The sequence below is a fragment of the Callorhinchus milii genome, unplaced genomic scaffold (genome assembly GCF_018977255.1).
Source record: "Callorhinchus milii isolate IMCB2004 unplaced genomic scaffold, IMCB_Cmil_1.0 Scaffold4, whole genome shotgun sequence".
In the NCBI taxonomy this organism is placed as follows: domain Eukaryota; kingdom Metazoa; phylum Chordata; class Chondrichthyes; order Chimaeriformes; family Callorhinchidae; genus Callorhinchus; species Callorhinchus milii.
In genome coordinates, this window is record NW_024704745.1 from 1,050,617 (window position 1) to 1,108,181 (window position 57,565).

Consider the following 57,565-nt stretch of genomic DNA (forward strand, 5'->3'; position numbering starts at 1 on the left):
CACCCAGCAAGATCACCCCCCCCCCCACCCCAACACCCAGCAAGATCACCCCCCCACCCCAACACCCAGCAAGACCCACCCCCACCCCCAACACCCAGCAAGATCACCCCCCCCCACCCCAACACCCAGCAAGATCACCCCCCCCCCACCCCCACACCCAGCAAGATCACCCCCCCCCCACCCACCCCCAACACCCAGCAAGATCACCCCCCCCCCACCCAACACCCAGCAAGATCACCCCCCCCCACCACCCCAACACCCAGCAAGATCACCCCCCCACCCCAACACCCAGCAAGATCACCCCCCCCACCCACCCCAACACCCAGCAAGATCACCCCCCCCCCCCAACACCCAGCAAGATCACCCCCACCCACCCCAACACCCAGCAAGATCACCCCCCCCCACCCACCCCAACACCCAGCAAGATCACCCCCCCCACCCCAACACCCAGCAAGTTCACCCCCCCCCACCCACCCCAACACCCAGCAAGATCACCCCCCCCCCCCCAACACCCAGCAAGATCACCCCCCCCCCCCCCCAACACCCAGCAAGATCACCCCCCCCATCCCAACACCCAGCAAGATCACCCCCCCACCCCCAACACCCAGCAAGATCACCCCCCCCACCCCAACACCCAGCAAGATCACCCCCCCACCCCCCCAACACCCAGCAAGATCACCCCCCCCACCCCCAACACCCAGCAAGATCACCCCCCCCACCCACACCCAACACACAGCAAGATCACCCCCCCCCCACACCCAACACACAGCAAGATCACCCACCCCCAACACCCAACACACAGCAAGATCACCCACCCCCAACACCCAACACACAGCAAGATCACCCCCCCCCCCACACCCAACACACCGCAAGATCACCCCCCCCACCCCCAACACACCCAACACACAGCAAGATCACCCCCACCCCCTACCCCCCACACCCAACACACAGCAAGATCACCCCCCACCACGCACCCCTACCCCGCACCCCCACACACAGCAAGATCACCCCCCACAAACCAACACACACACACAGCAAGATCAACCCCCCACACCCAACACACAGCAAGATCACCGCCCCACACCCAACACACACAGCAAGATCACCCCCTACCCCACAGGGGTCTGTACCAACACACACACATACACCCCACCCTACCCAACACACACACACACCACCCTACCCAACACACACACACACACCACCCTACACAACACACACACACACCACCCTACACAACACACACACACCACCCTGCACAACACACACACACCCCTACATGTGTGTGTGTGTATGTGTGTGTGTATATAAGTGTGTGTGTATATATATGTATGTGTGTGTATGTATGTGTGTATGTGTCTGTATATGTGTGTATATGTGTGTCTGTGTGTGTGTGTGTATATATAAGTGTGTGTGTATATAAGTGTGTGTATATATGTGTGTGTGTGTATATATAAGTGTGTGTGTGTATATAAGTGTGTGTATTTGTGTGTATATATGGGTGTGTGTATGTGTGTGTATGTGCGTGTGCATGTGTGTGTATATAAGTGTTTGTGTGTGTATATAAGTGTGTGTGTGTATATAAGTGTGTGTGTGTATGTGTGTGTGCGTGTGTGTGTGTGTATGTGTATATAAGTGTGTGTGTGTATATAAATGTATGTATGTATGTGTGTATATAAGTGTGTGTGTGTGTATATAAGTGTCAGTCTGTGTATGTGTGTGTGTATGTGTGTGTATATAAGTGTGTATGTGTGTGTATGTGTGTATATAAGTGTGTGTGTATATAAGTGTATGTGTGCGTGTATGTGTGTGTGTGTATATATAAGTGTGTGTGTGTATAAGTGTGTGTGTGTATATAAGTGTGTGTGTGTGTGTGTGTTTGGGGCAGACTTGGTGCCCACACTGTAGACACACGAGTTGTTATAAGGAAGAGAAAGGGTAATCTCCATCTGGTCCTGAGGGATGTCAGTCACTGCCCCCCCCCCCCCCCCACCCCACCACCCCCCCCACCCCCCCAACCCCCCCACCCCCACCCCCACCCCCATCGGTCAAGTCTGGGCTCCAGAAGTTCTATTTCCAACTTCAATCCATCAAAATATAATTAATATATAATTAACGCATAAATACAAATACGCTGCAACTTTCAGCAAAAGTTCCCCCCCCCCACCCCCACCATTTGACAGGAGCATCATCAACAACGGCGGCCGTCTGAACTGCCCTCTCTCTCTCTCTCTCTCTCTCTTCCTTTCTCTCTTTCTTTCTCTCTCTTCCTCGATTTGCGCGTGTTTTTTCGGTTAAGAGAGAGAGAGAGGTGTGTGCGTGTGTGTGTAGTGCATGTGTGTGTGTGTGTGTGTGTAGTGCATGTGTGTGTGTAGTGCATGTGTGTGTGTGTAGTGCATGTGTGTGTGTAGTGCATGTGTGTGTGTAGTACATGTTGTGTGTGTATAGTGCATGTGAGTGTGTGTGTAGTACATGTGAGTGTGTGTGTAGTACATGTGTGTGTGTGTAGTGCATGTGTGTGTGTGTATAGTGTGTGTGTAGGGGGTGGGGGGTGGTGGGGGGGTGTTTGTTTGTGCATTTTCAAAACCACAGCAAAGCCACAAGTCTAAACCGAATTGCAACTCTCAAACACACGACAACAAACCACGTTTTGCCCCAAAAATAACATCTCGAAAGCGAAAGCTCCGCATAGAACTGCCGCATCGCCACTGCGATCTGAGCCTTCAGACACACAGAGAGAAACCCGTCGGATATTGTGCTTTATTGTAGACCGATTCGTGTGTGTGTGTCTGTGTGTAATATATATATATAGATATGTAGATATATATATATATTACACACATGTCGGTACACTGGGTGCCTGTGTGTGGCTGTTTGACTGAGACAGAAACCCCCAAAAAACTATTGCGCAAAAAACAAGTAGATTTCTCCAAAACTTGAGTCGTGTGTCGATTTCAACAGATCGTACCTTTACGCTTTACTTACTTACTTAGTCACTTACTCTCTCTCTCTCTCTCTCACCCACTCACTCTCTCTCACACACTCACTCGCTCACTCACTCTTTCCCTCTCTCTCACACTCACTCACTCTCACACACTCACTCACTCAGTAGCTCTCTCTCACAAACGCACACTCTCTCTCTCACTCCCTCTCTAACACTCTCTCACTCACTCTCTCTAACACACTCTCTCTCTCTCTCTCTCTCAGTCTCTCTAACACACACTCTCTCTCTTACACACACTTACTCACTCACTCTCTCGGTAGCTCTCTCTCTCTCTCACACACACACTTACTCACTCACTCTCTCGGTAGCTCTCTCTCTCTCACACACACACTTACTCACTCTCTCGGTAGCTCTCTCTCAGCCTCTCACACACGCTCCCTCTCTCTGTGTGTCTCCCTCCCTCTCTCTGTGTCTCCCCCCCCTCCCTCCCTTCCCCCCTCCCCCTCCCCCCCTCTCTCTCTCTCTCTTTGGCTGTGTTCACTGTTGTCTCCAACACGGAAAACACTTTCAGACCCAATCTTGGGTTCCCCAAAACAACGCAGAAGAAACATGTCAAATAGCCCCGGACCCTCCCCACCAGACAGCCCGCGGCCGGACAAGTGACAGAGAGGGATACCCCCCCCCACACCCCCCACTCCTCCCCTCCCTCAACCCCCCCCCCCCCCCCCCCCACCAATGTGTTGGGTTGTGTTTTGTGGGGGCATTTTTTTGTGGGGGTTTACAGGGTTGTCGTGGGGTTGTTTTTTTTTTGATGGGGGGCAACAGAGAGAGGGAAGGATCCGCAGGTGGAAGCATCGCCCGTTAACCCGTACCTGACCGAGAGTGGACGTTGGAACGAATCGATCGATTAGGATCGGAATTGATCGATCGGCGGATCGAACCGACCGATCGGATTGGTATCGAGTTTCTCCGAACGCCCCCAAAAAAAAGGCTTTGCTGCGGGACTGTGAATCCCCACAAACTGATGCTTTAAGACGAGGTGGAGGTGGAGGTGGTGGTGGTGGTGGTGTGGGCGCACTCACACTCACACTCACACACACACACAGGGAGAGAGGGAGAAGGAAAGAAAGAAGGAAAGAAAGAAGAAAAAAGAAAACAAAAGTGCAGTCGACTTGTGCCGAGGAGTCACCTGTGTGTGAAGTGTGTGTTTCGGGGACGACGACATCGCAGGTGGATTGAGGGAGGAAACACAGAAGGAAATAAAGAAGAAGAAGAAGAAGAAAAGGAAGACCGCCAGACAGACACTGAGAGAGAGAGACAGACAGACAGACACTGAGAGAGAGAGACAGACAGACAGACACTGAGAGAGAGAGAGACACAGACACTGAGAGACAGACACAGACACAGAGAGAGAGAGACAGTCGGACTCCGGCGGAGCTCCTGTGTTGTTGATTTCTCTCTCTCTCTTATTTTTGGTCCTTCCCTTTCCTCAAACCCTCAAGAGTTCTTTCCTCTCTCTCCCCCCCCCCCCCCCCCCCCCCCCCCCCCCGTGTGAGTGTGTGTGAGAGTGTGAGAGTGTGAGTGTGTGAGTGTGTGTGTGAGTGAGTGAGTGAGTGTGTGAGTGTGAGAGTGAGAGTGAGTGTGTGTGTGTGTGTGAGAGTGTGAGTGAGTGAGTGAGAGTGAGTGTGAGTGAGTGAGTGAGTGAGTGAGAGGGAGAGGGAATCTTCCTGTGAGCCCTGTGTTGTGATGCGTGTTCCTGTAGATCCGAGCACCAGCCGCCGGTTCCCGCCGCCCTGCACGTCGCTGGGTTCGGGGAAGATGACGGACTCCCTCCCGCTGCCCCCCCCCCGCCCGCCCCGGCGGCCCCGCACCCCCCCCACCCGGACAGCGCCCTGACCAAGCTCCGGCCGGCGGACCGCACGATGGTGGACGTCTTGGCCGACCATCCCGGGGAGCTGGTCCGCACCGACAGCCCCAACTTCCTCTGCTCCGTCCTCCCCACTCACTGGAGGTGCAACAAAACCCTCCCCATCGCCTACAAGGTAATCACTCGCTGCTCTGGGGGGGGTGTGTGTGTATGGTATATATGTGTGTGTGGTATATATATGTGTGTATGATGTGTGTATGGTATGTGGGTATACATATATATGTGTATGTGTGTATATATGTGCGTGTGTGTATAATGTGTATGTGTGTGTGTATGGTATATGTGTATGTGGGTATACATATATATATGTGTGTGTGTGTGTATGTGTGTATATAATGTATATGTGTGTATATATGTGTGTGTATGTGTGTGTGTATAATGTGTATGTGTGTATGTGTGTGTGTAATGTTTATGTGTGTATATGTGTGTGTGTATGTGTGCGTATATATATATGTGTGTGTATATGTATATATGTGTGCGTGTGTGTGAGTGGAAGATAGTATTATTATACATGTTCGTGTCTTTTACCTACATATGTATAGATATATAGATATATAGTTTGCACACACACAGAGCGATGCACAGAATGACCCCAAAGTCTTATTTTTCAGCTGCCTTATTATCTGAAAAAAATCCTAATTTCTTTAAGATTTATTAGACACTGTTAAGACATCATGACTTTTTGGTCATCCTGTATATATATCTGGTACATCTAGATATATATTACTGTATGTATGTATATATATATATATGTGTGTGTGTGTGCATTGTGCAGACATGACATTTAAATCAAATGAAATATACATTTCCACTTCATTTTAAATGAGAGTAGCAATAATCATATTTGTATTATTACTATTACAAATCAAAGTGTTAAAGTTTCGCTATCTTTTTCTGACAGGGTGGGTGGGGGGGGGGGCTGATAATGAGTGACTTTTTTTCAAAAACACATTGTAAATGTATAGCCAGAAGAAGAAGAAAATAACGCGGTTACTTTATACCTTTCCTCAGTGTATTTCTTTAACCACCATTCTGTGTCGAGCCGATCACTGAACACACGCACATATACATATATATATATATATACACTCCATATATTAAAATAATAAGTTTAAGGCGAGTTATGTAATTTGGGGCAGGTCTTTTGACGTTTATCTTTAACATACACACACACACATATCATATATACATATATTATACACATATTATATATGCATATATAATATATATAAGATATATATTTAAGACCATTAACAGTGTTTGGCTTGGGATTCGAACAGCCCCAGTTTCCCTGTTCAGACAGGGAATACACGTTGTTTTTGAATTCAAAGTGAAACTTAACTCTTCATTTCCTTTCTGCTTTTTTAAAAAAAAGACAAGACCGAGAGAGAGAGAGAGAGAGAGAAAGAGAGAGAGAGAGAGAGAGAGAGAGAAAAGCGACTCGCTGTCTGTCTGTCATTAGAATAGGCAAATTCACTGACTTTTTTAACACTTGAATTTTTAATCCTCCCTCTCCACCCCCCCCAAAAAAAAAAAATAATGTGACAGAATTGGGGGCAAAAACGAGTGACCAGAGGGGGGGTTTAGTCAGTGGTGAGTTACATTGCACCTCGGAAATAAGTGTATTTGTTGCAAGAGAAAACGCGGGTGGGTTTTGTGCACTATTTCAAAAAAAATGCAGTAGTTAGAAAAATATATATGTATGTTTAAAATAAATACAGGAGTAAGGATAAGCGTTGCCCCCCCCCCACCCCCACATCCCACTCTCTGTCTCTCTGTCTCTCTCTTCCATGTCCCATCCTATCCCACTTGTAAGTTTGTTGTACTATTTTATATATATGTCGGTAGTTTAGCAAAAGAGAGACAGTACTGACTATAGTTTAACAAAAAAAAACACAAGAAATCTGGGACAATATTCCCCCCCTCCAAAACACACACACACTCCACCAACACACACACACACACTCCACCAACACACACACACTCCACCAACACACACATTTCCCCTCTCCCTTCCATCACCCTATTCAGTAAGTCTTATCTGTTGGCTGTTTGCTGTGTATGTCGACTTACCCCCCAGACTCCACCAACACCCACCCACACACACACACACCCACACACATACACACCCTCTCCCTTCAGTGCCCACTACCCTATCCCACTTGTAAGTGACTTGTTTGTTGGCTGTCTGTGTAGAGTTTCCATCACACCTCCAATTCCCAACCCCCTACTTCTCCTCTCCCTCTCCACTGTCCTACGCCTTATCGCTGTGGCTCTGACCTGTGGCTCCTCGTGTCGGGCTTGGTGCCCATGTAGGTGGTGTCGCTGGGAGATGTACCTGATGGGACCCTGGTCACCGTCCTGGCCGGTAACGACGAGAACTACTCGGCTGAGCTCCGCAATGCTACAGCCGTCATGAAGAACCAAGTGGCTCGATTCAACGATCTCCGATTTGTGGGACGCAGCGGACGAGGTAGAGTACCTTAAACTCTTTCTCGCTCTCACTCACTCACTCTCTCGCTCCCTCAATCACTCACTCACTCTCTCTTACTCTCTCATTCACTCACTCACTCATTCACTCACTCACTCACTCACTCACTCACTCTCTCATTCCCTCTCTCACTCTCTCATTCACTCACTCTCACTCACTCACTCACTCTCTCATTCACTCACTCTCACTCACTTTCACTCACACTCTCTCTCACTCACACTCACTAACACCACTGATGTACTCGCTAATCTGTTTATTCCCCCCCTCCCTCTTTTAACTTAAAACCAAACTTTGGGAGAGTTAGAGAGAGGCTTGTCTCGTCTTGTGTGTATGTCTGTTTAAAGTGTGTGTGTTTAATGTCAGTGTGTGTGTGTGTGTGTTTAACGTGTGTGTGTTTAAGGTTCAGTCTGTGTGTTTAATGTGTGTGTGGGTCAGTTAACACATGTGTGTGTGTGTGTGGTGGTCTGTTTAATGTGGGTGTGAGGGTGGGAGGTAATGCGTAAGTAATGTGTTTTACATGTGTGTGGGTCTGTTTAACGTGTGTGTGTTTGTGTGGGAGAGAGCGGAAAGAGAAGAGGGGCAATATATATATATATATACACACCGAATATATGGTTTAAAATTAGCGCTGTTTCAGTTTGATTTGCAGTTCGAAAGATGCTGGTAATAGATTTTAAGGCATGATCATTCTGCTATGATTCATAATTAGCAGAAGTCTGACACTTCATTAAAGAGATAGAGAGAGACTCGTAGAACAACACTCAATTGTTTCTCAATCTCTGACAGTGCACCTTTCTCTCTCTCTCCCTCTCTTTCGATCCTTTCCTCTTCAAAGTAAAGTTTCACCCAAGACTTTCGTCCACAAAAGATACAGTCAATTTACTTTACCGTATATTCTGTGAAGAGCTTTGAGACGTTCGAAAACATGATAAGACGCTATATAAAATGCAAGGATTATTATTATTGAACACCCGCACCAACAAAGTAGCCACAGCAAAAAAAGGCAATGCAACCTCGTAAACACAATCAAATCTGTTCTTCGCAATATAGTACATCTTGTGTCCCTTCTTCCTGCTGTTTGTGTGTTAAATCCGAGTTGACAGATAGACGGACTTACAGACCATTTTATTTGGGGGAGAGGGAGAGTGTTCGTTGAATTTCCGCTGTTTAAATGATGATGATAATAATACCAATAATAATCCTTGCATTTGATACAGCGCCTTATCACATCATTGAGACATCTTAAAGTGCTTCGCAGAATATACTGTAAAGTGAATTGACTGTATATTTTGTGGACGAAACTCGATGACTGTTTTAAATAGTACTCATATATATATATATATAGATGTAGATATATTTGGGGCGCTCATGTATGCAGAGAGAGAGAGAGAGAGAGAGAGAGTGCGTGAGTGGGGAGTTAAATGTATGACAGAGTCGTTTTCAGAAAGATCATGGGGCTTTTTTTTCCTCTCTCTTTCTTTCTCTTTCTCCCCCCCTCTCTCTCTCTCTCCTCTCTCTCTCTCTCTCTCACCATCTCCCCCTCTCCACCCCTCCTTCCCCCCGTTGGAGCTTTTTTCTTTCCCTACGAAAAATACCCCCACTTTCCCCTCTTCCAAAAAAGAAAGGGCAACGCAAAACCCATTTGTCAGAATGAATCCATCATGAGCAGAACTTCGATGCTTTTAGGTTCTCAGACGAGACAATCTACGGAATTGTAAATCAAATCGAAACAGCGCAAATTTAAACGATATGTAATCGATATATATTCGGGAGATACGCTCCACTCTCTCTCCCTCTCTCCCTCTCTATCCCTCTCTCCCTCCCCACACCCACACCCACACACACATTCATTTCTATTTCTATTTCTATTTCTATATGCATCGGGTTGTAGCGGCCAAAGTTAGTGTTTAAAACAAATGCAAACATATCTGTGCTTTCGTTGAGAGGCTGAGCTGTAGTGACTGTTAATCTTTCGCACTAGATTGGCCCTGCATTAATATTAATAGTGGAAAATAGTTTAAAAAAAAAGACTTAAGGAGCTAATTGCTCTTTCTAGATTCTGATTTGAAAGTGTAATCTCACCCAACGCAGAAATAAATGCGTCAACAAAACTATATTTCTTTATATAATTTGGGTGGTGGGGGGTCTCTCATATAAACAGAGTGTGTGTGTGGGGGGGTTTGTGGAGGGAGTAGAAATATGTATATTTATTATATCAAATAGATTTAAATGTATATATGGTATCAAATATATTTCAATACATGTGTGTGTATGTGTACTTAAAGACATAATATATTTCTAACCCAGTGCATCAACGCAACCAGGTTTAAAGAAAAAAATGTATGAAAATATATATGGAGTTACATTTTTGTGCCCTTTAAACGTTAAATCATCTGCCACGGACTTGGGAAAAAAAGCCCTTTAATTAAGGCAAAATATATGTGTGTGTATATATATATATATATTATTATTGTGGGTCAATTTGCGACTGGGAAAAGGGTGAAGAGAGAGAGAGAGAGAACAGGAGAAAGGGAAAGGGTGTGGTGGGACGGCGTTGGGGTGTTTTATTGACTGTATAAGAACCTTTCTCCACTCTTTCTTTTCTCACTGTGCAAATCGAAATGAAACAAAAACTCCGCTGATTTTCCGCTGTTTTTCCCCTCTCTCTCTCTCTCTCTCCCCCACTTTGCGGGGGGTGTGTGTGTGTGTGTGTGTGTGTATTATATGTGTGTGTGTGTGTGTAAAAAAAAACCCACAGGGAAAAGTTTCACGCTGACCATCACCGTGTTTACAAACCCTCCACAAGTGGCCACTTACCACAGAGCCATCAAAATCACAGTGGATGGACCGAGAGAGCCGAGAAGTGAGTAGCAAAAGACTTGAACTGACCTCAAAACGTGGCCCCCAATGTCTCTGTTTTTTTTTCTGAATGGAGTCGGAAAAATAACTCTCCTGAGTTATGAATGGAGTTGTGTGTGTTTTCCCCCCCCCCCCCCCACCCCACTATTTTTTTGTTGATCCCAATACGTGTGTGTGCGATGGGGCGCTCCTCCCCCCAACTCTCCCCCCACCCCACGTTTCTGTGATTTGCAGAAATTAAATGAGATATAAAACATCAGTCACTATTAAAAAAAAAACACCCACCGGTCAGTGAGTGTGCAATCACCCGCACTGTGTGTGTGCGGTTTTGGTGCAGCAAAGGGAGAAGGGGATAAGGGATTCAGTTTAAAACGAGAGTCAAATTGTAGCAAAGCTGCAGCTGACCTCAGACCCCAGAAACTGATCGGATTTTCCTTTGGGCTCTGATGTTATTTTTGTTCGCGAAGCCGAATCGTGTTGCGCGCGTTGTGTTTCGTTGCAAAAAAAAATTATTATTATTATTATTGTTCTCATTATTGCAGCACCGATAGACATAGGAGAGGGCGATTTTTTTTTTTAGCGTTGGAAGCCAATGCCCAGTAAATAACGATTGCTCTGAAATGAATCATTAGCCCGTTAATAATAATAATAATAATAATAATAATGATCATAATAATGATTTAAAAAATCACTTTGGGTTCACAATAAACCTGATGCCCTTTTTTATTGCAATCGAGTGATTGATTTGGGGGGAGAAAAAGTAGGTCTTTTGTTACGTGGCTTTGAGCAAATTAGTTGACAGAACACAAACTGAACTCCCAACGCTGAAAAAAAAACGACTTTATTTTAATTGTTGCGAAATAGTTGTGTGTTTTTTTTTTGAAGAATCTCTGTGCAATAGAGTCAGGAGGTGGTGTATTTATAACTTCAAATCTGACTGGGTTTAGCATTTTAAAAAAAGAAATAAGATCCTGGCCCCTTTCCTGCAGAGGCGTCTTTGGTTTAGCTCGGAATTGGATTAATTGCTCCTTGATAAAAGTATTTGTGTAGGTGTATGTTTGTAAAAAAAAACAAAAATAAAAAGGGTATAATTTTGAGTCGGAGTGTAAAGATTCCCCGCATGTAACAATCTCTCTGATCACATATTAAATAACCATTTCAGATACTAATATTAATAACAATCCTTGCATTTGATATAGCGCCTTATCACATCTTCGAGGCATCTCAAAGCGGTTCACAGAATATACTGTAAAGTGAATTGTTAGTGTATGTTGTGGGTGAAATATCGCACATATTTATATATATATTCTATATATATTATATAAATATATTGCACAAAACCTTGCTCATTTCTTTACCCTGAATATTTTAACATACACCCTCTCCTCCCCTCCCCAAAGGGTCTGTGTTTTTGTCAAAAAGTACTTAATAAGTAAATAGAAGACTATTTTTAAAAAAAGTTGTTGTAAAAGAGAAACAGACGGTGATAGCAATACAAGATAAATATTGTCAGAATGGTCAAGCAGATAATTTGTCCCTTGTGTTGGGGTTTATCTGTGTTGAGCAGTGTTATTGTTGCTGTAATGTGGTGGTTCTGCTTCGGGACGCAGGTACAAATGAGAAGATGTTTCCGACGTAGAGAAGATGTTTCCACTTGTGGGGAGAGCAAAACCAGGGGCCATAAATACAAAATAGTCACTAATAAATTAAATAGGGAAGACAGAAGAAACTTCTTTACCCAGAGAGTGGTGGGAATGTGGAGCTTGCTACCACAAGGAGTATTGAGGTGAATAGCGTAGATGCATTTAAGGGGAAGCTGGATACGTTTATATCAAGGAATAGAAGATTATGGGGATAGGATTAGTTGAGGAAGGGTTGAATAGATGCCGGCATGAACGCCCAGTTGGGCCGAATGTTTCTGCGCCGTTTCTATGTAATTCTATGTGAATGATATTGAGACCTTTCCAGCGCACAATTAAATCTCGGTGGAGAATTCTGAATCAATAGAGAGACACTTTTCTTGGTTTAAATCATTCAGTGCTGATAGGAAACAGGGTTTGCTGCTTTGATTTAAGTATATATCTATATTGTAAGATAATCGAGATTAATACATATTGCTGCGTTAACAATGGCTAGAAGTGACTGTTCATTAAGCTGATATTCTCTGAAGCGCTTTGAGACGTCTCGAAGACATGATAAAGCGCTATATCAAATACAAGGATTACTAAGATGAGGAACAATAACTGAGTGGTTACAGTGATGAGAAAGGAAGGATATTAAACAAATTCTACCGCAGTTCCTTTCCCCTTTTTGTTTTGATGCGGATGTCTTTAAATTTTAATAGTTTTATAAATAAAAATTTTGCCAAACGGAAATGCATATTTTTCAGCTGTTGTCAGTTCAAATTGAATTTTTATTTGTGTGATGTATGGTATCTTTCCAGACACCGTGAATCAGTACTGTGTTCCGTTCAGTTCTCCACTCCTAGGAGATGAAATCAAAAGGCTATATTTAATGTCTTCTTTTTTTAAAAAAAAGCACACACACACACACGCGCAGGTAATAAGTCCTATTAAATCTCCTCCATCATTTATAACTTCATAATTGTGGAGTCCTGCAGTGTGTTAGTTAGAGCACTCGCCTCGCAAGCGAGAGAACCTGGGTTCGATTCCCGAACAGGGTGAAACGTTAAGCAAGTTCCCTTACTCCACACCCCTCTGTTTACCTCGCGGCAAGTAGGAACCTGGTTGTTAGTCGATTGGTGGATCGCTTTTCTTGGGGATAATAATCCCTTTTGAAAAAATACTACTAATAATAATTTTGTCACTCAATCCACGACTGCTTGTGGGACGCCGCAGTGCGCAATTGACTGCCGCGTTTCACCCACAATGTACAGTCAATCCACTTGACTGCATATTCTGTGAAGCGCTTTGAGACGTCTCGAAGACGTGATAAGATGCTATATCAAATGCAAGGATCATTATTAACCTCCTTTATATGTCTCTTCACCAGCCCCATTATGTTTCAACCGAAATGTCTATGATGCTTGTTAGGTAGTTGTCCAGTTGTTTTGCCCATGCTTTTTCTTTGTTGTTAGAGGGTTATGTTGTTAATTATTTACCGAGCATAATTTGTTTTGAGTTCAATAATTTCTGAAAGCTTTTAATGATCTATTGTTTGGTGAACATCATAGAGAGCAGGGTCTTCAATAAATTGTCCAGTTTGGTTGACTGTGTGTTCTCTCCCGCACCAGGCTCCGCAAACAACAACAACTACAGCTTGCATTTACGTAGCGCCACTCACGCCCCATTCTCATGTGGTCCCATCCCCTCAGCAGATCAAATTCAAGATCCCTTTCCACTCTCCCTCCCTCTGCTGGCTTGCCCCACATTACCTCTGTGACCTCCCGTAACCCTGTTGTCCGGCCACTCCTTCTTCCACTCAGCAAACACTAGATCAGGAAGCATTTTTTTCACACAAAACCGATTGGAAACCTGGAACTTTCTCTTCAAAAAGGCAGTGGATTCTGGATCCATTTACATTTTCATGAATGAGGTGGAGAGATTTTTTTTAGGTCAGGCTGTCAAGGGATATGGGTCAGAGGTGGTTAATGGGACTTGAGATACAGATGACCTAATAGAATGGCGGAACGGGCTCGAGGGGCCGAATGGCCTACTCCTTGTCCTATGTTCCTACGTTCTCCCCAATCCACCCTTTTTCAGCCACGTGGAGTCCTGTAGCTCAGGCGTTAGAGCATTTGCCTCACAAGCAAGAGGATCTGAGTTTGATTCCCGGGCGGAGCAAAACATTGGCCATGTTTCCTTATTCCACATGCCCCTGTTTACCCAGCAGTGTTTACCCACTTCAATCCACAACTCTTTGTGGGACGCTGCTGTGTGCATTTCACCCATAAAATATAGTCAATTCACTTTACACTGCATCCTATGAAGCGCTTTGAGACGTCTCAAAGATATATATCAGATGCATATATCAAATGCAAGGATTCTTCCCCCATTTTGTGAAACTCCATCCCTGAGTCCCTTCACTCCAATCTGGCCTCGAAACACTTCCTTAAGATTATTTTGACTGCACTTCCATCCACCTTTAGCTCTCGACACCCCCAAGCCCCCACCCCCTTTGTCTTACCTTCCCAACGTGCGCTATATAAAATTGTAAATTGTTGCTGCTGTTATTGTTGTTTGTACTGATCTGTTAGCAGTGCATTTCTAAATGTATCATGGAAGGTAACCTACACTCAGCAGTGAGTCGGTTAGTGGATATTTGTTCATGCGAATGAAGCAATTTTTCCCTGTTTTAGAATATTCCTGTATAGCAATCAATTCTCAAGTTTCGTCCACAAAATGTACAGTCAATTCACTTTACAGTTTTATTCTATAAAACGTTTTGAGACGTCTCGACAATGTGATCAAAGCTATATCCCCACAATGCAAGGATTATTATTATTTATATTGTTATAGTCCACAAATATATCTATGAATGCATAAAAAAAATCCTGTTTGTCTAGAACGCTGTGCTTTTATCTGCAGCGAATTGAGGTATACATGAGATACTGGTAGGGCGGGCAGATGCGAGGGTTAGGAGAGAGAGAGAGAGGGAGAGAGAAATAAGCCTTTTTGTTTGCGTAAAGTGAGAAGATTATTTTTTCAGCCATTCATCCAAACCACAAACTTACCTGTGATCTAGAGTTCCGTTCAAAATCACGAGCAACTAATAGATCTCGGATAAAAATTCAGCTTACCTCCCAGCCAAACCACAGAGCTGTGGCAAAAATCATCCTGTACAGTTTGTACACATGCCTGATTTGTTAAACAAGCATTTATTAGTGTATTAGAAGGATAGTTGATACCACAATCCAGGATTTATGAGGTGAACTTTTGGGAAATGCTCATATTTTAAAAGTCATATTGAACTGTTTTAACTCTTACAGCCATTTCTCACTCTACAATGAGAAACTGCTTTAACTCCTCTTCCAACGCCCTATCTCTCCTCCCACAAAAAAAGTATTTTAAATATTTGTTGAGTCCTGTAGCAAATTGGTTAGAGCGCTCGCCTCTCAGATAAGAGGACCTGGATTCGATTCGCAGGCAGGGCGGAACCTTAGGCCAGGTTTCTTACCTCTGTTTACCTTGCAGTAAGTAAGAACCTGGTTGTTAGGCGATTGGCGGATTGCTTTACTGGGGTAATAATCTCTTAAACAAATAATAATAATAATAGTAATTTAGTCACTCAATCCATGACTGTGTAGGACATTGCTGTGCGCAAATCCACTTTGCAGTGTATTCTGTGAAGTGCGTTAAGACCTCTCGAAGACTTGATAAGGTTCTATATCAAATGCAAGGATTATTATTAAGATGTAAAAGAAGATGAGTTTTTATGCTATGTTTTACATGACAATTGTTATCACTGGAAAGGCAGGGAAGTTCCCACATCAAGGTTAATTTAAAGTAGCGACGCATCACAACACTTTAGGTTTCTTATTGGTATTAAACCTTGGAATGAAGAAATCCTTAACTAAATTGGCGTTAAAATATTCCAAGCGCTTTGAGATGTCTCAACGACGTGATAAAGCACTGTTTCAAATCCAAGTGTTATTATTGTTATTATTATCGTTATTATTATGTGCATATCCTGGGTGATAGTGTTTATTTCCCCCCATAAAAATCTAAAGGTAAAGTGCTAAAGCTCTAATGATTTCTTCCAGCTCCCATTGATCATAGATAAATGCTGGAATGTGTGTACATTTCAAACACACAGCGTACATTGATTCTGTTCTCCCTGATGCCCGCACGGTGATAATATCAAGAGATTGCCAATGCTGGTCTCTGCGAGAAATGCCAAAAATAAGCTTGCAACTCAATAAATGCTTCATTTTATTATCTCAAAAGAGAACACTTCTTTTGAGGAAACAAAAATATGAGATGATCGAAACCTTCAGGATGTTGCACACATTTGTGTAAGCATTTACTTGCTTTGAAATCGACAGCTCCCTTCATTAAATCAGCCCCTCTGCATGTTAGATGCTTGATTTGTTTCCGTGTACTCTACCCTCGGATAATTTCATAATCTAACATTAATAGTACAAGTGGAGTCCTGTAGCTCAGTGGTTAGAGCACTCGCCTCGCCAGCAAGAGAACCTGGGTTCGATTCCCAGGCAGGGCGAAACATCGGGCAAGTTTCCTTACTCTGTTTATCTAGCAGTAAGTAAGAACACGGTTGTTAATCAGTTGGTGGCTCGCTTTTCCAGGAACCCCCTGGGAATTGCATAATCCCTTGCAAAAAAAATAATAATAATTTGATCAATCAATCCATAACTGCTGTGTGCAATTGGCTGCCAAGTTTCGCCCACAAAATACGCAGTCAATTCACTTTACGATATTGAATTCATGATATTCTCAACGACGCTATGTCAAGTACAAGGATTATTGTTATTATTAAGTTTGCAGTTTTTGCAGAAAAACATTGCAAACAACATTACCTGATCATTAAAAGCCTTGCACAGTATAGTGTGCATGTGTGTGTGTGTTTGGGCAGGGAGCATCATAAATTAACTAGTGCTACCTTCGCTGCAGACCCTTTACTTACACTGTACATATTTGACCAACGTTCAATTGAAAAATCAAGAGCTTTGAAGGCCTGTAGCTATTTCTTTGTAATCCAAAATGTGTGCCTGTGGTGTGTGGGGAGGGAGTGTGCTCTGGGACATTACCCCTAACGTGAGGGGCACTATATAAGTACAAGTTGTTGCTGTGTTGTTGTGTGGGGCTGAGGTTCGATCTGATTCCTGTAGCATTTCTTTCATTTAGGATCCGTTCTTCAAACGAAATTGACATATCAGTGGTTCGGATTCTGCCTGGAAGGTAACATAGGACATGAATAAGATTTAAGTAGTTAATAAGTTAGTTAAAAGGGGAGAAGGGTTAAATACCCTAATGTAAGTACATTGATGTACGATGTGTCAGCCAAACCACTCTTGAAAGACTCTGTCGGATGACACAGTGTCGAGCAGTTTTTGTAGTATCCTTTGCAAAATCAATTCATCATCAAAACACTAAAAAAATTAGTCACTTCAATCCACGACTGATTCCGTTTCGCCCGGAAAATATACAGTCAATTCACTTTACAGTGCATTCTGTGAAGCGCTTTGAGACGTCTCGAAGACGTGATAAGGCGCTGTATCAAATGCAGGGATTGTTATTATTATTATAAGAATTTGCTAGACAGAAAGAAGACTAAAGTCCATCCGGTTCACCTTCCACCATTCTGCAGTTGCTTGCAGATGTCGTGTCCCAAACTATACATTGTAACCCCAAGATATTATTTCCTCACGGAAATCTATCCAATTTGTTCTTGAAAGAATCAACATTTACTGCTTCTACCGTCTCTCTCTCCCTGGGGAGCCTGTTCCACATATTTACTGCTTGCTCGCTGAAGCAATGTTTCCGACAATTTGTTCTGAATTTACCCCCCTTTTCAGTGGCAGCCGAGTCCGCTGGTTCTACTGTTCAGCAACAAGATAAAACAGCTTATCATTAGCTAATCCCTTTTGAATCTGAAAGATAGTAATCTAGATAGTAATCTATCAATTCAGTGCTATTCAGTGCTCGGGGAGTCCTGTAGCTCAGTGGTTAGAGCACTCGCTTTGCAAGCGAGAGACCTGAGTTCAATTCCAGGCAGAGGGCGAAACCTTGGGCAAGTTTCCTTACTCCACACAGAGCCTAATAATAATCCCTCCAAAACCAAAACAATAATAAATTGGTCATTTTCAATCTACGACTGTTTGCGGGACATTGCTGTGCGCAATTGGCTGCCGCGTTCGCCCACAAATATACAGTCAATTCACTTTACAGTATTTTCTGTGAAGCGCTTTGGGACGTCCTCCCGACGTGAAAAGCGCTATATCAAATGCAAGGATTATTATTGTTATTATCAGTGATGGATTATGGTTTATTGTTATTGTTCACAGTAAGTGATTGACTGTGGTTTAAACAGGTTACGATCCAAGTTTTGCTTATTATTTATTAAGAGTTAGGTTAGATTCATTTAATAATGCACCGGCAGGAAAATTGCTCCATGCTTTAAACAGGAACACATTATTAGATGAATGTCCCTTGTGCGAAAGGCAACCCAATTTATCAATGCACAGATCCACACAGAGCCTTTTGAAATGGTTACACCCCAATGACGATTTATAATAACTGAGAGACAGACTTTGTATGGACGTGCTTGTAAGCATGTGAATGTCTGTGCGTACGTGTTTGCACGTGTGTGTGTGTGTGTGCGCTCACATGTGTGCGTAGAATGGATACGTACGGGTGTTTGTGTGTGTGTGTATATGTGTTTGTGTATGTGTGTTTGTGTATGTGTGTGGGTATGTAGAATGGATATGTACGGGCGTTTGTGTGTGTGTGTATGCTTGTGTATATCTGCGTGTCTCTATATGTTTGCGTGTGGATGTATGTGCGTGTTTGTATGCATGCATGCATGCCAGTATGCGAGTGTGTGTGTGTGTGTATCTCCGTGTGTGTGTGTGTGGGCACTTGTCAAAACTGCTTCCATTTTTGGGAAAAACAAAAACAAACGATGATAAATATTTATTTCTCGCAACCCTTTTTCTTAAACATTTAAAAAACACTTTATCCCGGTTCTCACAAGGTTAATGTTGAGATTTAATGCTGAAACGTAGCCTCTTCCAAGACTGACAGAAGTGCCAACTGGAAACTGGCCAAGCAATATGATACAAATATCAATTTAGGAGGAATGTTTCACAGAGATTCATTATCTTCTGGTGATTTACATACAAGGGGTGCAACGTGCTGGATTCACTACCTGCATTTCTGACTACTAATTTCCTGAGGTAACCGGAAGTGTGTCACACTGATCCTCTATAATAATAATAATAATAATCCTTGCATTTCATACAGTGCCTTATCACATCATTGAGACGTCTCAAAGCGCTTCACAGGATATACTGTAAAGTCGACAGACTTTTGTGGGAGAAACAAAATTGCGCACAGCGGCGTCCCACAAACAGTCGATTTGAGTAACCAATTTATTTATTTATTGATTGATTTATTTATTTTGAAGGGATTAATTACCCCCAGAAAGCGATCTGCCAATTGACTAACAACTTGCTCACTGTTAGACAAACAGAGGTGTGTGTGAGGAGTAAGGAAACATGCCCAACGTTTCGCCCTGCCCGGGAATCAAACCCGGGTCCCTTCGTTTGTGAGGCAAGTGCTCTCATCGCTGAGGTATAGGACTGCACAAAATCCACGAGAGCAGACCAGAGCAGAGTGCCCCTTATCCTCACGATGGGTTTCCGGTCGGTTACAGGCAGGATCCGACGTTTGGGGCTCGGGAGTTGCTTCGGAGACGATATCACATTACTTAATCTCAGAGTCTCCGCTCAGTGTTTCTCCCCAAACCACCTCCCCAAACCCACTCCACCACAGCCCTGTTTTGGCCCTGCCTCCCTCCCTCCTTCCCTCCCACAGATTGCGTGACTGAAGAATGTTTTGCTTGCGTGACTGGGAGATGTTTATGTGAACAGCAAGCTGCAGCATAGAGCTGTATACAGCCTGAGCATCTATCTTGGACCTGGGCTGGTATCTGCATCTCTGCGCCTCGCTACAACAACAACAACTTGCATTTACACAGTGTCCTTCACCCGGGGTAGCGTCCCCGAGCACTTGACACTGGTGGAGTCTGACTCCGAGCCGGGGGGAGAGGGAGGTGACCGTAAGCACGATCAGGAAGGTCTTTAGGCAGGATTTGAAGGTGAGGAGGGAGGGGGCAACAGGGAGGGATTGAGGGAGAGAGTTCCAGAGCTTCAGGCGTAGTGGCTGAAGGCACGGCCCCCGATGGTGGAGCGGAGGAGGGGGCAAGGGACGAACAGGAGGCCGGGACTGGCAGAGAGGAGGCAGCGGGTGGTGGAGTTGGGAGGGTGAGCAAATTGGAGAGGTAGGTAGGTAGGTGCGAGGGCACGAAGAGATTTGAAAACCAGTGACTGATTGAAACCCACTGTAACGTGGTTTGTTGTTGTTGTTGTTGTTGTTAAGGCACTGGAGGAATCTAACTTCCTGAAGCTCGGCAGGCTGTCTTGCGAATCTTTATAAGGAAAGCAAAATGCATTTTCATCCCAAATCGTTGCGAGATACATATTTGCAAAAAAAAGGTGCAATTTTGTAGCTGCAAGTCGGTAAATGGTTGAAGTGCTTTACATTCCAGTGGGCCCGAAATCTCTGGTGGGTCTCACCCTTTAAGGGCCGATTCGTCTTAATATTTGAGATCAAACAGAATTGTGGAAAAGTTTAAACTCGGTATTAAATTGGAAGAGTCTGTTATTTTGGCGCAGAATGTTCCAGCGCTTTTTGGGACGTCCTCCCGACCTGTGTCGGTTGTACTGCAATTGTGCTGTAGAATTGGGGAAAGCTCTTTGAACCGGACGTTGATTTAGAAGCCGATCACTAACATCACAGGAATGGTTCAGATGAAAAAGTTCCTTTTAATGATCTGATCTCATTCCTTATTTTGAACATCAACAGCTACAGAAAACCAGCTCCCAAATAAGCCCAGATTCAAAGAGTTTTCCATAACTCTTAAATTCTGTGATGAAATAGTTCTTCTACAGGCTAAGGGAAGGTGGGATTTTGGATCCCTTTTTCCCGAAGAAACAGGGTAAAAAGAAAAAGAAAGTGAAGTCTAATCTGTTAGCACTTTGGGTGAAGTTCGCCGCATGATTTTTAAACGCGATGATTTTTAAAGCCTTATCACTTCGTCGAGGCGTGTCAAAGCGCCTGTCAAAGTGTCAAAGTAAACAGGATTTACTGTTAAAAAAAAATTAAAATAATAATAATTGGTCACTTCAATCCACGACTGTCTGTCTGTGTGTGGGACGCTGCTGCGCGCAATCGGCTGCCGCGTTTCGCCCACAAAATACGCAGCCAATTCCCTTTACGGTATGCCTCCCGAATCTCCTCGGGACGTCTTGATACATCGATAAGGCGCCGTATGGAATGCGAGGATTATTTTATCGTATTGTTATCGGAACGGGGTCAACTTTGCAGAACGGTTCCCGAAACTGCAATCTGTTGGCAATGTAATGTCCATACTGCCCCCTGGTGGTCCTATGCAAAAGTAGCTACTTGCATCAGCTCAACCAACCCAAGGGAAAGCCTCTTCCAAGACCATAAGTCCAACGTGAGCCTGATATTCTTACAGAGAGAGCTGAACAGGTCTTTTAAGCATCAAGCACGCTCATCCACGCAAGCAAGCCGCTTTCGCGTGCAAAGTCCTAGGAGTCCTGTAGCTCAGTGGTTAGAGCACTCGCTTTGCAAGCGAGAGACCTGAGTTCAATTCCAGGCAGAGGGCGAAACCTTGGGCAAGTTTCCTTACTCCACACAGAGCCTAATAATAATCCCTCCAAAACCAAAAACAATAATAAATTGGTCATTTTCAATCTACGACTGTTTGTGGGACATTGCTGTGCGCAATTGGCTGCCCGTTCGCCCACAAATATACAGTCAATTCACTTTACAGTGTGTTCTGTGAAGCGCTTTGGGATGTCCTCCCGACGTGAAAAGCGCTATATCAAATGCAAGGATTATTATTATATTATTATAAAGTCCTGGGGCAGCCAATACCGCTTGCTATCGTTGCGCACATCTTTAGAAAGTCACTGCGTTCGGAGTACGTAGGAACAACCTGCTGCTGGGTGCTTTCTGTGCACAGAACCGAGGCCATAGTCAAGTCCCAACAGTGAATATAATAGTCTTTAATGAGGTTTGTAAGGGTAGTGGTTAGAGCACTCGCCTCGCAAGCGAGAAGACCCGGGTTTCAAATTCCGGCTAGGGGCAAAACATTTCTGCGAAACAGGGTTAGGGAGAGCACTGATGTGCTTCGGATGTGATGTTAAACCAAGGACCCATCTGCCTGCTGATGTGGACATGAAAAACCAAGGCACTATTTGAGGCAAAAGGAAGGGAGTTTCTCCCAGTGTCCTGGCCAACAATCCTCCCAAATCAAATTGGTCGCTCACTTTATGGCTGTTTGTGGGACATCGCTGTGTGCAAATTGACTGCTACATTCGCCTACAGAATACACGAGCACTACAACACAGCAAAGAGCTCTGAGATGTTCTCCCAACATGGAAGGAAAATGAAAGGCACTATACTAATAATAATACTTGAATTTGATATAGAGCCTTATCACTTCTTTGAGTCTCAAAGCGCTTCACGGAAAATACTGTGAAGTTTATTTTATGGGCAAAAGGGGGCAGCCAATTGCGCACAGCAGTGTCCCACAAAACAAATTATTATTTAAATAATAAATAAATAATCTTTGCATTTGATACAGCGCCTTATCACGTCTTTGAGATGTCTCAAAGCACTTCACGGGATATACTGTGAATTGACGAAAAACAATTGTGGGTGAAACCCGGCAGCCAATTGCTCACGCAGCGTTCCAAAAAAAGGTCGCAGATTGAACGACCAAATTTTCATTATAGATCACATGGATCATAGAGACTTCTTCATCTGCATCCAAATTCCTCACCCTCGAGCCCGGATAAGTGGAATCCCAGCCCACAATAATCCAAGACAGTGTTGATTGCTGTCTGGCTCGACAGTCACCTGAGAAGGTTTAGACACGTCCCCGACCGAAATCTGACAGGCAGGGAGGTCCTAATGGCCAAGTACGTGGTTATCACCTTACTTTAAAAACAAGGTGAAAGCCAAAGAATTGAGGCAAGTCACCATCCTCCTCTGTATCCAGACAGACCTCCTAACTGCCGAGCTGCAGATACTGTTTTGCTATTGAGCACAGCCTGCAGTTGGAAAACGCCAAAGCCCACCCAGAAAATTAGGATTTGGGCCATATTCTAAACAAAGTATTTTCACCATCCAGGTTCCTGCCTACTGCTGGGTAAACAGAGGCCTGCGGAATAAGGAAACTTGCCCAAAGTTTCACTCCACCTGGGAATCGAACCCAGGTCCTCTCGCTTGCTGGGCGAGTGCTCTAACTGGTACGCTGCGGGACTCCACGGGGCCTGTAAGGACTGAGAAGGAGGTTGTGTGGAGGGAAGTAACCAAAAGAACAAAGAGATAGATGTTTCTAGCAGGGGTGGGGGTGTAGGACGGAACTGGTAAGAGAGTTCCAGAGAGCAGGAACATAGTGACAGAAGCCTCAGACACCGATGGTGAGGTGTAGGTCTGGAGGAACATAATAATAATAATAATAATAATAATAATAATAATAATCCTTGCATTTGATATAGCGCTTTTCACGTCAGGAGGACGTCCCAAAGCGCTTCACAGAACACACTGTAAAGTGAATTGACTGTATATTTGTGGGCGAACGCGGCAGCCAATTGCGCACAGCAATGTCCCACAAACAGTGGAGTGTCTGGGCAGGAGAATGGATAATAATATAATAATAATCTGGAGAAGATTGAACGGGCAAGGGAGGGAGGGGAAGCGATGGTACGGTTTGAAGGACGGTATGAGGATCTGGAAGTCAATCTGTTTGGGGAAACCCAAGCTGCATTGGCAGCCACTGGGGTCTAAATGGGATGGGTCCTGAAGTAATCTGCAAGCAGTAATAATAATAATAATAATAATCCTTGCATTTGATATAGCGCTTTTCACGTCGGGAGGACGTCCCAAAGCGCTTCACAGAACACACTGTAAAGTGAATTGACTGTATATTTGTGGGCGAACGCGGCAGCCAATAGCGCACAGCAATGTCCCACAAACAGTCGTAGATTGAAGATGACCAATTTATTATTGTTTTGGGTTTTGGAGGGATTATTATTAGGCTCTGTGTGGAGTAAGGAAACTTGCCCAAGGTTTCGCCCTCTGCCTGGAATTGAACTCAGGTCTCTCGCTTGCAAAGCGAGTGCTCTAACCACTGAGCTACAGGACTCCACAGTGAATCCCGCAGGAACCTGAAAGTGTCATGTGCTGCTCTGCCCTGACTCCAATCCCTTGCCAAGAACCTTGTTTGGCCAAGGCTCAGAGTTCCAGTGGTTCCAGTGGGTTTCTGACACATCTGGATATCCGCAGAGTTTCTCTCGTGATGTATCGATTTGTGACTTTGGCCCAGTAGATCCCGGGCTGGGAGATCCAGCCGTAAGAAAGGGGTATCTGTTCAATGAAGGGCTCAATCTTGATGACTAGTGAGTGACTCATCACACGGACATTAGGAATGACTTACACATCAGCTCCAGCACAAAGCAGCTTTGTGGCTGAGTAACCCAGTCAATCCTACCAGAGGTAAACAGCACAATTTGGCTTTAACACGTCCGCGCAGACACACAACCACAGTCCCACTTTTTTTTTACTCCTCCCTTCAGCTCGGGGAGGAAAGTGAGTGTTACGGAATGGGCTTCTCCTAAGACTTTGTTGCTGACCAACAGGAAACGCTATTTGGTGACTAACAGGAAGGACTGTTTTTGATCGACAAAAAGAAAATTCCACTCAGCCGGGTGCCTGACACGCGCAGAAACCCATCACCATTGCTTAAGAGTCTCCAAACCAAGCTGAGAATTCTACACATCCCACCTACACACGGCAATCCCAGAGATAGGTTGTTGGAATGGAACGCGCATTCTCTCTCTCTCTCTCTCTCCCTGGAGGAACGCATGCTGCTTACCTAATTCCGGAAAATATTAGGCATAGGTTGGCAGGAGCCAAGGCTTGGGAGAGCCCAGAGTGTGCGTTGGGGTAACTGCTGGAGTCTAACCAGCTAAAACCACATAGCTTGCCATTGATGTCACTGTCTGGTAACCAACAGGAAGTTCTTTATCAAAAACAGAGAGCTGGGAAAACTCAGCAGGTCAGGCAGCATCTATAGAGAAAGGGAAGTGAGTCAACTTTTCGGGTCCATGACCCTTCGTCAGAACAGAAACACTTTGCGTTTTGTAGGAAGTTCTTTATGATGGCTCTTTATAGGGTACTTTTTTTGGGTACCATTTAAAAAGTTCTTATTAATGACCGACAAGTGGTTCTTTTTGGTAGCACTGGGCCAACACTCCGGTGTCATGCGGTATTACGTCTAAACTACAAAACGAGCGAAGACGTCCAGGGAGATAGATGTCAGTTTGAACATGAGTTGAGGCTACGGGTCAGAACTTTGCTGCTGTGGTTTGACCCATCACTGGAGGGGGATCAGTTGCTGCCTTTAACTTGTATAATTTTACAGTGGAGGGTTAGGGTTAGAGTTCGGGTGCATGTACAAGGTAAAACAGTTTAACATGGTTTAACATTATCGAGGTGCATTCCAGCGACACAAAACAGAAGGACGAAGCATACGAAGAAATTATTAATAATAATAATAATCATTGCATTCGACATAGCGCATTATCACATCACTTCGAGACATCTCAAAGCGCATCACAGAATACATTATAATAATAATAATAATCCTTGCATTTGATATAGCGCTTTTCATGTCGGGAGGACGTCCCAAAGCGCTTCGCAGAACACACTGTAAAGTGAATTGACCGTATATTTGTGGGCGAACGCGGCAGCCAATAGCGCACAGCAATGTCCCACAAACAGTCGTAGATTGAAAATGACCAATTTATTATTGTTTTTGGTTTTTTGGAGGGATTATTATTAGGCTCTGTGTGGAGTAAGGAAACTTGCCCAAGGTTTCGCCCTCTGCCTGGAATTGAACTCAGGTCTCTCGCTTGCAAAGCGAGTGCTCTAACCACTGAGCTACAGGACTCCACATTGTGAAGTGAATTGACTATATTTTCCTGGTGAAACCCGGCAGCCAATTGTGCACAAAGCGATTTGCCAATCGACTAACAACCAGGTTCCTACTTTCTGCTGGGGAAACAGAGGCGTGTGTGTGGAGTAAGGAAACTCGCCTAAGGTTTTGCCCTTCCTGAGAATCGAAACCGGGTCCTCTCGCTTGCAATGCAAATGCTCTAACCAATACGCTACAGGACTCCAACTGGAACAAGCATTGAAGCAACAGCTATTATACATGGACTTTGTTGTAAAGTGAATGTATGTGGAAACATTGAAAGTGATTGAAGATTGAGTTCAGGATTGGGGGTTGTTTTCTAATGGTAATGTAATGGTAATGGTAATGTCTTGAGTAACAGGAGCTGACAGCTGGGCTCAGTTGGTAGCACGCTCGCCTCTTGAGGCAGAAGGTTGTGGGTTCAAGTCCCATGTCAGGATTTTGAACACACGAGTCACTCTCCAGGGCTAGTGTAGGAGTGTGCAACATTCTTTGATGTGCCAACCTTTGGTTGTACCGTCAAGCCAAGGTCCTGTCGGTCTGTCAGTCTAGTCTGCCTGCTCAGATATAAAAAGGATATCGCAGTGATTGAAAGGATAAAGAGGAGGGCAACCAAAATGATTGAGGGGATGGAGGAACTGGACAACGAGAAGCCATTAGATAAACTGGGCATGTCCACACTGGAGAAGAGAAGGTCGAGGGTGATATGATTGTGGTCTTTAAGATTCTGAAGGGACCCGATAATGTAGACCAGGATAAGCTGTTTTATCTTGTATTGAACAGTAGAACCAGAGGACACGGCCTGCGATTGAAGGGGGTAAATTCAGAACAAATCTGCGGAAACGCTACTTCAGTGAGCGAGTAGTAAACATATGGAACAGGCTCCCGAGGGGAGACAGTGGAAGCAGAAAATGGCATTTGTTTCAAGGGCAAATCAGATAGATTTCTGCGAGAAAATAACATCTCAGGATAATACAGTTTATAGCTTGGGACAAGACATGTCAAGCGACTGCCAGGATGGTGGAAAGCGAACGAGATGGATCTCAGTCTTCTTTCACTGAGTAAATTCTTATCTTCTTAAATTGCAACTGTTCAAAAGGACAAGAAAGTTTCTCCCTGGTCCTGGCCAACAATCGACCTGATAAAAATCAGATTGTTGACTGTGTGTGGTGGGGACATTGCTGTGCAAAGTTGTGCTGTGTTTGCTTAGAAAAATACATAAGGACCACACTTTGAGACACCTCTTGATATGAAAGGTGAAATGCGAAGATTGTTAGAGTTGCTAGCAGTTTAGCTTGGCCATCTTGGGATTTGATTGAACTAATATTGGCCCTGGAGGGCAGATTCACCGGAATGCTACCTGAGCTTAAATACAATACAAAATTACACTTATAAAAGCGCCTTTCACCTTGGGAGGACTTCCCAAGGCACTGAACAGTCAGGGATTAGCCTCAAGTGGGTTTGGGGGGGAGCGGAGGGTGATGGGATCAGCGAGGGTGTAGGGCAGAGAGGTGATGAGGGTGGCCAAAGGCGCAGTCGAAGAGGAGGGTCTTGAGATGTGCCTTGAAGGAGGCAAGGGAGGGAGAGAGGAATGTGGGATGGAGTTCCAGAGAGTGGGGGCAGAGAAGGCCCGACAGCCAATGGTGGGGCAGGCTGGGCCGGGAGAGGGACATGGAGCAGGCTGAGTGGAGGGAGCGGATAGGTTGATAAGGGGTTAGCAGGTTGGAGAGGTAGGAGGGGACAAGGCCATGGAGAGCCTTGAAGGTGAGGACGAGGACTTTGAACTCGATCCTCTGAGGTTGGGGAGCCAATGGATCCGGGTGAGGGTTTAATGGGGTCACGGAGCCTGATACGGGAAAGGATATGAGTTGCAGAGTTCTGGATGATCTGTAGCTTGTGGAGGGAAGGGTGGAAGGCCGACAAACAGGGCAGTGGCACAGTCGACTTGGTTGCTGAAGGCAAGTAGGAGGGTTTCGGCGGCCTGAGGAGTGGGGCAGTGGCGCAGTCGGACAATTTTGCGGAGGTGGGGTAAGGCAGAGCAGGTCATTGCACAGATGTGGGGAAGAAAGGACAGTTGAGGGTCGAACAAGATGCCCAGGTACCTGACTGGCTTGGTGAGGTGGAGTGTGTATCCGTGGATGCTGATGCTGCCAGTGCCTGAGGTGCGGAGGTGCTGACGGGAGTCAATCAGGAGAGCCTCGGTCTTGTTGATGTTAACTGGAGAAGGTTAGCTCTCATCCAGGACTTGATGTTTGTCAGGGTTTCAGTGGTCCTGGAGTTGAGGGTGGAGGTAGAGCGATAGAGTTTGGGTCTCATCACCTCTCAATCGCATGCATGTGAAAGTTGACTGCAATTGGCTGCTGCATCGCCTCCAAAACATACAGTATATTCTGTGAAGCGCTTTGAGACGTCTCAAAGACATGATAAGGCGCTATATCAAATGCAAGGATTATTATTATTATTCAGCCACACTGCATCACGATCAAAAGGGAGAGAATTAAAAAAAACTAGGGTTAATTTTGAGGTTTTTTTGTAAATATCTTAAAAATTCAGATTTTTTTTAAAAAAAGTCTTTTTTTTAGAAAAACAAAAATACAGATGATATTACAGGAATTTTTTTTTGGGTGTGGGCTGGAGGCGGGCGAGGGGGAGGGTGAACCTTGTCGTCCTGCAAACACAAATGACTGTAGACTATCTTTACCTTTTGCTTTTAAAGTGAGACCGAATGTTTTCCTGTGTCCTTGCAGGACATAGACAGAAGTTGGAAGAGCAGAGTAAAAGTGCCGGCATGGCTTTTTCCGAACGGCTCAGTGAATTAGAGCAGATTCGTCGGTCGGCAATGAGGGGCAGCCCTCATCACCCCACTGCCACCCCCAACCCTCGGCACACATTGAACCCCACCACCACAGCATTTAACCCTCAGGCACACAGCCAGATTCAAGGTAGGTGCAAGAGAGCTATTACAGAACAAGCAATGGGGGAGGAAGGGATTGGGGGTGGGGGGTGGGTGAGGTGAAGGGGAGGGAGAGGGGGAGGGGGAAGAACACACAATTTCTGTGGTGTCCTGTAGCGTAGAGGTTAGAGCACTTGCCTCGCAAGCGAGAGGACCCAGGTTCGATTCCCGAGCTGGGTTGAAACCTTAGGCAAGTTTCTGTACTCCACACGCCTCTGTTTACCTCGCAGTAAGTAGGAACCTGGTTATTAGTCGGTTGGCAGGGGTAATAATCCCTTCAAAACAAATAAATAAATTGGTCACTCAATCCACGGGTATATGTGGGATGTTGTTGTGCTCAATTGGCTGCCACGTTTCAGCCACAAAATATACAGTCACTTCACTTTACAGTATATTCTGTGAAGCGCTTTGGGACGTCCTCCCGACGTGAAAAGCACTATATCAAATGCAAGGATTATTATTATAGGATAAACACCAACTTTCCAAATAGCTGTCCAGTCTTTTAATAATGCCTGTAGTTTTTTTGTGATGTAATAATAATAATAATACTTGCATTTGATATAGCGCCTTATCACAAACAGTCGTGGATTGAGTGACCAAAGTATTAAATTTTTTTTAGAGGGATTATTATTTTCCAATGAGATTGGAGGACAATGGACCCCGAAAATGCCGTTGTGCTCTCCTCATGTGTCATGATCAGTCACTCGCAGTCAATGTGCTTTAAGGAGCCTATGACCTACACTCAGCCCTTCAAGTGAAACTCACCCCAATGTGTAATTACTGTTATTAATAATTATTATTATTAATAGTGATGATTACCCTTGCACTTGATTGAGCATCTCTCACGTCAGGAGGATTGTCACAAAGCACTTCGAAGGATTCAACCACGACAGCAACAAAGTTATACTTATATAGCGCCTTTCACATCGGGAGGACATCCCAAGGCACTGGCACTGTAAAGTATGGTGACTGTATTTTGTAGGTGAATTTAGCAGCCAGTTTATGGACAGCTAACGTCCCCACAAACAGCCTCGAAGTGAATGACCAACACAGGACATTGTTGATCGGGATCAGGAAGAGTACCTGTGCCATGGAATCCTTAACATCTACCGGAACAGGCAGACCGGACCTAAGGTTAACGTCTCATCTGTAGGACGGCACCTCTTTCAGGTGTCAGCCTGATTTAGTTGGTAGCACTATCCAGATTTGGGTCAGAAGGCTGTAGGTTCAAGCCCCAAGTGCTCATAATGCAGGCTGACACTTCAGATCGCAGCACGTCCTTCAGATGAAGCATTAAACCAAAGTCCTGACTTCAGGTGGACATTAAAGATGCCGCGATATTATTCCCAAAGTGTCAGTGTTTAAGAGGCGCTTAGGTGTTGCATCAACCTGACCGCTCCCTCCGCTCAGCAGGCTTCAGCCTCCTCCACATTCCCACCCGGTCAGCCCCACCATTGGCGGTCGGGCCTTCAGACTTCCTGCCCCAACGCTTTTGAACTCCACCCCACATTCCCTTCGCCTTGCTTCTTCACTCACCTCCTTCAAGGCTCGTCTCAAAGCCCTCTTCTTCAACCGTGCCTTGGGCCTACCCTCCCTGTCCTCCATCCTCCCCGATTCCGACCCTCAGCTCGGGTCCAAATTCCTGAATATCCAGTGCTTTAGGACGTCCTCTCGACGTGAAAGGCGCTGTGCAAATGTAATATTGTATTATATCAAGTGCGCATATTATTACTGCTGTGGCCCTGATTAATACAGGCAAACTTGATACAGATCAATCTTGGAACCTTTCTAGAAATATTATTACAACAACTTGCATTTATATAGTGGCCTTCACACAGGATAATGTTTCAGAGCCTTGACACGGGAGGGGGTGGGGGGGAGTGGGTGTGTGGGGAAGGAAGGGGGAGATTACCTCAGGCGCGGTCAAAGCAATAATAATAATCCTTCCATTTGTACAGTGCTTTTCATGTCCCAAGGCTCTGGACAGTCAGGGACTTCGACCTGAGCTGGGTGAGAGGGGCTGCTGGGGTAAGGGAGGGCGGAGAATAGGATGTCGGTCGAAGGCACAGCCGAAGAGGAGGATCTTGAGATGCTCCTTTAAGGAGACAAGGGAGGGAGCGAGACAAAGGGAATGTGGGATGGAGTTCTAGAGGGTGGGAGCAGAGAGGCTGAAGTCCCCGCTGCCGATGGTGGGGCAGGCAGGGCGGAGAATGTGGAACAGGCCAGGACCTGTTGAACGGAGAGCACGGACAAGTTGATAAAAGGTTAGCAGGTCGCAGAGGTAGGGAGGGGGGTTAAGGCCGTGGAGGGCCTTGAAGTCAAAGACAAGGATTTTGAATTCTATCCTCTGGGGGAACCAGTGGAGTCGGGTGAGGATGGGGGTGATAGGGTGACGGAGCCTGGTGCGGGAGAGGACACGAGCTGCAGAGTCCTGGATGATCTGCAGCCTGTGGAGGGAGGAGTTCTGAAGGCCGACAACCAGAGAGTTGGCGTAGTCAAACCTAGATGTGATAAATGCGTGTATGAAGTTCTCGGTGGCCTGAGGTGTGAGGTAGGGGCGGAGCTGGGTGATGTGGGGTGGGGGAAGGCAGAGCAGGTCATGGCACGAATGTAGAGTAGAAATGACAGTTGAGCATCAAACAAGACCCCAAGGTTCTGGACTGGCTCAGTGAGGAGGAGTGAGCAACCATGGATGGTGATGCTGTCAGCGGCTGAGGTGAGGAGGCGCTGACGGAAGCCAATCGGGAGCCTCAGTCTTGTTGATGTTCAACTATAGAAAGTTAACTCTCATCCAGGATGTGATGTCCGACAGACATTCTGTCAGGACAGCAGTGGTCCTGGAGTCAAGGGTGGAGGCAGAGAGGTAGAGTTGGGTGTCATCCACATACATATGGAAGTTGACCCCATATCTGCGGATAATGTCACCAAGAGGGACATGTACAGGTTGAAGAGGAGGGGACCGAGGACAGAGCCCTGAGGAACACCTCACAAGATGGTGTGGGGGCTGGAGGAGAAGCCATTTGTGGAGACAAAGTGGAGGGAGAGAGTTAAAGAGTTTAGCGGTGTAGAATCTGAGGAGTGTTCAATACAATAATAATAATGCTTGCATTTGATATAATGCCTTATCACACCATAACTCTCTGTCTCTCTCTCACACACACACACACGCACACACACACAAGCGACTGTTTGATTGTTCATCTACTGGACTGTGAACTCCAAATGAGCCTTTTCTTTTGGATTCTGGGTGATAATAATAATAATAATCCTTGCATTTGATATAGCGCCTTGTCACATCTTCGAGACGTCTCAAAGCGCTTCACAGAATGTACTGTAAAATTAATTGACTGTATATTTTGTGGGCGACACGTGGCAGCCAATTGCGCACAGCAGCGTCCCACAACAATTGTAGCTTGAGTGACCAAATTTATTTATTTTAAGAGATTATTACCCCGGAAAGCAATCCGCTAATTAATTAACAACCGGGTTCCTATTTACTGCTAGGCAAACAGGCGTGTGTGTGCAGTAAGGAAACTTGTCCAATGTCTGGACAGTCAGGGGTTTGGACCAGAGCTGGGGGGTGGGGGTGTGGGGCGGGTTGGGATCAGGAGGGGGCTCAGAGCAAGGGGAGGGCAGAGGAAGGAAATTTGGCCTGCCTGGGAATCGAACCCGGGTTGTTTGGCTTGCGAGGCGGGTGCTCCAAACCAATGCGCTACAGGACTGAACAAAGTGCACCTGTTCTTTCAACGTAGCCGACCGGACAAGTTGCTACCTGGCTGTGCGGCAGCCGTCTGCACATCACACAGGGTGAAAGATCATCTTTGTCTCGACGTGACGCAACCAAACCCTTTGCTGCTGATTATGTAAAGGATTAAACTCGATACTTTGTTTTGATGACAGAAGTTGGGCATTTCCCTATGGAAGCCCCTGTTACATTGCACAGAGGCTCATTGCGAGCATTCAAGGGATCCAGAGGAATGTGTGGTTTATTTCTAATAGAAAATTTGCCATTCAGTTTCTGCCGTCTACAGATATGGAGCCCTGTAGCTCAGTTGGTTAGAGCGCTCCCCTCGCTAGCCAGAGGACCTGGGTTCGATTCCTGGGGCAGGGCGAAACGTTGGGCAAGTTTCCTCCCTCCACGCACAAACACACACACGCGCACACACACACGCACACACACGCGCCTCTGTTTACTTAACAGTGAGTTGGAACCCAGTTGTGAGTCAATTGGCGAGATCGTTTTTCCGGGGGGTAATAATTCATTCAAAAAACAAGTAAATAGTAATAATTTGGTTACTCAATCCACCACTGTTTGTGGGACGCTGCTGTGCGCAATTACTGCCGCGTTTCGCCCACAAAATATACAGTCGCTTTCCGTTACAGTATATTCTGTGAAGCACTTTAAGACGTCTTGAAGATATCATAAGGCGCTATATGCAAGGATTATTATTATTATTATTATTATTTGGTACTATTAGTATGGAGTTAGACTCCCAGGAGATGGGGATTTCCAGATTTTAGTTGAAGTATTTGAGACGTGTCGATTGATGTGGAGAAATCTTTTAATAGTAATAAGCCAGGTGTCAGAGCCTAGCTCAGCAGATGGCACTCCTGCCTCTGAGACAGGTCGATGCAGTTTGAAACCCTAACCCTAACCTAACCCTAACCCTAACCCTAACCTAACCTTGTTAGGTTAACCCAAACCCGAAAAGAGAAGGGAGTTTCTATTCCCCGCTGTCCTGGCTGACAATCCCACAGATAAAGTAGGTCACGCGTTTCATGGCTGTTTGCAGCAGATTGCTGCGTGCAAATTAGACGTCGCTTTTGCCTACAAATACACAGTCGTTGCACGTTGCAAAGTGCTTTGAGGTGACCCGCCTGCACGGAAGGTTCTATAACAAATGCCCCCGCCCTTTGGAACTCCATCCCACACTCCTTCATCCCGCTCCTTCAACGCCTGTCTCATGACCCTTCTCTTCGACCGCACCTCCCACCATCTTCCTACCCCCTACCCTCCCTGCCCTCCACCCCTTCCTGATCCCAACCCCCAGCTCAGGTCCAAATCTCTTGTCCAGCGCCTTGGGACATCCTCATGACGTGGAAGCCGGCTGGCTATACACATGTAATTTGTTATTATTGTTTTTGTGGTTGTTGTGGTGGTTGTTGTTGTCTCAAAGTGTTTCACAGGATCTTACCGTAGAGTGCAATGGTTGTGTATTTTGCAAGTTGCGTTAACATACAAACGCCCCTTAGGCTATAAGGCTGGTGGAATTTTTCAGGGCTTAGATTTCGAGGAGAATAAATTGTTTCTTTTGGTTTGTGGCATTCGGTTAAACAGCCCCCTGACTAGCAGTCCCACAAGCAACGCCATGAAAGCCATGGTGTGTTTCCTGTGGCAGTTCCTCGGAGATGATCATTTCTGCAACCGCTGCTGAATTCCTGCCTTCATTCCAGGCAGCCCTTCCAATTCAAAATTCATTCCTTTAAAGGAAAGGTGGAGCCCTGTAGCGTAGAGGTTAGAGTGCTCGCCTCTAAAGCGTAGAGGACTTGGGTTCGATTCTCGGGGCAGGGCGAAACCTTAGGCAAGTTTCCTTCCTCCGCGCACGTCCTTGTTTACGCCCCGGCGGTGTTTTGGTTGTAAGTCGATTGGCGGAATCTCTTCTCTGTCCAATGAAAAGGATTTTGTTTGTTAACTGCAAAAGCCTCTTCTCAGCCTCACTTGTCTTCACATTTTACAAATGCATTTGGAGTCTTTCGAGTGTCGCTGCCAAAAACAAATTTTGACTTTTTTTTCCGCTTCTCACCACCCCTCCCCCCCCACCCACTCCAACCATGGACCCCGTTCTATTCCCCCCCACCACCAACTGGAGAAGCAGTCGTTGAAAGAACGTTTCTAGCTGGGCAGGCTTCAGATTGAATAATGTAGCTCATATATAAAAAGACTGAAGGAAACAGACTTGTTGCCAACCCACTTTTTATGAATGGAATCGCAACCGTCAGCTGAAGCTAAAGCAAAGGAAAGTACAATAAAATCAGTCATTCGCTTCACGGCTGTTTGTGTGGGGGGGACTTTGCGGTGCGCAAATTGGCTGCCCCCAGTTCACCTACAAAATAATCTGGTAGCTCAGTCAACGGCTGCCTGTGGGGCACTGCTGTGCGCAATTGGCTGCCGCGTTTCGTCCACAAAATTGACAGTATATTCCGTGAAGCGCTTTGAGATGTCTCAAAGACGTGGTAAGGCGCTCTATCGAATGCAAGGGTTATTATAGTTGCCACACTTCAAAAGAACTCTGTGAAGCACTTGGAGATGTTTTAACGCTGCAAGGTACCACATTGAATGTAAGGACGATTGTTTTTATTATAATCCAACACGTGCTATTCATGGTATGTGTGTTTACCTCAGAGCTACAGCACCTTATTCTAAAGCTCGCCATTTTGCCATGATTCTTCCCATCTCAAACCTTTTTTTTAGGATTGTGCATATTATCAAATGCCAGGATTATTAGTAATAATGCTTTCGTTGAATATAGCGTCGTATCAGATCTTCGAGACGTCTCAAAGCACTTCACAGTAAAGTGAATTGACTGTATATTTTGTGGGCAAAACGCGGCAGCCAAATACGCACAGCAGCGTCCCGCAAACAGTTGTGGATTGAGTGACCACTTTTTTTTTTCTTTTTGGAGGGATTATTACGCCCGGAAAGCAATACCCCAATCAACTAACAACCGGGTTCCTGCTTACTGCTGGGTAAACAGAGGCGTGTGTGTGGAGTAAGGAAACTTGCCCAACGTTTCGCCCCCTGCCCGGGAATCGAACCCAGGTCCTCTCGCTTGCGAGGTGAACACTCTAACTGATACACTACAGGATTCCACCCCATTTGGACTACAGTGAGCCCACTAAATTTTATTCCCCCATCCATTCTGGCACATAAGTTTTAGGCAGCCTGCCATTTTGGGTTCCAGTTCTGAAATTTACTCCAGTCAAAGACCGCATTGATGCTGCTCCAAACGAGAAGGGATTTTCTCTCTCCCGGTGTCCAGGCCAGCAATCCCCCAGATAAAATCGTTCATTCACTTCACCGCTATTTGTGAGAAGCGCTTTGAGATGTCCTCCTGACACCGGATGCTAAACCAAATATAATTTTTTTTTAAATGAGTGGAAGTGTTTCATTTATAATAAGGCAGTCAGACACATCACAGGCATCTCATCATAATAATATTAATAATAATCCCCGCTTAATATAGCGCTGTGTAACGTCATTGGGACGTCTCAAAGAGCTCCACAGAATGTACTGTAAAGTGAATTGACTTTTACGGGCGAATTATCATTTCGGGGGCTTTCCTATTTCCCTCTCTCCCCCTCTCCCTCCGCCTCCAGTGAATGTTATGTCCGAAATGTACAAGAACCGTACTTATGTCCATTGCAGTGAGTTCCCTGGCAGTGTCTTGTTTTTATTCCGAGTTAATTTACTATTGGGCTTCAAGAGGAGTAATTCGTTTAGCACTGGAAGAGGAGAGTAGTGAAGGGGGGAGGTGGGGGCAGGGTTGGGAGGGGGGTTAGAGGAACTAAACAGGCAAGGGTCTGACTTCGGCAGACAGTCTGCAGGCTTTTTGCCCAAGAAACTGCCTTTTGGGCTGGTACCCAGCCCTTGTCTGATTTATGTGTGTTAAGCTTTAAATTGTTGAGTCTCCGGCTGGCTGCAGCTACAACACCGGATGGTTGGTGCATGTTTTAGCTCAGAGATTTTGGCTCAGATCTGAAAGCCTTGGCTCTCTGTCAAGTCAAACCTAACACCTGTCTGAGACAATGAGGGTCCTTGTTAAAGCTGTCTGTGGATCGCGAGGTCATATCTGTTCCATTCGGAAACGGAGAGAGCGAGAGAGAGAGAGAGAGAGAGAGCAGAAATAATAAAAACTAGTCAAAGAAGGGGTGGGGAAGGAAAAAGTTTAAAGAAGCCGATTGCTTGCTCTTGAGTCAAACACTTGATTGCATCACCTCAGACTTCGGCAAGCAGGGCGGCTGATTCGAGGCTGCGGAAGGAGAGGTGGACATTATTTTCCTTTTTTGGGAAGATTTTGAAATTGACTGAAAGCGTGCGAAGATCTCCGTGTTAATGCAAGGCTCTCCACAAGTCATTACCGACTTGTGTAACTCTGTGAAGACCAGTAGCTCAGTGCTTAGCGCGCTCACCTCGCAAGCAAGAGGACATGGGTTCGATTCCCCCAGGCAGAACAAAACCTTAAGCCAGTTTCCTTACTCCACATGCAGTAAATCCAGAACCCGGTTGTTAGTCGATTGGCGGATCAATTTCCGGGGATAATAACCTCTCAAACAAAACTCGATTTCTCAATCCACGACCGTTTGTGGGACGCTGCTGTGCGCAATTGACTGCCGCGTTTCGTCCACAAATTCACAGTCAATCCCAATTAGAATGAACTGTGCAAAGCATTTTCAGACGTCACAATGACACAATAAGGCCCTATGTCAAATGCAATAATTGTTATTATTATTAACTCTCTGAATTAGATGAGTTTTTAGACGCTATGGGCCTTCCCCTTCCTCCCCCACCGGCACTCGCTCTTCCCTGCGTTCGCTAATTGCACCCGTGTAAAAAGAGGAAGCCTGACAGGTCGGAATTTTGTACAGGAACGCTGTTACAACAACATGCCGTCTTTGAAATGAGACCGAGATTCCCATCTGCCTTCCCATGACGCTATGCGAAAAGGGAAGGGAATTTCTCCCGGTGTTCTGGTTGACAATTCCACAGATAAATTGCTCATTCAACCTCATGGCTATTTGTGGGAACTTTGCCATGCGCAAATTGGCTACTGTATTCTCCTACAAAATATCTGTGATGCACTTTGATCGTCTCAGTCTTATATGGAGTGTATCAGATGCATTGATTATTATGCTAAATGTTGGTTATAATGATAATATTCCTTACATTTGATACACTCCATTTGATACAGCTCTTCACAGAATATACAACAACAACAAGATTTCATTTATAGAGCGCCTTTCACGTCGGGAGGACGTCCCAAGGCGCTGGACAGTTGGGTCAGGATATACTTCATATACTGTGAAGTAAATCGACTGTATATTCTGTGGACGAAACGCAACAACCATTTGCGCACAGCAGTGTCCCACAAACAGTCGTGGTTTGATTGAGTGACCAAATTATTATTTCTTAAATTATTTTTTTTTGCCGAGATTATTAACCTGAGAAAAGCAATCCGCCAATCGACTAACAATCAGGTTCCTACGTATTGCTGGATAAACAAGAGATGTGTGTGTGGAGTAAGGAAACTTATCTAATGTTTCGCCCTGCCCAGGAAAGTGAAGGAATGAATCTCTGACACTTCCCCTCTCCACCCCCCTGCCACCCACCCCCACCCCTCACACAGTACTGAACACGAACAGCAACCAAAACCGTGAGCTCAAATTGGGATTTGAACCTTCTGACCCAGGGACAAGAGTGCTACGAAATTGAGCCACATTCAATTGCGAAACATTTTGAGTCTTCACTCCCCCTTCCTATAAATTTACACCCATTGTTACAAAATTTAGCAAGCACAGGGATGTGTGACCGGTATTTTATTACAGCTGTAAATAATAATAATAATAGTCCTTGCATTCGATATAGCGCCTTATAACTCTGAGACACTATTCTGCGTGAAGGGCGCTATATAAGTCCAATTTGTTGTCGCAGACGTCTCAAAGCGCTTCACAAAATATATTGTAAAGCGAATTAACTGTGTATTTTGTGGGCGAAACGCTGCCAATTGTGCACAGCAGTGTCCCACAAACAGTCGTGGATTGAAGTGACCAATTTATTATTATTATTATTTTTAATGTCAAGCCAAAAGGCCTGTGCACTCTTACAATGAGCTCTGTGAATCTGTGAATGAGCTCTTATCAAATGGGTAATTGATCAGAACAAATCTGCGGAAACACTACTTCAGAGAGGAAGTAGTTCACTGATGGACAGGCTCCCTGGGGGAGACGGTGGAAGCAGAAAGTGTTGATTGTTTCAGAACTAAATGAGATAGATTTCTGTTAGGAAATAATACCTTGGGATACGGTATATAGTTTGGGACAAGACTTGTGCAGGTGACTGCCAGGTGGCTAGATGTTTGTTAGCTTAGGGTATCAAGGGATATGGTGTAAAGGGTAATTAGAGTTGAGGTACAGATCAGCCATGACCTTATAGATTAGTGAAACACGCTCGAGGGACTGAATGGCCTCCTCCTGTTTCTGTGTTTCTATGATGGTGGAAGGCGAACTGGATGGACCTTGGTCTTCTTTCGCCTAGCAAATTCTTATGTGCTTATGTTCACGGTTTATCTTTTTTGCAACAGAGGATTTTTTGGGGCGGGGATGTGAGCAACGAGAATTATTTCTGGTTGAAAAATGAACCAATTACTAAAATAAAATGTAGCTGTTAATGATTGTTAGATTCTCTCTCTCATTGATTCTTGCATCGAAAAGTTTCTGCATTCGACGCTTTGACTCTGGTCTTTGGCAGAAGCGACTATGAGAAACACTGGAATCTGCAATCCCCAAATTCTCGTGTTCTGAGCATTTTTTGAGTCCTGTAGCATACTGGTTAGAATGTTTGCCTCGCAAGCGAGAGGACCCGGGCTCGATTCCTATGAGGGGAGAAACCTTAGGCAAGTTTCCTTACTCTACATGTTCTGTTTACCTAGCAGTAAGTAGCGACATGGTTGTTAGTCAATTGGTGGATCACTTTCCGGGGGTAATCATCCCTCCAAAATATAATAAATAAAAATATTAATAATAATTTAGTCACTCAACCCACAACTGTTTGTGGGACGCTACTGTGCGCAATTGGCTGCCAATTTTATCTTGTCCATAAAATACACAGTCAATCCACTTTACAATAGGAGTCCTGTAGCTCAGTGGTTAGAGCACTCACCTTGCAAGTGAGACACCTGGGTTCAATTCCAGGCAGAGGGCGAAACCTTGGGCAAGTTTCCTTACTCCACACGCCTGATAATAATCCCTCCAAAACCAAAACAATAATAAATTGGTCATTCTCAATCCACGGCTGTTTGTGGGACGCTGCTGTGCGCAATTGGCTGCCGCTTTTCGCCCACAAATATACGGTCAATTCAACAAATGTCAGGGCTTCAGATCCATTGTCCTGTGACTTGCGATGCCTCTGTTGCCCTTAATGATTGACTCTTTTTGTTGTTCAGGAATAGAGTAAGAAATGGACTTGTTCATTCAACAAATGCACACCTAACCCTGTTTGCTTATCAGCATCTAGAAAGCTCTCCGCCAATAATAATAATAATAATCCTTGCATTGATGTAGTGCCTTATCACGTCACTTAGATGACTCAAAGCGCTTCACACAATATACTGTAAAGTGAATTGATGTACATTTTGTGGGCGAAACGCGACAGCCAATTGCGCACATCAGAGTCCCACAAGCAGTCATGGATTGAATGACCAAATTATTATCAAATGGAATTATTATTCCCATTATTATTAGGAAGCACAGGAGGAGAGAGAACCCCTACAGTCCTCTCGATTGCGAGGCGATTGCTCTAACCAATATGCTACGGGGTTCCACAACCAGACATTTAATGTTGCATGAAGCAGGTGTACGCAAATGTACTCAATCCATTTGCAAAGCAAGGGCCTCAGGAAATGAAGTTTTAGTCTTTAGGTCAGTTTCGTGATGGTTTAATCGTAGACTCCCTTGTTGTGAAGCTGTAAGGGTTCTCTCTCCTCCTGTGCTTCCTAATAATAATGGAAATAATAATTCCAATTTAAGAATAATTTGGTCACTCAATCCACGACTGTTTGCTGGCTGCTGTGCGCAATTGGCTGCCGCATTTTTCCCATAAAATACAGTCACTTCACTTTACAGTATATCCTGTGAAGCGCTTTGAGACGTCTCAAAGATGTGATAAGACGCTATATCAAATGCAAGGATTATTATTGCAGTGCACTCACTATTCAGTTGGCACCAGACAAGCTCAGCAAGACATTGTGTGCAATGAAGCTCTGATAAGAGACAGCTCAAGGGATTGTCTTCTTGGATCTGAGTAGTTGTGAATCGATGTCTCTGTGTGTGTGTGTGTATGTGTGTGTGTGTGCCAGAATCTAGGTGTGGTGCTTTTTGCATTAAACTTGTATGCTCCAGAGAGATTGATGGCTCCATTTTGGCAGCAGGCCAGTTAATTTTAAGTATTTTGGTTTTGATGAGTAGGTGAAGCTTCAGAGATAAGCTTCCTTTGCAGGTAGTAGCACTCCTTTCCTTTGAGTGGGAAGGTTGTGGGTTCAAGCTTCCACAAAGGGACATTGATCTCATGTTGTCCAGGCTCACTCTACGCCCCAAAACTCTGGAACATTCTTCCTCTATCCCTCCTTCCCCATCTTCAGGCTGCATCTTAAGACCTTCCCCTTTGACCGTGCCTACAGTCGCCTTCCCCCCCGCCCGCTGCTCAGTGTCATGCTCCACCACTGTCAAGCGTTCTGGGACGCTACCCTGCATGAGGTGGTGCTATGTAAATGCAAGTTGTTGTTGTTCTTGTGATTGTGCTGCATAATTGAAGGACTTTCTTTGCAAAAAATAAATAAAATGAAAACTGTTTCAATTTCATGGCAATCGCCGGCAAGTTGCAAGATTCTTATGCTGTTTGAGGGCATTATGCTTGTTTTATTTTTATTGAAATTAAAATAAATATTTTATTGATACCACGGCTCAATTATGCACTTTCTATGCAAGTTTTCAAGCAGCTTTAAGGGAAGGTCAGCTGATAAATCAGTAAAACACAAGGTAATCACAATCCCTCTCTCGATCTTTTATGATAGATAATAACAATATAACAATAATCTTTACATTTGATAAATAACGCTTTACACTACGCATCAGACTGTGAAGTGTAGTGACTGTATTTGTAGGCAAATGAGGTGGCCAATTTTCACACAGCCATGTCCCACAACGACTCGTTTGTACTTGGAGGCCTTGTTAGCCAGGTCACCGGGAGAAAATCCTTTCTCTTTGTGAATAGTGTCGTGGGATCTTTGACATCCACCTGAATAGGCAGACGGGACCGTGTTTAATGTCCCAACTGAAGTGACGGCACCTCCGACAATGCAACAGCCATTTCTTTTCAGCAACCAGTTGGGTTCCTACTCAGTGCTAGACAAACAGAAATATGTGGAGTGAGGAAACTTGCCTAAGGTTTTTGCCCTAAATCGAACCCGGGTCCTCTCACTTGCGAGGCCAGTGCTCTAACAAATATGCTACGGGACTGTACAGTAGAGTTAGCTGTTTATTAAACAGACTTGTTGTGCTCCTTTTTTTTCTAGACACCAGGCAAGTACAGCCTTCTCCACCGTGGACCTACGACCAATCCTACCCTTACATTGGACAGATCTCCACGCCTTCTGTCCATCCTGCAACCCCCATCTCCCCTGCCCGAGCCAGTGGGATGCCCACCTTAACAGCTGAGATTTCCAGCAGACTCTCAGGTAAAGTGCGAGAACGTCAGTTTAAAGTAACGCATCTCAGGACTCACAGTGAGCCTTTGAAGGCCCATCCTCGGTGATGGGGCCTTCAGCCTCTCTGCCCCATCCACCCTTTGGAACTCCATCCCACAGTCCCTTCGCCTCGCTCCCTCCCTCACTTCCTTTAAGGGACATATCAAGTCCCTTATCTTCGACCGTGCCTTCAGTCAACCTCCTACCCCTTCCCCCACCTGCCCTCCAACCCTCCTGATCCCAACCCCCAGCTCGGGTCAAAGTCCCTGACTGTCCAGCCTCTTGGATCATCATCCCAACATGAAAGGCGCTGTGTAAATGTAATTTGTTGTTGTTGTCGTGGAACTTACCCTCTCTTTCCCTTTTGAAATGTGTATACATCGGGGTTCAGCGGAAGCTCCTTTACGTAGGAACATAGAACATAGGAACTGCTAGACCAAGGCTTATCTAGTCCATCTCCTACCGTCCTGGTAGTCACATGCTACAATAATGGAGATGTTAATAGTAATTGATACTCTACGGATTAGTCTACCATCTCAGTGGAAAGCTTTGGGAACCTTAGGTACAAACTTGCCTCGTTGTTAACAAAAAGGCTCAAACAATGTCCTAGGACCAAATAAAGCAGGTCTGAGAACTAATAACAATAATAGAAAACTAACAATAATAATAATGCTTCTCTGTGATATAGCACCTTATTACATCTTCGAGAAGTCTTGAAGCATGTGACCGAATATGCTGTATGTTTTGTGATCGAAACTTGGCAGCCAATTGCACACAACAGTGTTCCACAAACAGTCGTGGATTGAGTGAGCAAATTCTTACATTTTAAAATGTTTTTAGAAAGCATTATTACCCCCAGAGAAGCAATCCGCCAATCAACTAACAACCGGTTGCTACTTACTGCTAGGTAAACAGAGGCGTGTGGAGTAAAGAAACTTGCCCAAGATTTCGCCTGGGAATCGAACTCAGGTCCTCTCGCTTGCGAGGCGAATGCTCTAAATGCTGAACTACAGAAATCATTTATGTTGCAGTTAAGAGGCCCCTGTGAAACTAATTTGATTGGTGTACAAACGCGGGTTGACGTACAACACAGGTCTGTGTACACAGTATAGATGTTCAGAGAGGTTGAGAGAGGTTAGAAGTGTAGGGACTATGGCTTGGAGTCTTGTAGCTTATTGGTTAGAGCAGTCGCCTCGCAAGCTAGGAGGGCCTGGGTTTGATTCCTGGGCAGGATGGAAAAAAATTATAATAATAATTTCGTCACTCAATCCACTGAACGAATGTTTGTGGGACACTGCTGTGCGCAATTGGCTGCCATGTTTTGCTCACAAAATATACAGTAAATTCACTTCACGTTGAAGCGCTTTGAGACGTCTGGAAGGCATGATACGGCGCTGAATCACATACAAAGATTATTATAATTATAGAGGGGGGGGAAGGGGATACTCAGCGAGCCGGAATTAGCTGAGAGAGTGACAGCAGGAGTGGGGTCAGAGAGGAGCAAAGGAAGATGAACAAAGCAAATAAACAAGTAGACAAAAGTACTCTGACACTCTGTTGAGAGACTAATCCCACTGTTAAACAGTGGCTCCAGAGAGGAAACTCTTGTCAGATTTCAAGTCTTCCAGCCATCCAGGTGCCAGCCTGGCTCAATCGGTAACACTCTCACCTCTGAGTTCGAGACTTTGAGCATCGAGCCTTTGAGCTCATTGTTTAGGAGTCTTGTAACTTAGTGGTTGGAGCACTCGCCTCGCAAGCGAGAGGACCCGGGTTCCATTCCCGGGCAGGACGAAATGGTAGACAAGTTTCCTTACTGCACACGCCTCTGTTTACCCAATAGTAAGTAAGAAACCAGGTTGTTAGTCGATTGGCGGATCGCTTTCCCCTCCAAAAAAAAGATATTTTTTAAAATAATAATTGCGTCACTTAATCCACGACTGTCCTGTGAGACGCTACTGTGCGCGATTGGCTGCCGCTTTTCTCCCACAAAATATACACTCAATTCGCTTTACAGTGAAAGGCGCGATACAAATGTAATTTTGTTGCCCTTGTTGTACAGTATATTTTGTGAAGCGCTTTGATACGTCTCGAAGATATAAGGAACTATTATCAAATGCTAGTAATAATAATATTATTATTAATTCAGTATTAGGGGAACGCTGCATTGTTAGAGGTACCATTTTTCACATGAGATGTTAAACCAAGATGCCATCTGCCTGGTTCAGGTGGATGTTAAAGATTCCGTGGCAGTATTCAAATCAAACTGGTCACTTACTCTGTGGTTATTTGTGAGAACATTGCTGTGCGCAAATTGCCTATCGTGCTTGCCTCTAAATTCACTGCACGTTACAGCACAAATCGTGATGGGCTTTGAGACGTCTTTCCGACATGAAAAGGTGCTAAATCAAGTGCAAAGATTATTATTATTATTATTATTATTATTATTATTATTATTATTATTATTATATCACAGCCTCGCTGGAAGCTCAGCTGCTGTAAAGTAAAAGCTCAGACAAAACTGGTTGATTTGGGGTAATTCTGGAGGTGAAGTAAAATAACAGTTAGTGTAGTTTATGGGCTGAGAGTTTAATAAGCGTCATTTCGCAAGGCTGGGCTGTTTAATTGAAGGCTGCTCTTTCATCTGGATTTGTCCCTGGAAAATAAACGTAGATAACCTCAGAACTCATTAACGTCTGCTGCTATCTGCTGGGGCTTTGGCAGGAAGTCATTCCCTGGGCTTGTTTCCCTGCGTCTGGTTTCAGCAGCCCAGCCGCCACACCTTGTCTGTCAGACATCACGAGGACTTGTCACCTGTGAAGCAGGAGAAAAAAAAATCCGGTGTTATTGCCAAATCGCGAATCACATTAATCTGAGTCAGAGCAAGGATTGTGTCTAACTGGCTGCTTGTGTGTGTAAAAAAAAGCACACACTCAGCCTTTGGTTCCTTAAGGCATTAAATCCTTCTAACGCAGGTAGAAAAAGTACACGTTGTGTCAGTGTGAGCAGTTGATCCCCAACCCCCTCCAGCAAAACTTTACAAAGGAGTCCTCATAGCCCGAGAAACATTCATTTTCACTGGGACACCGAGAGAAACTGCTCTACGCTTTCTCAATAGCACCATGGATTCTTTAACGTCCACCTGAACAGACAGACGGGACCTCAGTTTAATGTCTTATAATGTTAATAATAATAATAATAACCCTTGCATTGGATAGTGCTCTATTCAAAGAGCCAGCACAAACTCGATGGGCCGAATGGCCTCTTTTTGTGCTGTACGATTCTATGATACAGCGCCTTATCACGTCTTCGAGACGTCTCAAAGCGCTTCACAGAATACACTGTAAAGTGAATTGACTGTGTATTTTGTGGGCGAAACATAGCAGCCAATTGCGCACAGTAGTGTCCCACAAACAGTCGTGGATGGAGTGAGATTTTTTTAATATATATATGAAGGGATTATTACCCCGGAAAACGATCTGTATGTGCTCTTGCCTGATCACACACACACACATGCATGCGCAGGCGTGGAAAGCACTCACTCGATGATTCAGTGCTGCACAGTGCATTAAGTTGTCTCAAGGCTACTTTATGTGTCAATACAGATGTAAGGCGTCTGTTGGGAGTTTTAAAACGCCCAGCGCTATGGTGATGTACAATAATGTACAAGTAGCTCAGCCAGTTTGGTGACTGTGCGGGCTCAAGCCCGTTCCAATAAACAAACCACACAGAGTATGCAGCTGATTTAACCCCTTCTTCTGGCCTGCAGTAAATTTATCGCCGCACATCTAAACAATAATGTTTAACATGGAGTCCTGTAGCTCAGTGGTTAGAGCACTCGCCTCGCAAGCGAGAGGACCCGGGTTTGATTCCCGGGCAGGGGGCGAAACGTTGGGCAAGTTTCCTTACTCCACACACACGCCTCTGTTTACCTTGCAGTAAGTAGAAACCCGATTGTTAGTATTGGTGGATCACTTTTCAGAGGGTATTAATCCCTTCAAAAAAAATTATAAATTGGTCAGTCAATCCACTCAACGACTGTTTGTGGGATGTTGCTGGCGCAATTGGCTGCCGTGTTTCGCCCACAAAATATATAGTGAATTCACTTCACGGTATATCCTGTGAAGCGCTTTGAGACGTCTCGAAGGTAGGATAGGACGCTATATCAAATGCAAGGATTATTGTAGTAGTGGTGATAATATCAGATTCAGCCATTCTGCAGAAATGTGGGGTAAAAAGTCCGCTCAGCGTTGAATAAACTTCGACACTGTCGAAAGCCGCTAAAGGGAATTGTTCTCTCGTTATAATCCCGTCTCGCCGAAAACGGGTACGGCTGAATGGAATTTTTAGCCACGGGTACAGTGTCGGAAACAACAGCAACAATGACATTTGCACAGCGCCTTTCACGTCAGGAGGACGTTCCAAGGCGCTGGACAGTCAGGGATTTGGACCTGAGCTGGGGTTTTTGATCAGGAGAGGGGGGGGGCGGGGAGGGTAGAGAGTAGGCGGGTGACAGAAGGCACGGTCGAAGAGGAGTGTCTTGAGGCGGGTCTTGAAGGAGGCGACGGAGGGGGCGAGGAGGAGGGAGTGCGGAATGGAGTTCCAAAGGCTGAAGGCAATGGCAGGGCGGGTGAGGCGGGGGTCATGGAAATAATAATAAATCGGCCACTCAATCCCCGACTGTTTGCGGGACACTACTCTGCGCAACTGGCTGCCACTGCACTGCGTTGCGACCACAAAACACACGGCCAGTACACTTGATGGTGTAGTGTATCCCGTGAAGCGCTCGAGACTAGCTCAAAGACGTAATGAGGCGCAATGCAAATGCAAGGGTTATCGTCGTTAGATTATACGGAAACACTGCGCGGGTTAATGGGCCTCACCGTTGGCGAAAGGATCCCTGTGCAGAATGGCCTCCTTCCTGCGTGGTCCACATAATGAACTGATTCCGATCGCGAATTGACTCGCCCGACCCTGGCTCGTGCCCGACCCTGGCTCGTGCCCGACCCTGGCTCGTGCCCGACCCTGGCTCGTGCCCGACCCTGGCTCGTGCCGCTGAAGCATACTTTGGGTTTATTTCGGGAGATGTGCACTTGCAAGGCCAGGAACTGGGACATCTTGTCTTGTCTGTCTGCTCTGGCTTTCCCTTCGCTTCAAAGGGTGTCTGGATGTGACTAGAGCACGTTGAGAAAGAGCAGACAACAGACAAGCTCTTTTAGCTTCATTTATTTAGAATCCTCCGGTAGGTGCTTAAATGGCTTTAGCGCCTCCGACAATGTCCAGCACTGCCCCTGGCGCGTCTGCCAGATTTGCGCGAGTTCATAATAATAATAATAATAATAACCCTCGCCTTTGATTTAGCGCCTCCTCACGTCTTCGAGACATCTCAAAGTGCTTCACAGGATGTGCTGTAAAGTCAATGGACTGTGTAAATGTAATCTTGTTGTTTTTGTAAAGCGCCTCTCACGTCGGGAGGACGTCCCAAGGCGCTGGACAGCTAGACATTTGGACCCGATCTGGTTGGGGTTGGGATCAAGAGGGCGGGGAGGGTGGGTAGGTGGGTGACCGAAGGTGCAGTCGAAGAGGAGGATCTTGAGGCGGGTCTCAAAGGAGGAGAGGGAAGGGGCGAGGCGGAGGGACTGTGGGATAGGAATACTGGCATTTGATACAGCGCCTTATCGAGACGTCTCAGAGCACTTCACGAGATATACTGTAAAGTATAGTGACTGTGCATTTGTGGGCAAAACACGGCAGCCAATCTCGCACAGCAGTGTCCCCACAAACAACCGCGGATTGAAGTGACCAAAGGGTGGGGGGGGGGGTTGGCGGGTGGTGCAGAGAGGCTGAAGACCCGACAGCCAATGGCGGGCTGGGTCGGGCTGTGGAGCAGGCCGGAGCCCGCTGACGGAGCGCGCGCGGGCAGGTGGAAGTGGAGCAGGCAGTTGGTTGGGGCAGGATTGCCAGCGGAATACTCATCGGCCCGTTTCGCTTTCCTTCCAGTCGCCTCTGACCTGACGGCGTTCGGTGATCCGAGGATGAGCATTGACCGGCAGTTCTCGGCCCTCCCCCCTCTCTCCGACAGCCGATTCCCAGACCCTCGGATGCACTACCCAGGAGCCTTCGCCTACACCCCGACCCCGGTCACCAACGGGATCGGCCTGGGAATGTCTGCCATGACAACCGCCGCTCGCTATCACACCTACCTGCCTCCCCCTTACCCGGGCTCCGGCCAGGGGCAAGGCGGACACTTCCAGACCAGCTCAGCCCCCTACCACCTCTACTACGGCACCTCGGCTGGATCCTACCAGTTCTCCATGATGTCCGGGGGCGATCGCTCGCCCCCCCGCATCCTGCCACCCTGCACCAACGCATCGACAGGCTCCAGCCTCCTGAACCCCAGTCTCCCCAACCAGAACGAGGTGGGGGAGACCAACGGCAGCCACAGCAACTCGCCAACAAACATGAGCACCACGGCCAGGCTGGAGGAGGGAGTGTGGCGGCCATATTGAACGAAATAAGCCGTCGGGGCAGGGGGATTGGCGGGGTGGGGGGGGGGGGGAACGCTACACGGTGATGGGAGGAAAGGGAGGGGGAGGGAGGAAGGGGAGGGAGATGTCACGGTAAAGCGAGAGAATTTCAAAGGAAGATTCCCACCGGAATTCGGGGACTGAGAGGAAGGGGAGTTGGGTAGGAGGAGTGGGGGAGGTGGGGAGGTCACTGTGAATGCTTTTTTCCGGTATAATTGCTGTGAAAGGAGAAAAAAAAAGTTGTGGGTTGTTTTTTCCACCCCTCTTTTGTTTAGCTTAAAAAGAAAAAGAACCTTTTCACCGCAAGGCGTAGTCAACCAGGCTTTCTGTCAATCACCCAGGGAATAAATGGTTGTCGGAAGTTGTTCCCCAACTCCCTGTGGCAACTCTTCCCCAACTCCCTCCATCATCAATCCCTAAAGCATCGTATCTTTTCATCTGCCTCGCACCTTAGCCTTAGGAAGCAGAACAATTTCTACACACACACACACACATATGTACATACACACCGCTTCCTTCTTGGAAGCCACGATTCAATATTGACGCTGACACAAACAAACAAACAAACAAACAAACAAGCAAACAAGCAAACAAACATTGCCTGTCTGGCAGGTAAAATGGTAACGGCCGAGTCCACAAACTCATTTAAAAACAAGTATAACTGTTGCATTTGATCATCTGATTTTCCTCCAGCGCCTTTCACAGCTGGAGGACCTCTCAAAAGCGCTTCCTAGGATACACCGCAAAGTGCGACTTGATGTCTCGGAATTTTGTAGACCCAACACGGCAGCCAGTTTGCACACAGCAACTGTCTCCCCCCACACACCCCCACCACCCCTCCGCAAACAGCCATGAATTGAATGACCAAATTTATCTTGGAACCGGGGAAAGGGGGAAGAGAGAGGGACAGGACACCAGGAGAAACTCCCTTCTCTTTTCGGGTAGCACCACAGGGTCTTTTAACGTCCGCCTGAACAGGCACACGGGACTTTGGTTTCAACTTTGTTCTCATCCGAAGGACGGCACCTCCGACAAATGTCAGCCTCATCCAAATCCCGAAGTGGGGTTCGATCCCACAGCCCTTCCGACCTGGAGCGAGACTGCGAGTTACCAGCTGAGCCGGGCTGACATACGCTCGCGTTTTTTTTAACCAAATGGACCACTGCACGTGATAGAAGCCAAGCCGACATTTATTTATTTTTTTAAAAAAAGCCGTCTCTCTCTTTTTTCTCCCCACCCCTCCCCCCACCCCACACCACCCCACCCCCAACCTTCTCTCTACCTCCCTCCTCCTCCCCACTCTCCCTCTCTCCTCCAGTCAAAAAAAACCTTTGTTTACGAACTACAGGAAAACCCCATTCGGGGAAAAAATAGAAGCAGCAAAACCGAGCGTTGTGTTGTGTTTCACACGGATGTTAAGTTTGGTGGCAGAATTTCCCCCAAATGCTTGTCTCTGGTGCCCCTAGTGGTACAGAAGGCCTCGGCCGGTTTGTACATTTCCGAGGGTTTAAATTGATGACACCACAGGTTGTTGTCACCAGCCCGTCTCTGCCTGGAGGGAGACGTTGAGGCAGGCCAGTCACACAGGCTCCCATTGATGGTAATGGCTGGCTCGTCGGCAGAACCTGGAAGGGCCCACCAGTCACTGAGGGCTCACTCAGCTCTTCTTAACCCCGCAAGCCAAAGCCCTAACGGGGAGGGTGGTCCTAGCTGGACAAGCAGCGGAAAAGCTCTGCCAGACTGCAATGTGAATCGCCAAGGCACGTGGTTTTAGCTGGTTAGACCCCAGCAGTTACCGTAACGCACACTCTGGGCTCCCCCCCCCCCCCCCCCCAAGCCTTGGCTCTTGCCAACCTGCGCCTAATACTTTCCGGAATTAGGTAAGCGGGATGCGTCCCTGCTGGGAGAGAGAGAGAGACAGAGAGAGCGCATTCCATTCCAACAATCTATCTCTGGGATTTCCACGTGTATGTGGGTTGTGTGAAATTCTCATTGTGGTTTGGAGACTCTTAAGCAACGGTGACGGTTGGATTTCCGCACGTGTACACCCGGTTGACCACACCCGCCCCCCAGACGTACACAAAAAAGAAGCTAATGGGATTCATTCAGGTTATCTCCCCGCCACCCCCAGAGGCCTCAAAATTTCTCAGGCTCTTAGCCTTAAGAGCATTGCCTGGAATAATTAACATGGCGGAAAATGTAACAATGCGGAGAATTTGGGAAAAATCCCATAATTCGTGAACCGCTTTTCCGACTTTCTTTCCGTCACGGTGCGGGGGGGAGGGCTGGTGCCGGGGGGGGAAGGGGGGGAACAGAGGAACAGCTTCGAAAGTTTTAACAATTTTCCAATATTTGGAAAAGATCATAAACTTCAAGGCCCTTCAACGCGTTGATGCATAAGAGCAGGCGGAACTTCAGAGCTTGGGCGGACTACCATCAGCAAATGGAAGGATGCGCTTCAAACACCTTAAATACTGTACGCGAGAGATTTGTTTACAGGATCTGGGATGAGCTTTGATCCCTATTGCACTTGAAACAAGGAATCGGGGAAAGGATTTTTACCGCAGAAAAGGAAGATATAAGACTTAAAGAGAGTTTTCCAACCAAAAGTGGGTGCTCGCTGCACTGGGAAAAGACACTTTAAGCTTCTTCTGTTCTTCCTTTCGAGATGAGGCCACTTCTCACTCAGAAAGAATCTCCCACAAGACAAGGATGGCCTTGTCAACGAGCTGACGGATCTGTTTCCATCGAAGTGCGACAGACTGAAGCAAATGTTTTTTCTCTTCACGTTGGAGTGGGGGTTAGGGTGTTCACAGTTGTCCTTAATTGCTGGGTTGTACCAGTCACGGACTAACCAGAGGTTTCCAATGTGGGTCAGTCAGCACTTAATGTTTACACAAAGATGGACACAGATGGGCCTTTGCATTTGTGGAATCGGACAGAGGTTAATTGGGAAAGTGTTGGTTTATTAATCAAGCCCTTGATGTCAGATGTCTGTAAGTGGACCACAAACCACAGACGGAGGGGTATAAGGAATGTGGGGGGTCGGGTTGCGGGGCGAATGAAGTGGAAAGGACAGCACATTATTATAATTGTCTCGCTGCTGACCCTATGTGGCGCTGGCGATCGTACAAGCAATCGGTTGAATGTTATTTAATTTAGATTTTTTTTTCTTGGGAGCGTATCATTTTGTTGTGCTGGGCGACACACACACGCGCGCACAGTCAGACAGCTCGGAGAGCAGGACTTCAACGTTTCGATGAGCAGAGCGTGTTTTAACCCAAAAAAAACTAGGAAGGTTCTCAAGGCTGCAGGCAGCAACCCCCCCACCCCCAAAAAATAATACCCCAACAGCTGGAATTGTTATTTAAAAATTTATTTGTGTTCAGAACTCCTTTATCCATTGTCTCTTAAGCGGATAAGGGCAATATATATGTCGATGATGTGTGACCTTTACAATTTGAAAGGTTTTTCTCAGCCGTGTTAAATACGTATCCTGTCCAGCGTGTTTGGGAACAACAACAAAGAAAAAGAGACATTTATATTTACGTATTTCGAACGAGCTGAAATGTCTTTATCGATTGTTCTTTTCTCTCTCGGAGTCGGGCTCACCGTTTGTATCTCTATTTGTAAATAAGCCCCCGCCCCCACCACCAAAAAAAATTCTCTCTCCCTCCCTCCGTCCCCCTCCCTCTTTCTGTCGGAAAGCTTCCAGTTAGATGTTGCTATTAATTTTATGATGGTTATTATTATTATTATTATTATTGCCGTACAATGCACCACTCATTGCTCTTCGCTTCGCAGCCTTAGAGGATAATTTTTTGGGGTGTGGGGGAGGGTGGGCGGGAGCATTTTGCTATCTACATCTTGTAGATGTAAAATGACATGATAGGGTTTTTTTCTCACCTTCCCTCTGTCTCTCTCACTCTCTCTCTCTCGCTCTCTCTCTCTCTCGAAGAAGGAAAACGCACTTCCTTTCTTTGAACTGTTTGGGTATTTCGGGACACGTGTGTGTGTGTCCGTGCAACCGCCAGGAAGGTGGAAGGCGAACTAGATGGACCTTGGGTCTGTTTCTTGGCCGAGCACGTCTTTATGTTCTAACTATAAACTCAACCGCTTAACAAGTTGGCAGGCAAAACAACAGCAGCAACGAAATTACATTTGTACAGCGCCTTTCACGTTCGGGAGGACGTCTCAAGGCGCTGGACAGTCAGGGATCCGCACACGATCTGCGAAGACAGCCTGGACCCCCAGTAGCTCTGCTCTATTCTCTCTCACTCTCTCCGTCTCACTCTCTCTCTCTGCTGAACATTTATTGTCATTCATAGTCTTACTTGTACCCTTAGTTTGTTGAACAATTTCATGATTATTATATCGTGGCTGGCTAATAAATAAATTAGTTTGTTGGACAATTACTGATTTGGCTTCAGTTTTATTTCATTACTCGCTTATCACAGAGCATATCCCCAGTAATTTGAGATGGTGGGTTTGGTTGAAGAAGGCCCTTCAGTCCATAAATAATAATAATAATAATCCTTGCATTTGACATAGCCTCTTATCAATAATAATATTATTATTATCATTATTAGCCCCCTATCAACTCGTTGAGCCATCTCAATGCGCTTCATAGAATATACTGTAAAGTGGATTGTCTGTGTATTTTGTGAGCGAAACGCGGGAGCCAGTGTCCCGCAAACGGGCGCGGAGTAAGTGACCAATTTTTTAGTGGGGGTGGTGGGGGGTACGTGGAAGGGTGATTGTTGGCCAGGACTCCGGGAGAGAGAAACTCCCATCTTTTTTTGAATAGCGCCAGAGGATCTTAAACGTCGACTTGACCGGGCAGACAGGGAGCTCGGTTTAACATCTCATCTGGAGAAAGCATCACGTCATTTTAAATGAGCTCCAGCGTTCTGGACTGAACCACCATCCCTGGCAACCTCTTCCAGTCATTGATTGCTTCCCCGAAAAGAAAATCTAGCTGGTATTTATCCCCAAAATTGCCCTTCGCAACTCTAAACCTCCTCTGAACCCAAACGGTTTTTAAGGATTGGAGTAACGATGAACGTTTTTAAGCCAATTTCCTCCATCTTGGTGGATCTTCAAAATCCTGTAGCTCAGTGGTTAAGAGCACTCGCCTCGCAAGCGAGAGACCTGGGTTTGATTCCCGGGTAGGACAAAATGTTGGGCAAGTTTCCTTCTACCGCACGGCTGTTTACCCAGCAGTAAGTAGGAACCCGGTTGTTAGTCGATTGGCGGATCACTTTTCTGCGGGTAATAAATAATTCCTTCAAAAAAAATTGGTCACTTCAATCCACAAATGTTTGTGGGACGCTGCTGTGCGCAATTGGCTGCCGCGTTCCACCTATGCAACATACAGTTAATTCACTTTACAGTATATCCTGTGAAGCGCTTTGAGACGTCTCGAAGATGTGATAAGGGGCTATGTCAAATGCAAGGATTATTTTATTACTGATCTGGGTTTACCTTTCCAATCCCATTTAAAATGTTACACACCTCTGAATCGTCTTTCAAGGCTGACGAGCCCTATCTTAACTAATGGTTCACAAGATTAGTTTTCATGAAGAAATGGGCCCTTCAGCCATTTCCAATCATAAAAATAATACAATACAGCAACTTTCACACACAGTGGAGTCGTGGAGCACTGAACAATGGCGTAGTTTGATGAACAACACATCATCAGTTAGGTAAAATGAAGCTGTCTCCTGTGAAGTACTTTGAGACGTCTCAACAAAGTGATGAGGCGCTATATAAAATGAAATGATTATTGTTATTATTAATGCAAGTTACAGTCTTTACATGACTTTACATGAGATCAGCGATGTTTTGAGGAGGAGTTGAGAGTCATTGCACAATGACAATCCTGCCAGAGCTAATGTTTCCATGTTGTTAGATGGGGCTCCAAATAATAATAATATAATAATAATAATAATAATAATAATAATCCTTGCATTTGATATAGCGCCATATCACATCTTCAAGACGTCTCAAAGTGCTTCACAGAATGTACTATAAAGTGACTTGTCTGTATATTTTGTGGGCGAAACGCGGCAGCCAATTGCGCACAGCAGCGTCCCCACAAACAGTCGTTGAGTGGATTGAGTGACCAATTTATTATCATTAATATTTATATATTTTTTATTTTTAATTTGAAGGGGTTATTACCCCCGGAAAAGCGATCCATCCATCGACTGACAACTGGGTTCCTGCTTACTGCTGGGTAAACAGAGGCGTGTGCGCGGAGAAAGAAAACTTGGCTAACGTTTCGCACCCTCCGGGAATCTAACCCGGGTCCTCTCGCTCACGAGGCGAGCACGTGCTAACCATTGCCATGCTAGAGGAACTCCGACCGTATCGCAGATCAAATAAATGCTATTTGTTTCGCCCAAACCGTCCATTTCCCCGACTCTTTCCCCCGCTCCCCGAGGTGGTTTGGATTTCTGCCGTCAGAGCGAGTTCTTGGATGTCGAAACTGTGGCATTTGCAGATCTTGCAAAAGACTCGATCTGTGGCCAAAAGGCAAAGGAGAAAAAGATGATGTTCTGGGAACGTGCCAAGGCTGTGTTCTGTGACGTGATGAGTGCGCCCCACTGCTTGGCATCAAACAACCAGATGGACATTTTGTTGTTAACGTTTTTATTAAAGAAAGGGCGAAACTAACTGGGCTTGCACCAGAGCCGCACCTTAAACAACAACAACACCCCCTCACTCAGGGGCAGCGTCCCAGGACGCTTAACGGTGGCGGAGCACTGGAGATGGGGGGGGCGGGAGGGGAGGGGTTGGCGAGTGGTGGGGGAGGTGACCGTAGGCGAGGTCGAAGAGGAAGGTTTTCAGGCGCGATCTGAAGATGGGGAAGGAATGGGGCAAGGTGGAGGGATAGAGGAAGAAACCCTCTTAACAGAAGGCAAAATACTTGCTGCAGAGATGCTGGAAATCTGAAATAAGGACAGCCGTGGCTGGGAGCAGGTCAGGGAGCGTCCACGGAGAGAGGAAAGCGAGTTAACCTTTTCGGGTCGGTGGGGTAAGTCTCCTGGCAAAAAAGGGGTCACAGCTGTGAAGGCGGCGGAAGAAGAGCTCGGGTTCGACTCAACGTTAACTCACTTGCCTCTCTCCATAGGTGCTGCCTGACCTGCTGAGTTTTCCCAGTGACTTCTGGATACATTTCCTTTAGAAAAAAAGTTTTTTAAAGAAAAAAATTGAACCTAAAAACGTTGGACATGGCCCACTCACCCCTCGTACATGCTCTAACGATCCGTTTTCACGTTTTTGACGCGATAATACTAACCTTTGCATTTGATATCACGTCTTTGAGACGTCTCAAAGCGCTTGACAGAATATACTGCCAAGCGTAGTGACTGTGTGTTTTGTGGGCGAACCGATGCAGCTGAAACTCTCGCCCACCCTTGGTCACTTGCCGGCTGGACTATTCCAATGCCCTCCTCGCTGGTCTCCCCAGCTCCACCAGACACAAAATCCAATCAGTTCAAAACTCCGCCGCCTGGATACTGACCCTCACGAACCTCAGTCCCCCATCACACCAGCCCTCGCCAGCCTCCACTGGCTCCCAATCACCAAACAGATCGACTTCAAGATCCTCTCACTGGTTTTCAAATCACTTCATGCCCTCGCGCCTCCCTGGCTCTCCGACCTACTCACCCCCAACCCCACTCCTCCACCCACTGCCTCCGCTCGGCTGCCTCTGGCCTCCTTCTCTGTCCCATCATCGGTGGCCGTGCCTTCAGCCACTACGCTCCAAAATTCTGGAACTCTCTCCCTCAATCCCTCCGCCTCAACCCCTCCCTCCCTACCTGCAAGTCTCACCTAAAGACCTTCCTTTTTGATCGTGCTTACGGTCACCTTCCCCCTCCCTCTCCCCCTGGCTCAGGGTCAGACTCCGCCACGGTCGAGCGCTTTGAGACGCTGCCCCATGTGAGCGGCGCTGTGTAAATGGAAGCTGCTGTTACGGCAGCCAATTTACTTGTAAATGTAAAATTAAAAATCTAACTGGAGCAATGTGAACACTGGGACTCCATGCACACACACACACACATATACATACACACACAAGCACACTTACACAGATACACGCACACACACATGCACACATACACACACACACACACACTAGCACATACGTACTCACACACACACACACACACACTCACACGCTTACACGCGCACATACATATGCCACACATACACACACATAAACACACACACATATTTCGGAATAAGAAAAGCTTTATAGTGCTCTTTAAAANGCCCAGCACAGGCACGCTGGGTTGAATGGTCTTCTTCTGTGCTGTAGGTTTCTGCGGTTCTTTTCCAGTAGCGTTCCAAGGCGTTCAGCGCCCAATGGACAGATGAAATCTGGATATAATATCCCACCTGAAAAAGTGGAGTGACTGATATTTTCTAGACAAATGCAGCAGCCAGTTTACGCTCAGCAATGCAATAATAATAACAATAATAATCCTTGCATTTGATATAGCGCTTTTCACGAATGTAGCAATGTCCTCAAGAACAGCCAAGAAAAAGAATGAAATGAAGAAATTTTAGAA

The 57,565-nt window shown here is 45.8% G+C and overlaps 1 protein-coding gene across 1 annotated transcript; it reads left to right on the top strand.

Annotated features, from left to right (window-relative positions):
* Positions 1-4,654: 4,654 nt before the first annotated feature.
* runx1 (RUNX family transcription factor 1) lies at positions 4,655-49,335 on the top strand (the record flags this gene model as incomplete). The annotated part of the gene is given in 6 exon segments (NM_001292348.1): positions 4,655-4,791; positions 4,794-4,986; positions 7,188-7,344; positions 10,121-10,225; positions 42,292-42,453; positions 48,460-49,335. Coding segments are annotated over 6 exon segments (1,227 nt in total). The 3' UTR covers positions 48,969-49,335.
* Positions 49,336-57,565: the final 8,230 nt, after the last annotated feature.